Below are 72,089 nucleotides of genomic sequence, written 5' to 3' on the forward strand. Positions count from 1 at the left end.
GCAAGGCTAGGAGTCGCCGTGAATTTGCCAAATCCGTTAGCGAAGGGAACCTCCTGGGTTTCCCAGCAGCCAAGTCCCGACAGAAGGCAACCGTCCAACCGAGAGAGGGAAACACAGTCACCGCCAAGGCTAAAGTTCCCAGGGCCAGAGCCTGCGGGCAAAAGGGGCTCCTCCAGCCCATATCCAAGCTGGGGAGCGGGTTACCGGTGGGAACCCATTGGAACCGTTTACAGTACATAGGTGCAGGGAAAGGCACTCACCATCAACCTGCCGGGAGAAACAACACCGCAGCCGTCTGTGGGACCCGTCCATCCAGCCGTGTGTTTTACCGAGAACTGTGTCCTCATCATTGGCTGAGTGAGTACCACCGTGCCGTGCGGCACAGCGCTGCCCCCATGACCCTGCACCTCACCAGGCCCTGTAACCCTACGGTCATCCACCCCTACCCCATCACCGGGGCCCGGGACAACCAACCCCCTACCCACGTATGGGAGAACTAACAACAAAGCTGCTCCCTGTCACCGCTCCCGGGATCCCCATCTAGAGCAGCGGTGGTGTCACCAATTTCACCACAACCGTGGGTGGCTTCACGGACAATAACCAAATCCCCACAATCAAATCCCCTTTTCACTCACGGGCGAGGAACGCCGCTCGAGTCCCCGGGATCCAGCCCACCGCTCGAGCCACCACCGAGCAGCGGCAGCCGCAGCAGCAGCGGCCGGACCCGAGCAGTGGGAGAGCGCAGCGTCCCCTTCTCCGCCCGCGACAACTTGGCGTCACGAACAGGATCTTACCGCTCTGCCGTCTGGTAGAGGTGCGCCTTGTTACCGCCGGAGGTGTCCGGCCGAAATATTGGAGAAGCCGCCATCTTGGGCGCGAAAAATTCCCGCTCGAGCGTCTCCTCGAGTAGTGGAGGCGCGAAGGCCGAAGCCCCGCCCCTGTAGAGGAGGAGCCGGAAAAAGACTAAGGGGGACGGATGGCGTCTAGCCGCATGTGATCCGCGGCTGTGGAAGCAGGGACGCCAGGACTCTGCCAGTATTTGGTTCCTGGAGCACCGCTGCACGAGATGTCCCGTCCGTCCGGCACCGCTGAAACCTCAGTGCCCGCGGCCAACGCCCCGACCGACCCGTTACCCCTGTCACCGGTAGCGGAGCTCGCAGCGTCTGCGAGGGAGGGCCCAGACCTGGGGTCCCCAGGCCTTACCTTTGTCACCGCCCTGCCACCGGTCCCGGCTTCCATCCCGGCCGCACCGCTGATGACGACGGCCCCAGCAGTCCGCCTGGCCGCAACGGCAGCGAAGTACCCATCCCGTTAACGAATCTGGGCGGCCTGGTTCTGGACTGAGGTCAAGGGGTGCTGCCCATTTCTTAGGGGCAGCATCAGGGCCAGGTTGTTTGGGTGGGTGACTGAAGGACCCGTTCCGTTGCCGTTATTAAAAGTGTTATGCCTCCTGTAAGGGAAGTTGTAAAAAAAAAAAAATGCATGTGTGAAAATGTTTTAAAATGTTTTATCTTTTTCAGTTTGTGAAAATAAAACCGGTGATGGACGGGCAGCCCGCGGACGGCCTGCATTTTACTAAGGGGGAATGTGGCGCCCTGGACAAGCCAGGGGCCACAGAGAACAACACCAACACACCCCACACTCCCGGTCAGGCACACCAAAGTCAGACAAAAACCCTTGTTGCCTCCCTCCAGGGGCTGATGTCCACACCAGAGGGTGGGCCAGGCGGTTGGCCCCGCCCACCGAGGAGTTCACAGTCCTGGAGGCGGGAAAAGCAGACAGTTCAGTGAGGGAAGTAAAAGTGAGAGGAAGGAAAAGTAGTAGTGGAGCAGACTGAAGTTGGTCCGGGTGTGTGGCCCGGACGGATCAGCAAGGTTGGCAGACGGTGGTGACCGTCTGCAGGAGTGGCCTATCGGAGTCTACCGTAAGGACCGTGGACGGGCGGTGGCCCGGCGGTACCGGACCGGTACACAAAGAGAAGTCAGCATCATCTGGCAGGGGCTTACGGACCCCGGCAAGGCTAGGAGTCGCCGTGAATTTGCCAAATCCGTTAGCGAAGGGAACCTCCTGGGTTTCCCAGCAGCCAAGTCCCGACAGAAGGCAACCGTCCAACCGAGAGAGGGAAACACAGTCACCGCCAAGGCTAAAGTTCCCAGGGCCAGAGCCTGCGGGCAAAAGGGGCTCCTCCAGCCCATATCCAAGCTGGGGAGCGGGTTACCGGTGGCAACCCATTGGAACCGTTTACAGTACATAGGTGCAGGGAAAGGCAGTCACCATCAACCTGCCGGGAGAAACAACACCGCAGCTGTCTGCGGGACCCGTCCATCCAGCCGTGTGTTTTGCCGAGAACTGTGTCCTCATCATTGGCTGAGCGCTGCCCCCGCGACCCTGCACCTCACCAGGCCCTGTAACCCGCCTGTCATCCACCCCTACCCCATCACCGGGCCCCGGGACAACCAACCCCCTACCCACGTAGGGGAGAACTAACAACAAAGCTGCTCCCTGTCACCACTCCCGGGATCCCTGTCTAGAGCAGCGGTGGTGTCACCAATATCACCACAACCGTGGGTGGCGTCACGGACAATAACCAAATCCCCACAATCAAATCCCCTTTTCACTCACGGGCGAGGAACGCCGCTCGAGTCCCCGGGATCGGGCCCACTGCTCGAGCCACCACCGAGCAGCGGCAGCAGCAGCAGCGGCCGGACCCGAGCAGTGGGAGAGCGCAGCGTCCCCTCCTCCGCCCGCGACATGTTACAATAAAGTTTATATTTTATTATGAATTTTGGAGTGGTTCTTCTAGGTTTATAAGCAGTGGATCTTGATGATTTGCCCAAATACATCCTGTGAGGCAGAACCCCCCTCAGTCAAAATTAACCCTTGCCTGACATGGCCACTTTTTTTTTGTGTTTTAATTTTTTTCTCCAATTATTTCAAGAACTATAACTTTTTTCATTTTTTCCATACACATAGCGATATTAGGGCTTGTTTTTTTCGGGATAAGTTGTACCTTTATATGACATAGTGGACTGGAAAATAAGAAAAAAATCCAAGTGCGGTGAAACTGAAAAAAAAAGCACAATTCCGGCATTATTTTTTGGGAATAGTTTCACGGTGTACGGCATGTGGTAAAAATGACCTGACAACATGATTCTCCTCATCAGTACGATTATGGTGATTATGTTTGTCCAGTTTTATCTGTATTTTAGTGGTGAGGAAGAAGAAAAAAACAAAAAAAAAAAATTCTGATACTCAAATGGTTTTCATTTTTCAGTTGATGGGGCTGTGTGAGGGCTTAATTTTTGTGTGTGTGTGTGGGGGGGCTACAAACCTTTTACTGGGACCACTTTGGCATAGATATGATTTGTTGATCTATTCTGACAGCATTTTACGTGTTATTGCGGAAAACAAAAAAACAAAAAAAAATTAATTTTTTTCATTGTTAATTTTTTTTCTCAACACTTACCAAAAGGGGTTAATTATTATTTTTAGATTTTGATAGCTCGGACTTTTATGGACACAGCGATACCACACAAATGTATTTTATTTTATTATTATCTACATTTAATGGGGGAAAAGGTGGGTGATTTTTACTTCTACATTTTTTTTATTATTTTTTCATATTTTTAAATCTTTTTTTTATTTTTTAAACTTTTTACTGTATTTATTAGTCAATTTAAGGGACTTGAACCTGTGAGTATCTGATTACTTGTGCTATGTTCAGTAATACCACAGGGTGGCTGCATCCAAACTATTTAGTGGACTGGATTAATATCTTCACAAAGAGCATATATGCTGGCTCGTTGTTAATGCAAGCCATCAGAGTTTGACAGTGGCACTTAAGATCATTACCTGCTATGACGATCTCCTGCACTCCTGACGTCAGCGCTATCACTGTCTTCCATTTCCCGCCACGTTCTCACATCAAGTCTTGTGGGCATTCCGAGACTGTCACTAGCAGTGACGTCACGGGCTCCCGCGATTCTTCGCTGAGAACGCGGCGGGCAATGGAAGTCAGTGAAAGCGCTAACGTCAGGAGTGCAGGAGATTGTCACAGCAGGTAATGATTGCATCTAACTTCCTGATGGCAGCACTCGTCATCCCCTGCAGTGACCTGGGCTGACCTATTGATGTTAGCTCAGGTCACTGCACTACTCTCCCAGCCAATGGGGAACATTCTATTCTTCATTGACTGGGACATTGACTATGGTATGGATCGTTGTGGGACCCCCTTATTGGATTACGCCGAATCCGGATTTGATTGTTCTTTTCAATAAATTGGTGAAAAAAGGAATGTGTTGGGGAGTGTTTTTTTCAAATAAAACTTTTTTTGTTTTCAATTTATTTTTTTGTATTACTGACTGGGTTGATGTTGGGTATCTGATAGACGCTTGACATCACTAACCCCAGGGCCTGATGCCAGATGACATTCCACATCTGGCATCAACCCCATATATTACCCCATTTGCTACCGCACCAGGGCAATGGGATGAGTTGGGGAAAAGTGCCAGGATTGGCACATCTAATGGATGCGCCACTTCTGGGGCGGCTGTAGCCTGCTATTTTTAGGCTGGGGAGTGTCCAATAACAGTGGACCTCCCTAGTCTGAGAATACCAGACCACAGCTGTCTGCTTTACCTTGGCTGGTGATCCATTTTGGGGGGACCCCGTGTTTTTTTGTTTTAAACTATTTAATTTAAAATAACAGCGTGGGGTGCCCTCTGTTTTGGATTACCAGCCAAGGTGAAGCTGCCAGCTGTGGTTTGCAGGCTACAGCCATCTGCTTTACCCTAGCTGGCTACAAAAGATATGGGAGACCCCACGTCGTTTTTTTTAAATTATTTATTTTTTGGTTAAATACAAGGCTAAGCACCCTTTAGTGCCACATGAAAGGCACTAAAGGGTGCCAGCTTAGAATATGCAGGGAAGTAGGACATTATATATGTCTTTCTCATCTATTATCTATCTATCTATCTATCTATCTATCTATCTATCTATCCCTCCATTCATTCATTCATTCATCCCTCTATCTCTCTCTATATCTATCCATCTCTAAATCTACTCATCTATTTATCTTTCTTGCTGCTTCCGTTTTTTTGCAGTCCGCAAAAAAAACGGAAGGCACACGGATGACACACGGACCGTATACGGAACGGAACGGAAGTCACACTGATGCCACACGGATGCATCCGTGAAAAAAAACTGACCGTTTTTTGCGGACCGCAAAAACGGGACGGTCATGTGAATGTAGCCTACATGTGTTCCCTATGGGGGTAGGGGTGGTCGGTACAGAACGATGGTGGGGGAGGGCGGTGCAGAGTGCCATGTGTGTGTGTGGGGCGAGGGTTGCAGAGCCTGATGTGTGTGTGGGGGTGCAGAGCCCTATGTGGGGCTGTTATTTGCAATGCTGTAGTGATAACAGGTCAGGTGCTGGGGCAGAATACTGACAGGGAATGTGTGTGCAGGGGGCGGGCAGGGGGCGGGGTTGGACAGTGAGGCTGGACGGTGTCAGCTGTAACTGTGAGGTTCGGCACAGGAAGAGGTCAGTTTGCTGGAGTTGAATGTAAACAAAGAGCTGCAGAGAATAAAGTCATAGTTCAAGAGGAACAAAAGTTAGAAAACAAAAAATAACAATGTAGGGATTTTTATATGACAATACAGCACAGACTAGCTTACCAAAATTTTTTGAGTTTATGTCGAACAACTCCTTTAATAGGACTGCACTTGTGTCTCCCAGAGCCGTCCACAGTGTATCTGCGGCACCGCCTAACGACAGAGATTGTAGGAGAGACGTAACACGGAGAAAGACAATGTGAAACTATAACAAGAGGAAGCAAAAAAGTGTTTGCCATTGTCATTACTTCTGAAACGTCTGGGAGATTTCCTCGCTCATTGAACACTAAGGACCCCTTTAAATGAACACTTACTCATGATTATTGGCTTGTGTATATGTGACGCCCCTGGACTATCGGGTCGTCACAGGGTATTGTACAATCTGCTCTCCCGTGCAATATCCGCCTCCTCCTTGATTGTGGGTCCCCAACTACATGTTGTTGCCTACATCAGCTGATTAAAGTCCTAAGGTACAATCTGCACCACATCCACCAGATACACCAGTGGACGGCCTGAGTGGAATATGGTCGCCCACTTGGGGGTTTGGTAAGGGGAGGTCAGAAGTGTCAGTCAGTGGAGAGTTGAGTGTGGGAAGTGAAGGAGAGAGGAGGTCAGGAGCCAGGCTCCTTGGAGACACCTAGGTAGCAGACGGTGGTCTGGACCTGGTAGGAGCTGGACCCCCGGTCGCAGGGGATCATGACAAGGGGCACGGAACTGTCGAGGAGGACAGCCGGCGGCCTTGTACCATCACCGGGCTGGGACCAGGGCATGACGGGGTACGTGGACCCTAGGTCAGGGTGTAGCTTTAGGCAACCTGACAATTTACCCGACGAGAACGGAGCCTTCAAGATCCGTTCTCCACCCACCCCAAGCGTGAACCCTGAGAGGACTAGCCATACTGGGGAGTGGGACCCGACTAGTTCCATTCTACTGGGACCAACAGAGAAGTGAAGTTAGTGTCAGGAGGAAGGTCACGGATCACCAGGCAGCACCATTGGGGACGGGACCCGAACTAGCTCCCCTCATCGGCTGCAGTATCCAGAACTTTGGTTTATCCAGTTGTCGGTCAGTTTACTGGAGTGAGTGAGTACGAAAGTGACCCCCTTCGCACCCAACGGCACTCCCCAGACACCATCACTGAGTCCCGGGGCATTCCCCCTACCCGTGGAGGGTTCTAACACCTGGATGCCCCACACCATCGCCCCCGGGTACTCCCAACTGCAACGGTGGTACTCCACATTACCACATACCATGGGTGGCGTCACGAACTTTAACACAATCCCCTGTAAATACCCCCTTCATTTGAGTGGCTGCACGACCCCCGGGTCCGGTCACCCCTCGAGCCACCGCGGATCCAGATCCGAGCAGCCTGTCTGCTGGCACGGGGGCGGCACATATACATGTGTTGTAAATCCAATGAAGGAGTGAATTAAGGACCCAGATCGACTTGGAAATAGTTGATTGGTGCTCATTAACTTGTGGACATTGTTCCATCTATACTCTACTACTGCTGAGGATATGAAGAATTTGCAGAATATACAGTTAGGTCCAGAAATATTTGGACAGTGACACAAGTTTTGTTATTTTAGCTGTTTACAAAAACATGTTCAGAAATACAATTATATATATAATATGGGCTGAAAGTGCACACTCCCAGCTGCAATATGAGAGTTTTCACATCCAAATCGGAGAAAGGGTTTAGGCATCATAGCTCTGTAATGCATAGCCTCCTCTTTTTCAAGGGACCAAAAGTAATTGGACAAGGGACTCTAAGGGCTGCAATTAACTCTGAAGGCGTCTCCCTCGTTAACCTGTAATCAATGAAGTAGTTAAAAGGTCTGGGGTTGATTACAGGTGTGTGGTTTTGCATTTGGAAGCTGTTGCTGTGACCAGACAACATGCGGTCTAAGGAACTCTCAATTGAGGTGAAGCAGAACATCCTGAGGCTGAAAAAAAAGAAAAAATCCATCAGAGAGATAGCAGACATGCTTGGAGTAGCAAAATCAACAGTCGGGTACATTCTGAGAAAAAAGGAATTGACTGGTGAGCTTGGGAACTCAAAAAGGCCTGGGCGTCCACGGATGACAACAGTGGTGGATGATCGCCGCATACTTTCTTTGGTGAAGAAGAACCCGTTCACAACATCAACTGAAGTCCAGAACACTCTCAGTGAAGTAGGTGTATCTGTCTCTAAGTCAACAGTAAAGAGAAGACTCCATGAAAGTAAATACAAAGGGTTCACATCTAGATGCAAACCATTCATCAATTCCAAAAATAGACAGGCCAGAGTTAAATTTGCTGAAAAACACCTCATGAAGCCAGCTCAGTTCTGGAAAAGTATTCTATGGACAGATGAGACAAAGATCAACCTGTACCAGAATGATGGGAAGAAAAAAGTTTGGAGAAGAAAGGGAACGGCACATGATCCAAGGCACACCACATCCTCTGTAAAACATGGTGGAGGCAACGTGATGGCATGGGCATGCATGGCTTTCAATGGCACTGGGTCACTTGTGTTTATTGATGACATAACAGCAGACAAGAGTAGCCGGATGAATTCTGAAGTGTACCGGGATATACTTTCAGCCCAGATTCAGCCAAATGCCGCAAAGTTGATCGGACGGCGCTTCATAGTACAGATGGACAATGACCCCAAGCATACAGCCAAAGCTACCCAGGAGTTCATGAGTGCAAAAAAGTGGAAGATTCTGCAATGGCCAAGTCAATCACCAGATCTTAACCCAATTGAGCATGCATTTCACTTGCTCAAATCCAGACTTAAGACGGAAAGACCCACAAACAAGCAAGACCTGAAGGCTGCGGCTGTAAAGGCCTGGCAAAGCATTAAGAAGGAGGAAACCCAGCGTTTGGTGATGTCCATGGGTTCCAGACTTAAGTCAGTTATTGCCTCCAAAGGATTCGCAACAAAATATTGAAAATAAAAATATTTTGTTTGGGTTTGGTTTATTTGTCCAATTACTTTTGACCTCCTAAAATGTGGAGTGTTTGTAAAGAAATGTGTACAATTCCTACAATTTCTATCAGATATTTTTGTTCAAACCTTCAAATTAAACGTTACAATCTGCACTTGAATTCTGTTGTAGAGGTTTCATTTCAAATCCAATGTGGTGGCATGCAGAGCCCAACTCGCGAAAATTGTGTCACTGTCCAAATATTTCTGGACCTAACTGTAGACATTAGATGCCGGAGATGTCTCCTTCATTCATGTACGAGGCTCCTCTGGTCCTGCTACTGATATAGAATTTATATTCCCTATAAAAAGAATAGGAAAGCAAGGAGTTAAGCAAATTACTCCTTTTCTTAAGGCCTCTCTCACACATCCCTGAAAAATCACGCACGTTTTTCACTGACATGTCAGAGGTGTGTTTTGCCCTCTGTGAGCCGTGTTTATGGCACACGTGTGTTCTCCGTGTGTTATCCTTGATAACGCACGGAGAACGGGAACTTTCTACTCACCTGTCCCTGGCGTCGCTGTCCTTGGTGCTGCTCTTCGGTCTCTGGTCCTGCCGATTCCCCACTGCTGCAGCTTCCGGCGGCAGTGAAGTGAATATTCAATGAGCATAATGAGCAGCGGTCGGCAGCAAGTGACAGCAGCGGCAGAGACAGATGGGCTGGAGAAGGTGAGTAATGTTTTGGTTTTTTTTCATACAGACACATGTTTTTTCTCCGGTGCGTGTCACACGGAACACATCCATGTGGTCCGTGTGCATCACGTGTGACACGTCTGCGTTCCGTGTGACACCCGTGATGCCGGAGAGAAAACGGACATGTCGGCGTGTGGAGCACATGGACACACATAAGTACGGAACGGACACACGTAAGTATGGAACGGACACACGTTCCGTTGCCAAAATACTTATGTGTGTCCAAATCCATAGGAATACCTAGGTCTATGTGTGTGCGTGTCTCCGGTACGTGAGAAAACTGCCAAACACGGAGGCACGTACGTGTGAAAGAGGCCTCAGGATGGAAGACATTGCCCATTCAAGGATGAATCTAGGGTGCTAATGATGTCCAGATTCGCTCACCAGACTACCTGGGAGCAGTTTGATGTCAAATATTGTGGCCAAGTTATCACCACCAGATTTGCAAACTCATCTAGGTATCTTGTTGCAGTTAGATAAGATTGTAATTGAATGCAATCTAGGTGGGCTAGAAATCATCCTTCTTAATTTGCATAATTTTTTACAGAGAATTGCAGGATAAAACATATTTGAGGAATCGTTCAGTTGATAGTAGAGAAATTATGAAATGCTCTGAATTTATGATATACGAGGGGCTGCTGATAAGTCTTTTGCTTTACCCAAAAAGAAACGAGATAGGATGATGAAACTTTAAATTTATTCCACATACGCTTCACTGATGAAACACAAAAGAAGGATTTCGATTGTGCCTCAAACCAGGCATCCGTAGCAGCCATAGCATCAGAAATGGTGTGAAATTTGGTACCCTTGAGGTGTTTCTTCAGGTTTGGAAACAGATGATTGTTGGAGGGAGCTATATCTGGTGAATAAGGTGGGTGGCCAACCAGCTGGAAGCCCAGCTCTGCCAGTTTTGCCGTGGTCGCTTGTGCAGTGTGACCGAGGCGTCGTCTTGCAGGGACAAGATTCCTTTGGACAGCTTGCCGTGCCTTTTGGCCTTCAGAGCTGCCTTCAATTGGTCCAATAGTTCAATGTAATACCTTGCATTGATGGTGGAACCCTTTTGAAAGTAGTCCACTAACAGCAAGCCCTCCTTATCCCAGAACACACGCCATTACCTTAGTGGCATTTTTTGTACCCTGAACCTCCTTGGACGAGGAGAACCACTGTGCTTCCCCTCTTTTGACTGCTCCTTGTTTTCAGGGTCATACAAATAAATCCAGGTCTCATCCATAGTGACCAGTCGATCCAGGAAGTTATTATCAGTCCGGAAATGCTGACAAATGGACCGGGAAGTTTTCACTCGCATGCTTCTCTGATCTACTGTCAAACATTTGGGAACCCACTTTGCAGAAGCTTCCTCATGTCCAAATGTTCATGCATGATGACACAAACACGTTCACAGGAAATCCCCATAATGTCTGCTATTGCTTTAGCGGAAATTCATCGATTCTCCAGTATGAGGTTGTGCACAGCATCGTCAATCTCCGGAACAACAACCACTCTCGGTTCTCCAGGACGTTCCTCATCATTGGTGCTGAAGTGGCTCGTTTTAAATTTGGCAACCCAGTTCTTAATTGTGGAATATGAAGGGCATTGATGCCCCAATGTCTATGACACATCACCATGGATATCCTTCATGGATTTTTCTTGAGAAACAAGAATTTTATCAATCCTCTGCTCTCAGTTGCTGTGAATATCGCTTTAAACTTCACCATATTGTTTTCCCACGTGCGTAGAATACTGTTGCCATAAGCAACAAACACAAAATTTTGAAAACATATAAACACATAAGGCTTTCATGTGATGTAACATTCGTTACCGTAGAAACAAAAAAAGATCACAAAGCCAAAGACTTATCAGCAGCCCCTCGTATTCTAAGTTTTGGGTAGTTGCCAAGAGGGGAATGGCATCCCAGATATCCTCACCCTCCTGCGGGCCTCCTTTGTTTGTGATTGTGTTTGGCAGTTTGTGCGAGTCGAGAGATTCTACAGGTAGATCCATATCCTGTTTCCTTTTTAGAGGAGACCCAAGTGGGACAGTGCCTACCCCTACAACTGCACAGCTGCCTGGTTCTACAGAGACGTTGTCGAGTTCATGGAGGAACATTAGCTGGAGGGACTCGAGCTTGATTTATGGAAGTCAAAGACTGTCCACAAACTCATCATACAAAGGACTAGGAGTCCATTCAAACGACTCCACGCAAACATGCTTAAGGCTCTGTGCGCAATAGAAAAAGGATTTTTCTTAAGAAATTTCTTAAGAAATTTCTTGACAGTGAAGGATTAGCACACCTGCGTTAAAAAAACGCACCAATAACGCACCGAAAAACACATGCGTTTTTACCGTGTTTAGTTGCGTTTTGGTGCGTTTTTGGTGCATTTTTTTGCAGGTTGGTCCCTGCGTTTTTTAATGCTTTAACAGCAATAAATAATATAGATAATAGATAGATAATTGATAGATAGATAAATAGATAGATGGATAGACAGATAGATAGATAGATAGATAGATAATGGATAGATAGACAGATGGATAGGTGAATTAAGAAAAATTTACAAAATTAAAAAAAAAAAGACGTGGGGTCCCCCGTATCTTTTAAAGCAATTGTCTGCAGCTTTCAGACCACAGCTGGCAGCTTTACCTTGGCTGGTAATCCAAAACAGAGGGCACCCCACGCTGTTATTTTACATTAAATAAATAATTTAAAACAAAAAACGTGGGGTACCCCCCAAATTGGATCACCAGCCAAGGTAAAGCGGACAGCTGTGGTCTGGTATTCTCAGACTAGGGAGGTCCACCATTATTGGACACTCCCCAGCCTAAAAATAGCAGGCCACAGCCGCCCCAGAAGTGGCGCATCCATTAGACGTGCCAATTCTGGCGCTTTTCCCCAACTCATCCCATTGCCCTGGTGCGGTGGCAAACGGGGTAATAAATGGGGTTGATACCAGATGTGTAATGTCACCTGGCATCAAGCCCTGGGGTTAGTGATGTCACGCGTCTATCAGATACCCGACATCACCAACCCAGTCAGTAAGAAATAAAAAAATAGACAACAAAAAAAGTTTTATTTGAAAAACACTCCCCAAAACATTCCCTCTTTCACCAGTTTATTGAAAAGAACAATCAAATCCGTGTCCGGCGTAATCCAATAAGGGTGTCTGACGACGATCCATACCATAGTCACTGTCCCAGTCAATGAAGAACAGAATTTCCCCATTGGCTGGGAGAGTAGTGCAGTGACGTGAGCTAACATCAATAGGTCAGCCCAGGTCACTGCAGGGGATGACGAGCGCTGCCATCAGGAGGTTAGATGAGATCATTACCTACTGTGACGAACTCCTGCTCTCCTGACGTCAGCGCTGTCACTGACTTCCATTGCCCGCCGCGCTCTCATCGACACGCGGGAGCCTGTGACGTTACCGCTAGTCGAGACGTGACGTGAGAACGCGTCGGGAAACGGAAGTCAGTGACAGCGCCGACATCAGGAGTGCAGGAGATCGTCACAGCAGGTGATGATCTCATTTAACCTCCTGACAGTAGCGCTCGTCATCCCCACGGCTGCCCGCACTGCCGTGTGAGAAGCTGCTGATACTGCAGTGTGGCAGCCATGGGACTGGCAGGCAGCGGGACACAGACTGCACGGGCACCCGATAGAGGTCATATGGAAGTGCTCTGTGTGTGTTTACCTTTTGCTTAGCTTCTTCTTCCTGTCATAATGACATCACTTCCCTGCAAAACGCAGGCAGTGATGAACATTATGTCCCGAAAAACATGAAATAACGCGGGAATAACGCAGGAAAACGCAATGAAACGCACAGAATTAGCTACCTGCGTTATTCCCTGCGTGATTTCATGATTACATTAGTCAATGGAGTGAATAACGCAGTTAGCTGCAGAAAAGAAGTGACATGCTCATTCTTTTTCTTAAGAAAATCTACTGAAAGAATTTTCTTAAGAAAAAAACGCAGTGTGCGCACAGCTAATTTTTTTTCCCATAGGTTTTGCGGGGGAATGTCTGCAGAAAGGTTACAAGAATTTCTCAAGAAATTTCTGTAGCAAAAACGCACAAAAAACGCGGGTAAAAAATGCAGTGTGTGAACATAGCCTAAAACCGTGTAGACTAATGTGTTGTCAAACAGGTTGACCAATATGCACAAGGACTTGTCGTGGACGACGATACAGGGTGTATTGACCCCTCCGGTGATTTATGCACACCCGAAATCTGTGTAAAACCTGGTACTGCCCAATATGTTCGTTCGTGGGGGAAACATCTGTGCATGTCTTTTGGGACTGTTGCTTTTCACAGCACCTGTTGGTTACCCATGAGGACTACTTGAGGAACTCTGTGCCCTCTGGGAGCCTATCGTACCATTCTGTACTTTATGAACTTGTGCCTGGGCGACACACTGTAAGAGCCATCTAGGAGGCTTGGCACCTTATGAACAGCTTTGAGGACCCCATTAGGATCACCAGAAACCAGTTCATTTTGCCAAGGGAGAGATCTAGTTTGTCATGCTAGGTACGGGGAAGTACCAAGCAAACGGCGAATAGAAAGGGAAACCCAGTGTATAGGGAAGGGAAAGAAGGTGACCCCTGACCAAACCTACTGCTGGGGTCCTTCACCACCCTAGATAGGTTCTGCACCTATGCGTCGAGCCAGATACCTGATCCTAGGCATCCCTAGTGCTGGGCCCTATTTAGGGAACAGATGGGATAAGCTTTTCATCAACCCCACTAAACACTATAGAAGACACAAGGAGGACACACAGGGGAAAAATGCATGAACTAGTTATCCACAGATGACACAGGTAGGAGTTTAGCAAAGTTTCTAGCAATGATATAGCAGAGGAGTGCAAACCACCTGCTTGCAACCAAGTCTTGAATGAACTGAATAATATCACCAGCACAAGTCCAAGGAAGGAAGGGGTATTTATGCACCAAAAGAATACTGATGATCAGCAGCTGGGTGGAAGGCGAGCTCCTGCTGCGTCCAAAAGGGGAGGAGATAAAAATCTAGCAGGAAAGGTACCTATATCAATGAATACTGACAGCAGGAACAATGGAAAGTCAGGGAGCATTCTGCGCAGCCAAATGCCGTGACCTTCTATGGCCAGAAACCACATGACTGTCTGTTACTCCTGTGACATAGTCCAAACGGGACTGCCGCAGGCTGATCTACCGTCTGCTCAGAAACTATTCCATCTTGGAAGTCCGGATGACAATGACTAAGCCCCTCTTCTTTCCCTCCTCCCCTCCATGTGTGTTGTCTTTCTATAAAGCTTCAGGCCTGTGATTTACACCCCTCCCTTTTCACTCCATCCCATTACCTCTTTCTATCACAGCTTGTTGTATTTTATTGTTGGACTTTGCTTTTTCTTTTCACTGTTCCCATGCTGTGTCTTCTCCTGATCATCTGAATGTGTTAGCTTTTATTTCTCTTCTTTCGTATTACTAGGAATAAGCGAGTGAACCGTTAAACTGAGTATAAAGTGGATTTTACAACAAAAAATGTTGATACATTCTTTCCTGTGTAATGACTTGTATAAAGGGTAAATTAAAAAAAAGAGAAAAATAAAATAAAATAAAAATGCTCTGTTCACATGCAATGTTTATATACGTTCGCATTGCTTTTAATAGTGAAAAAAACATTCCCTGGTGAATGTAAGTTTAATATTTAACCACCTTATCTTCTCATGTGGTGTGTGTGGCATGGTCAGACACATTCTGTTAATTTATGAAGGAGGGACACTGAAACTCACAAAGCCTATGCAGACAATGCAAGAACTAGCAAAAATGCACTCTGATACACCCTGTATCAGACATAAAGGAGGGCCTCATACACATTCTGTTAAACTTTGTTAGGTAGTGAGACTCCTACACTCATAAAGCCTATGTACTAAGTGCAAGGGCTGGCAATAATTAGTAGGAGGAACTGCAATACCCCCTGGAATACATATAAACGAGAGCCTCAGACAATTCTTTTTTTTTTTACAATTTTTAAAGAGATAAACTCTATACACTAAGTGAAAGGCCTATCCAAAAATTCCAAGGAGGGATTGCATTAGAGCCAGTAATAGAAGTAGAGGAGGGTCTCTACTTAAATTCTGGTACAATGTTAAAAATATTCTGACTCTGAAACTGGGAAAGCCTATGCAGTCAGTGGGAGGCCTAGCTAAAATTACAAGGAGGCATTGCAATACAGCCAGCAAGACTCGCACAGAAGGGCCTCCTAAAACATTTACATTTTTTTTTACAATTATTGGGTTGGACTTCTAGAGTGGTAAAGCCTATGCAAGGGCTGCCAAAATTAGAAGGAAGCACTCCGAAACTATCTGTAAGAGATGTAGAGGAGGGCCTCAAATGTTTTTTTTTCTTTAACATTTGGAAGGCATGGGACTCCTACAATGACCCTGCTGGTATGGTGGTAGAGGAGGAGGACACAAAAAAAAGAAGACAAGGACCATATACCCTTGTTTGAGTGGGAAGCAGTGCAATGGACTACACCACAATAAAAGAAACATTAGAATTGCCTTTAGGTTCTGCTGCTGTCATCCATTGGAGTTGAGAAGTGTGGGCTAATCGCTTTGCTCATTTTGATAAGAGTCAGCCTGTCAGCATTTTCAGTTGACAGGCGGATGCACCCGGCCTATCAGTTACCGTATTTTTCGGACTATAAGACGCACCGGACTATAAGATGCACCCTGGTTTTAGAGGAGGAAAATAGGAAAATAAAACTTTAAGCAAAAAAATGTGGTCATGACACACTGTTATGGGGCGAGGATCTGCTGCTGACACTGTTATGGGGGTAATGTCCCCAAATTCTCTACTAAGGTACCCCATCCTGGTAATGATCCTCCTGCCTTGTATATGATCCTGCTATAAACCCCCATCCTGCTTATATACCAGCATCCTGCTCATATTCCCCCATCCTATTCATATACCCCATCCTGTTCATATACCCCCATACTGTTCATATACCCCCATCTTGTTCATATACCCCCATCTTGTTCATATACCCCCATCTTGTTCATATACCCCCATCCTGTTCATATACCCCCATCCTGTTCATATAGCCCCCATCCATCCTGTTCATATAGCCCCCATCCTGTTCATATACCCCCATCCTGTTCATATACCCCCATCTTGTTCATATACCCCCATCTTGTTCATATACCCCCATCCTGTTCATATACCCCCATCCTGTTCATATAGCCCACATCCATCCTGTTCATATAGCCCCCATCATGTTCATATACCCCCATCCTGTTCATATACCCCCCATCCTGTTCATATACCCCCAATCCGGTTCATATACCCCCCATCCTGTTCATATACCCCCCATCCTGTTCATATACCCCCCATCCGTCCTGCTCATATACTCCCATCCTGTTCATATACCCCCATCCTGTTCATATACCCCCATCCTGTTCATATACCCCCATCCTGTTCATATACCCCCATCCTGTTCATATAGCCCCCAACCATCCTGCTCATATACTCCCATCCTGTTCATATACTCCCAACCTGTTCATATACCCCCATCCTGTTCATATAGCCCCCATCCATCCTGTTCATATAGCCCCCATCCTGTTCATATACCCCCATCCTGTTCATATACCCCCATCCTGTTCATATACCCCCATCTTGTTCATATACCCCCATCTTGTTCATATACCCCCATCCTGTTCATATACCCCCATCCTGTTTATATAGCCCCCATCCATCCTGTTCATATAGCCCCCATCCTGTTCATATACCCCCATCCTGTTTATATAGCCCCCATCCATCCTGTTCATATAGCCCCCATCCTGTTCATATACCCCCCATCCGGTTCATATACCCCCCATCCTGTTCATATACCCCCCATCCTGTTCATATACCCCCCATTCGTCCTGCTCATATACTCCCATCCTGTTCATATACCCCCATCCTGTTCATATACCCCCATCCTGTTCATATACCCCCCCATCCATCCTGCTCATATACTCCCATCCTGTTCATATACCCCCATCCTGTTCACATACCCCCATCCTGTTCATATACCCCCATCCTGTTCATATACCCCCCATCCATCCTGTTCATATACTTCCATCCTGTTCATATCCCCCCCATCCATCCTGTTCATATACCCCCATCCTGTTCATATACTTCCATCCTGTTCATATACCCCCCCATCCCTCCTGCTCATATACTCCCATCCTGCTATATGCCCCCATCGTGCTCATATACCATCCTGGTATATGGCCGGTATCCTATAGCACAGAGAAAAAAAAACAAACATTTATACTCACCTTTTCCTCACTCCCTCCAGCACCGATCATCTTCCTCTCTGCGCCGCTGACCTGCGTGTGTGGAGCCGTTCCCCTGCAGCACGCGATGTCTTCCTGTCTGTGCCGATCAGCTGATCAGCACAGATCAGCTGACCGGCACAGACAGGAAGACATCGCGTGCTGCGGGGGAACGGCTCCACACACGGGGACGGGTGAGTGTACTGATTCACTGCACCCCGCGCTGATAATGATGTGCGGGGGGCAGTGAATACAGCCGCACATGATCACTCCAGGCTGTAATTGCCAGGGGTCATCATGTGGACCGGCTCTTTACTATGCGCGCGTCCCCGCTCGTCCTCCCGCCCACCTGTCAGCGCCGGCTTCTGCGCTGAGAAATGGGCGGGAGGATGGGCGTGCATATGTAATGAGCGGGCACACGTGGTCACGGCAGGCTGCTATAGTAGCCTGCTCGTGCCCCCGATGACCCGCTCCACCGCAGCACCCTCATTCCCCGCAGCCACAATCAGACCATAAGACGCACCCCCAACTTTCCCCCAACATTTGTGGGAAAAAAAGTGCGTCTTATGGTCCGAAAAATACGGTATTACGTCTCCTGCTGCACTAAACATTTTCTCAGGCCAGCACCTACAAGCCGAAGAGGGACAGTTCACAAGTGTCCAGCTTGGATACCCAATAGTTGTATGTTACAGAGGAATCATGGAAAAAGGTGTTACAGTTGGCTAGGTATTCCTTCACCATTGGACCCGTGGAAGCGTGTTTAACGTGAAACGGCCGTCGTCCGTGAGGGATCCTGCACCCGGTTCCTTCACTGCCTTTTTAATATCCACTGCTTAATTCAATAAAAAAATAAACTTTTTTTTACCGGAGATTCGGTGTGCCGCTGGACTTTTTTTCTATATGGTTCCACATACCTACAGCTATCCTGTTTCATCAGCGAGCACCCAGGACCGGAGCCTTACTAAGGGAGTACTAATCCACTCCTCCCTAGGATTGTAAACAGGTCGTACAGCGGTGGTGCAGAACCACATCTATTGTTTGCACACATTCCTTCACCATATTCATAAACTTTTTCCTCCTTGCCAAAGTACCCCACACATCAGGGCCTGGGCGCTGGGTGGGTTTAATGAAACTGTCCCAGACCTTTGCTAGTGTTCCCCTGTCCCTGTTGTATAAATAACACATGGCACTTCTGGCTAGATAATGGTGCACTGATAGGTTCCAAAACCATAGCAGTAGTCAGTAAACCAGGCACTCCAATAGTTGAAAAAAAAACAAGAATTTTTTATTTGTTTGCTTGTGGACCATCTCCACCTGGTCCACATGTAAAGCTTCCTCTTTGTCAGTAAAGAGTGTTTCAGTAGACACAGAAGCGGGATGGTTATGCTGATAATGGCATTATCACCGCTCACCATCTTGGTTGAGTCCTCAAAGTTTTGGAGAACTGCACAAAATGGCCGCTCGTCGGGTCTCATGTGCGGAGTCTGACTGGAATACCAACTCCTGGGACTTGCCAAGGTGGAAGCTAGGAGGATCAGGGTGAGGATTATCCGTGTGGAATACAGGGTGGTGCTGGGATCGGAAACAGACTGGAAGCATTATCTGCTATCCAACACACAATTTACTCGCACTATTCTGGCTTCAACAGTGGTGTCCCACGTCCCCTGCAAAGTGGAATAGGAAGCTAGGTCTACATGATGCATGGTTTACCCTGGCCCACCACCAAGGCCTCTGTGTGCACCATGATCAGCGGGACGTCCACTTCTCGTCCCTTACCGCACGCCTTGCGAATTCTACATTAGGTTATCAGCTAAGAGTGGTATTTGTAGAGAATATAATCTATTTAAATTGGCCCTGAAAGGACCTTTGGTTGCACATGGTAGCACCACGAACCACGGACTGCCTGACTAGATGCCTCTAATACATTATCCCTACTCTAGCAGCTAACCCTACACTAATTGCAGCTAAGAGCGGTATTATTATAGGATAGAAGCTATTTGAATTAGCCATGAAAAAGACTGTTGGGTTAATGTTGCAACAGCTGGTACTATAACGCTATAACACACTGTCCCTTCTCCAGCAGAAATGCTCTCTACACTATTACCCAATCACACGATGCAACCGACCAATCAAAGTAATGCCAGTAGCCAATATGGCTATGGTATTACCGTTATTGTCAGGCAATCCGCGCATGTTTAGTGTCTGAAAAACAGCGGCGAAACATGCGGGGAGGGGACTTAAGCATGGTGCATGAGTACGAGGATACTCAATCAAGTACCAAGCGTCTCGAGCACCAGGATGTTTGATCTCAATAACCATTCACCATAAATAGAATAGTGTTTCACCAACAGGCTGTCTGCAACAGAACGGCCAGACCTCGCACGGAGTGTGACATGGACTACCCAGGAACAGAAGGCACGCGCAAGGCACATGACAGCACCATCTGGACTACTTCCCCATCCTTAGTTCGCACAGCCAGCTCAGAGCTTTATGTCCTATTTAATGCATCAGCTTATTAAATAAAATGCTTATTAAATACAGTATCATCCCCTACTGTATACAGGGTCTTTTATCATATACCGTTTCTCTTTAAGCTGTGTCTTCCCTTACTACACAATGTCCTCTCCTAAAATATTTAATTTATTAATTATATACAGTGTCCTTCGATATTATATACAGTGTCCTCCCTTGTTATACATAGTTGTGTTCTTTTTTATTATTAGCATGACATATTTTGATTGGAGATCATACATTATGAGTGTGTCTGGGCTAAATAAGTAATATAGTGAGGGAGTGAAAATATTTAATTTATTCATTATATACAGTGTCCTTCGATATTATATACAGTGTCCTCCCTTGTTATACATAGTTGTGTTCTTTTTTATTATTAGCATGACATATTTTGATTGGAGATCATACATTATGAGTGTGTCTGGGCTAAATAAGTAATATAGTGAGGGAGTGAAAATATTTAATTTATTAATTATATACAGTGTCCTTCGATATTATATACAGTGTCCTCCCTTGTTATACATAGTATCATTCTTTTTATTATTAGCATGACATATTTTGATTGGAGATCATACATTGTGAGTGTGTCTGGGCTAAATAAGTCATATAGTGAGGGAGTGAAAATATTTAATTTATTAATTATATACAGTGTCCTTCGATATTATATACAGTGTCCTACCTTGTTATACATAGTATCGTTCTTTTTATTATTAGCATGACATATTTTGATTGGAGATCATACATTGTGAGTGTGTCTGGGCTAAATAAGTAATATAGTGAGGGAGTGAAAATATTTAATTTATTAATTATATACAGTGTCCTTCGATATTATATACAGTGTCCTCCCTTGTTATACATAGTAGAGTTCTTTTTTTTTATTAGCATGACATATTTTGATAGGAGATCATACATTATGAGTGTGTCTGGGCTAAATAAGTAATATAGTGAGGGAGTGAAAATATTTAATTTATTAATTATATACAGTGTCCTTCGATATTATATACAGTGTCCTCCCTTGTTATACATAGTATCGTTCTTTTTATTATTAGCATGACATATTTTGATTGGAGATCATACATTGTGAGTGTGTCTGGGCTAAATAAGTAATATAGTGAGGGAGTGAAAATATTTAATTTATTAATTATATACAGTGTCCTTCGATATTATATACAGTGTCCTTCGATATTATATACAGTGTCCTACCTTGTTATACATAGTATCGTTCTTTTTATTATTAGCATGACATATTTTGATTGGAGATCATACATTGTGAGTGTGTCTGGGCTAAATAAGTAATATAATGAGGGAATGAAAGAAGAGGAGGAGGGAGGACTCCAGAAAGAAAGTGTGATCACTCCAGTGTTTTTCTCTGTGGAGGGCATGTAGTGACTCCCTTCACCAGACAGCCACAGATTGCAGCCCTGAGGGGTAAGGGGGGGACATGTGGCCGAGCACAGTCGTCAACTAAAAAATTAACAAATACAGAGACATTGTCATATTGTTTTGTTACAAAACAATTCACAAGACGTTCAGGCTCCGCAACGATGACAGACAGCTCACAGATTACATCACATGTTCAGGAATAACCGACAACTCATAGATTATATTGTGAGTGCAGATAATACAGTATGGGTAGAGATGATATACTGAAGATCATGAGTCTGGGGTAGATGAATAGTTGAAGAGGAAAGGGAAAAATGGTCATGACAGAAGTGTGGAACGGAAAGAGGAAGAAGAGGGAGGAGTATAAGGGAGGACTCCAGAAAGGAAGCGTGACTGTGATCACTCCAGTATTTTTCTCTTTGGACCCACAGACTGCAGCACTGAGGGGTAAGAAGGGAACATGTAGCCGGGCACAGAGCTCAACTAGAAAGTAGATTGTATACTTATATTACATTGCACTAGTGCAAGCTCAGCAATGACAGACAGCTCACAGATTATATCACACATTCACTAGTATCCGACAACTCAGATTATATCCCACGTTCACTAGTATCCGACAACTCAGATTATATCACACATTCACTAGTATCCGACAACTCAGTACGTTTGATATAATCTGTGTCACAGATTATATCAAACGTTCACTAGTATCTGACAACTCATTATATCACACATTCACTAATATCCGACAACTCAGATTTTATCACACATTCACTAGTATCCGACAACTCACAGTACGTTTGATATAATCTGTGTCACAGATTATATCAAACGTTCACTAGTATCTGACAACTCATTATATCACACATTCACTAATATCCGACAACTCAGATTTTATCACACATTCACTAGTATCCGACAACTTAGATTATATCATAAATTCACTAGTATCCGACAACTCAGATATCACACGTTCACTAGTATCAAACAACTCAAATTATATACCAAGTTCACTAGTATCCGACAACTCAGATTCTATCATACGTTCACTAGTATACGACAATTTAGATTATAGCATATGTTCACTACTACCTGATAACTCCCAGTGTATATACAGTATATCACACCTTCACTAGTATCTCACAACTCACAGATTATATCACACGTTCACCAGTATCAAACAACTGAGATTATACGTATCACAAATTCACTAATATCTGACAACTCAGATTATATCACATGTTCACTAATATCTGACAACTCAGATTATATCACATGTTCACAAGTATCCAAAAACCCAGATATTATATGTTCACAAGTATCTGCCAACTCACAAATGTTATCAGACAGTCACCAATATCCAAACAACCCACAGAAAACACACTTTACTAGTATCTGACAACTCACAGATTATGGATGAATACAATACTGTCGATATAAAGGCGCAATAGGGTCTTATCTGACTTTCACTGTATAGTAATCAACTGGATTTGCTCATCTGTGAGAGTTGTGTATGACATTACAATATAAGCATATATAATAATAATAATCTTTATTTTTATAGCACCAACATATTCCGCAGCGCTTTACAATTCAGAGGTTCATATACAAGCAAATAACAGTTATAGACAAAACAATAATTAGAACAAAAATAAAGACGGACCCTGCTCGTGAGAGCTTACAATCTACAATGGGGGAGGGGGCGGTGGGGGGGACAAGGTACAAGTGCTTATTTACAATGACAATCCAGCCATCTCAAAGAAATGGGGATAGATAAAGGCTGCCTGAACCAGTCAGCCAATCTTTGTGATGCTTTTGGGTGCGGTGCAGACTGACGGAGATTTATGTTCTGAGAAGTCATGGAGGTACGCTATGTGAATTGAATTTGATTAGGGAGTGTGATAGGCCACCCTAAAAATATGTGTTTTAGGGAAGTTGAGTAAGTAAGTTGAGTAAGTTGTGGTTCATCCTAGTTTCTTGGGGTAGAGCATTCCAGAGGATTGGTGCAGCTGGGGAAAAAACTTGGAGTCGGGAGTGGGAGGTTCGGATTAGTGTGGATGTTAGTCGAAAGTCGTTTGTGGAGTGTAGGGAACGGGTGGGGTGATAGACAGAGATGAGGGTGGAGATGTAGGGGGTCCGCACTGTGGAGAGCTTTGTGGGTGAGAACATATATGGTATATATGGGCAGCGAGTGCAATGACTAGCACAGAGCGGAAGCGTACTAGTAACGATTAGCCAGATATGTGACCCTATGGACTGGAGAGGGGAAAGTCTAGTGGGGAGGAGGCCAATTAATAGAGAATTACAGTAGTCAAGGCGGTAGTGGATCAGGGCCATGGTGAGGGGTTTTGTAGTTTCCATGGTGAGGAAGGGGCGGATTCTAGAGATGTTCTTGAGGTGCAATCAACAGGAACGGGCGAGAGATTGTATATAGGAGGTGAAGGAAAGATTGGTTTCAAGTATAACACCCAGACAGCGAGCCTGATCCCTAGCTGTTTTAGTGGTGCTGTACACAGAGAGGGAGATGTCAGGTTTAGGAAGGTTATAGGCAGGGCAGAGTTATAGGTTTTTGGCATGAATTGTAGTGGATGGAGTTTTCAGGTGTGCGAGTTTTCCTCCAGAGGCGTTCGCCACTCCTATATGATATAGGGCTGCTGCTGATACACAATATATACAGAGGTACAAAAAAAGAAGGGAATTTTGTTTACTTACCGTAAATTCCTTTTCTTCTAGCTCCAATTGGGAGACCCAGACAATTGGGTGTATAGCTACTGCCTCCGGAGGCCACACAAAGTATTACACTTAAAAGTGTAACCCCTCCCCTCTGCCTATACACCCTCCCGTGCGTCACGGGCTCCTCAGTTTTGGTGCAAAAGCAGGAAGGAGGAAACTTATAAATTGGTCTAAGGTAAATTCAATCCGAAGGATGTTCGGAGAACTGAAACCATGACCAAGAACAATTCAATCTGCACAACATGTGTACACAAGAAATAATAGCCCGAAGGGAACAGGGGCGGGTGCTGGGTCTCCCAATTGGAGCTAGAAGAAAAGGAATTTTCGGTAAGTAAACAAAATTCCCTTCTTCTTTGGCGCTCCATTGGGAGACCCAGACAATTGGGACGTCCAAAAGCAGTCCCTGGGTGGGTAAAAGAATACCTCGGTAAAAGAGCCGTAAAACGGCTCCTTCCTACAGGTGGACAACCGCCGCCTGAAGGACTCGCCTACCTAAGCTGGCATCTGCCGAGCGTAGGTATGCACTAGATAGTGCTCCGTGAAGGCGTGCAGACTCAACCAGGTAGTCGCCTGACACACCTGCTGAGCCGTAGCCTGGTGCAGTAACGCCCAGGACGCACCCACGGCTCTGGCAGAATGGGCCTTCAGCCTTGAAGGAACCGGAAGCCCAGCAGAACGGTAGGCTTCAAGAATTGGTTCCTTGATCCACCGAGCCAAGTTGACTTGGGAGCTTGCGACCCTTTACGCTGGCCAGCGACAAGGACAAAGAGCGCATCCAAGCGGTGCAGGGGCGCCGTACGAGAAATGTAGAGTCTGAGTGCTCTCACCAGACCTAACAAGTGCAAATCCTTTTCACATTGGTGAACCGGATGAGAACAAAAAGAAGGTAAGAAGATATCCTGATTGAGATGAACAGAGGATACCACCTTCGGGAGAAATTCCGGAACCGGACGCAGAACCACCTTGTCCTGGTGAAACACCAGGAAGGGGGGCTTTGCATGACAGCGCTGCTATGTCAGACACTCTGCGGAGTGACGTGACTGCCACTAGTAAGACCACCTTCTGCGAAAGCCGTGGAAAAGAATATCAATCATTGGCTCGAAGGGTGGTTTCTGAAGAGCCGGTATCACCCTGTTCCGATCCCGGGGTTCTAGCCGACGCTTGTAAGGAGGGACTATGTGGCAAACCCCCTGCAGGAACGTGTGTACCTGAGGGAGTTTGGCTAGACGCTTTTGAAAACAACACAGAAAGCGCCGAAACTTGTCCCTTGAGAGAACCGAGAGACAACCCCTTTTCCATTCCGGATTGAAGGAAGGACAGAAAGTGGGCAAGGCGAATGGCCAGCGAGTAAAACTCTGATCAGAGCACCAGGATAAGAAGATCTTCCACGTCCTGTGGTAGATCTTGGCGGACGTTGGTTTCCTGGCTTGTCTCATAGTGGCAATGACCTCTTGAGATAATCCTGAAGACGCTAGGATCCAGGACTCAATGGCTACGCAGTCAGGTTGAGAGCCGCAGCATTCAGATGGAAAAACAGCCCTTGAGACAGCACGGCTGGCCGGTCTGGTAGTGTCCACGGTTGGCCTACCGTGAGATGCCACAGATCCGTGTACCACGACCTCCTCGGCCAGTCTGGAACGACGAGGATGGCGCGGCGGCAGTCGGATCTGATCCTGCGTAACGCTCTGGGCAGCAGTGCCAGAGGAGAAATACGTGAGGCAGTGGAAACTGCGACCAGTCGTGAACTAATGCGTCTGCCGCCAGAGCTCTGTGATCTTGAGAACGTGCCATGAATGCCGGGACCTTGTTGTTGTGCCGGGACGCCAAAAGGTCGACGTCTGGCTTCCCCCAGCGGCAACAAATCTCTTGAAACACGTCCGGTCGAAGAGACCATTCCCCTGCGTCCATGCCCTGGCGACTGAGAAAGTCTGCTTCCCAGTTTTCTACGCCCGGGATGTGAACTGCGGAGATGGTGGAGGCTGTGGCTTCCACCCACAGCAGAATCCGCCGGACTTGCTGGAAGGCTTGCCGACTGCTTGTGCCGCCTTGGTGGTTGATGTATGCCACCACCGTGGCGTTGTCCGACTGAATTCGGATCTGCCTGCCTTCCAGCCATGGCTGGAACGCTTTTAGGGCTAGAACACTGCCCTTACCTCCAGAACATTGATCTGGAGGGAGGACTCTGTCTGAGTCCATGTACCCTGAGCCCTGTGGCGGAGGAAGACTCCCTGACAGACTCGCGTCCGCCGTGACCACAGCCCAGGATGTGGGCAGGAAGGATTTTTCCTTCGACAAGAGTGGAAAGAAGCCACCACTGAAGGGAGGCCATGGCTGCCCGATAAGGAGCAACGTTCTTGTCGAGGGACGTCGATTTGCTGTCCCATTTGCGGAGAAAGTCCCAATAAAGTGTGCGCAGATGAATCTGCGCAAACGGAGCTGCCTCCATTGCTGCCACCAACTTCTCTAGGAAGTGCATGAGGCGCCTCAAAGGGTGTGACTGGGCTCGAAGGAGAGATTGCACCCCTGTCAGTAGTGAACGCTGTTTGTCCAGCGGAAGCTTCACTATCGCTGAGAGAGTATGAAACTCCATGCCGAGATATGTCAGTGATTGGGCCGGTGTCAATTTTGACTTTAGGAAAAATTGATGAACCACCCGAATCTCTGGAGAGTCTCTAGGGCAATGTTCAGGCTGTGTTGGCATGCCACCCGAGAGGGGGCCTTGACCAGCCGATTGCCTGAGAGAGTAGGACCGCTACCACCGTTGTCATGACCTTGGTGAAGGCCCGTAGGGCTGTCACCAGGCCGGCAGTTAGTGCCACGAACAGAAGTGTTCGTTCCCTATGGCGAAGCGCAGGAAGCGCTGATATTCTGGTACAATCGGCACGTGGAGATAAACATCCCTGATGTCGATTGATGCTAGGAAGCCTCCTTGGGCCATCAAAGGCGATGGCAAGCGGAGAGATTCCATCCGGAACCGTCAGGTTCTCTGTCCGTTGGGCAGTGTGAAGTCCAGAACAGGGCGGAGTGATCCGTCCTATCTGGTACCACGAACAAGCTGGAGTAAAAAGCCGCGACTACGTTCTTGAATGGGAACGAGGATCGCAACTCCTCCTGCCTTCGGAGTGTTCACCGCCTGGAAACGTGCATCGGCTCGTTCGGGGGACGAAGATGCTCTAAAGCAACGAGTCGGAGGACGAGAACTGAGCTCTATCCTGTGACCGTAAGACAGAATGTCTCCTACATCGTTCTTGGACATGTAGGGACCACTGTGACGGGGTGTACATCAGAGCAAAGAGAGACAACAGGCCGAGGATGATCCAACAGGTTTACTAACAGGAATACAGGAACAGCACACGACAAGTCCAAATAAAACAGATTCGGGGGCACCTCCCGATAATCCAAAGTGCCAGATCACAACGTAATAGTCCTTTTCAGAGTCCCAGAAATCCCACACAATCCACTGGACGGCGAGGTCTGTCCGCAGATTCAGATCTCGCTCCCTTCCTCTTCAAAAACTCAACTCCCAACTGCATTTAGAAACAGGAGTGTATTGTCTGAGCTCGTGGGCCCGCCCCTCAAGGGTAGGGGTCTATGCAATGGTTGGGCCCACTAGAAGATTCTAGAAGGTTGGCTCCGAGATGTCTACAGGTTTGTGTAGTTGGCGTTATTCACTGCTTACGAAACAATGAGAAGTTCCCCTGGCTGTGTGGACAAGAGATAATTGCATTATGGGCCCAGAGACACAGGAGATGGGGGGAAGGTATGGTTACTTACATCCCAAGACATTTCAAAGTGTTCAGTAAGTACAACCAAAGGAAAGTGACATCACATCCTGACATAGTATTACAGCAAATACAGTGAGAAGGTAAAATACATCATGACAATTCCTTTCCCTCCCAACTTGTGTACGTACTAGGGACCTCTACAGGTCGCTGGTTAAGTACACGCAGGCATGGCTGACAGGACTCAGGGCTCCTCTTGCCTGGACAGTCCATCTGCATTTTGGTGTTGGCTGCCCCTTCTATATTGTATGGTAAAGTTATAGGGCTGCAGAGCCAGGCTCCATCGCAGTAAGCGTCCATTGTCCCCAGAGACTCTGTTCAGCCAGGTGAGGGGATTGTGATCAGTAACCACAGTGAATTCCCGTCCATACAGATACGGCCGTAGTTTCTTAAGGGCCCACACTACAGCCAGACATTCCTTCTCAACAGTTGCATAGGCCACTTCTCGGTCCAGCAGTTTCCGGCTGAGATAGGCGATGGGGTGCTCGTCCCCAGCTGCATTCACCTGGCTGAGGACAGCTCCCAGTCCATAAGCAGAGGCGTCTGTTTGCACAATGAATCTCCTCTTGTAGTCTGGAGCAGCCAGGACAGGATCGCAGATCAAAGCATCCTTCAGCCGGTTAAAAGCCTCATCACAGGCTGGAGTCCAGATCACCAGCCGGGGCATTGTTTTCTTGGTCAGGTCGGTAAGAGGCTTGGCCACAGTACTGAAATGAGAAACAAATTTTCGGTAATAACTGGCAGTGCCCAGAAAAGCCATAACTTGTTTCTTAGTTTGGGGTACAGGCCAGTCTCTAATAGCCTGGATTTTGGCAGGCTCAGGTCGGAGCTTCCCTCCTCCCACTCTATGTCCTAGGTACTGGACTTCCCCCATCCCCAATTGGCATTTATCGGGTCGAATAGTTAGGCCGGCTGCAAGAATCAGGTCCAAAATAATGGCTACTTGATTCAGATGTTCCTCCCATGTGTGGCTGAAGACGGCGATATCATCCAAGTAGGCACAAGCAAAGTCATCACATCCCCGGAGGATCTGATCCACCATTCTCTGGAAGGTGGCCGGGGCATTTTTCATTCCAAAAGGCATGCTTAGAAATTCATACAGACCAAAGGGGGTTATAAAAGCGGACCGTTCTCTCCCTTCATCCGTTAGAGGGATCTGCCAGTATCCCTTACTGAGATCCAAGGTAGTGACATATCGGGACCCAGCCAGTCGGTCTAGAAGTTCGTCAATACGAGGCATTGGGTAAGGATCGCTGACGGTATGGTCGTTTAGTCGCCGATAGTCCACACAAAATCGAGTACTCCCATCCTTCTTGGGTACTAACACCACAGGGGAGGCCCAAGGGCTATGGGAGGCCTGGATTACCCCAAGCTGTAACATCTCCTCCAGTTCGTGCTGCATGGTGTTTCGAACTGATTCAGGTACCCGGTAAGGAGCCAGTTGTATGGGACGGATGCCCTGAGTGTCCACATGATGTTGGGTGACGGTGGTTCGACCTGGTTGGGATGAGAAAGCAGCCCGTCTCTGTTGAAGCACTTCCAGCATCTGGATTTTCTGTAAGGAGTCCAGGTAATCTCCCAGGGGAACCTGTTCCACAGTGGATGGGGCTCTCGCTGCTTCCACGAGATCAGGTAGAGAGTCCTCATCCTCTTGACCATCTTCTGAAGCCAACCGACAGCTTGCTATCATTGGAATGTTCCGGTCATGGTACTCCTTAATCATATTCACATGGACAGTCTTTTGCCTTAGCCCCTGATCATCTAAAGCAAGAAGGTAATTGGTATCATTCAGTTTTCTGAGAACCCGGAAGGGACCCTCCCATGTGGTCTGCAGTTTATTCTGCCGATGGGGAACAATCATTAAGACTTGTTGTCCTTCTACAAACTCCCGATAGCGTGCTTTACGGTCATACCATGTCTTCTGTCTGGTTTGAGCCATACGCAAATGACTCTGTGCAAAACTAGCAAGTTGGGCCAAGGTTTCTCGCAGCTTTAGGACATAAGGGACAACAGGGGTTCCTGTATCTTCAACTTGCCCCTCCCAGTATTCCTTGAGCAGGGTTAAGGGTCCTCGGACCTTTCTTCCATAGAGTAGTTCAAAGGGGGAGAACCCAGTGGACTCCTGGGGAACTTCCCGATAGGCAAACAAGAGATGGGGTAGGTACTTCTCCCAGTCTGAATCTCGGTCCGTGAAGGCCCTCAGCATATTCTTCAGAGTGCCGTTGAATCGTTCACAAAGTCCATTTGTTTGGGGATGATACGGGGTCGTTCGGATCGCTCGTACTCCACAGGTGCGCCACAGACACTGGACCAACTCTGACATAAACTGGGAGCCTTGGTCCGACAAGATCTCACTGGGGAATCCTACTCTGGTAAAAATAATAACCAAGGCCTCGGCCACCTTGGCTGCAGAGATACTTGACAAGGCCACGGCTTCTGGATATCGGGTGGCGTAGTCCACAACAGTGAGAATGTACTGCTTTCCAGATTTACTTGGTTTAGCCAGAGGTCCAATGATATCAACAGCTACTCTTTGAAAGGGTTCTTCTATTATAGGGAGCGGTTGCAGGGGTGCCTTTGGGTGATCTCCGGGTCGCCCTCTACGCTGACATATGTCACAAGTTCGGCAGAAATGCGCCACTGCTTGGGAAATCCCCGGCCAATAAAAAGTTTGAGTCAATCGTCTCTCGGTGCGGGTTTTGCCTTGATGGCCAGCCGTAGGAATGTCATGAGCCAGGTGTAATAGGGGAATTCTGTACTTCTGAGGAACAATCAGCTGTTTGCTATAAGTCCAGGGCTTATCTAGGGAGTCGGCATTGGCAACCCGATACAGAAGTCCATTTTCTCTGATAATTCTTTCTCCGTTTTCCCCTAGCTGCCCTATTTCAGCCCGAGTTCTAAAACTAGCAAGGGTGGGGTCAGTCTCTACTTCTTGTCTAAACTGAACTTTATCCCAAGTAACATTCATATTATCCCCACAAGAAGAATCACTCACCGGCTGTAATGGCAGTTCTGGTGGCCTCAGTTCCATGGATGGGTTGTACACGTCCACATGGGCTGCTCTCTTGGCTTGACTTCTGGTTACCGCACCGACAAAGTGGCAATGAAGATTCCCCACATCATTTCCTAGAAGAACGTCTGCAGGGAGGCCGCTCATCACACCGACCACACATTGTTTTGCCCCAAAGCCATAATCCAGGGTCACACTCGCTCTTGGAATATATCTCTGGGTACCTCCTGCCAGTTCAATGGCAATTCCTGGTCCCTTTTGAATTGCTTGTGGTTGAATTACTCGGGGATCGGCTATGGTGAGGAAAGCCCCAGTGTCACGGAAGCCAACAACTTTTTGGCCATCCAGCACGACCTCCTGTAGATGTTTGTCCTGAAGATCAGAAGAACAGGTGGCTGGAGCTCGCACCCCATAGACTCCGGGTAGGGGAGCCAGGATATCTGAGTCACTTGGCAAGTCATCAGGCACAGAATCCAGCTCTTCTCCTGGTGAAGGTGTCTGTAGGTAATGAACAGGCAAAGGCGGTCTGTAGCTGTTCTGTCTACGAACACCTGGACATTGGAATTGCATGTGCCCAGGCTGCCCACATCCATAACATCTGCGCTCTGGGATTCTTCCTCCGCGTCGTATTCCCAAAGGTGGAGCATGAGTAATGCGAGGCACAGTCACACGAAGGTCCCCATGAGTTGACGGTCTAGGGTGATGGTGAACATTGGGGCCAGAAGGACCAGGGGCCACCAGCGTTGGGGGGTTGGTGTTTTTTTTCTCACTGGGTAGTAGTTTTTTCCACTGAGGCTTGATGGTGAGAGCCTCATCAGCTAGAGCTGCAGCTTCCTCCACAGTGGCTGGTCTCCTTTCACGCACCCATTCCCGGATCTCAGCAGGGCACTTGAAGTAAAACTGCTCTTTTAGGAGGACCTGGAGGACGGTCTCCAAGGTTAAGGCCATCTCTGCCTCCAACCAACGATGCCACAGATGTTTGAGTTTGTGGGCATACATCTTGAAGGACACTTCCTCATCACATGCTAGAGTACGGAACTGAGTCCTGTAAGTGTCTGGCGTTACAGCATAATGTTCTAGAATAGTCTGTTTAATATCCGCATACTCACAGTTCCACCGAGGGTCCATAGCTCTATAGGCTGCAGCAGCTCCACCCTCTAAGAGCCCAACCAGATGCCGGACGCGCTCCCTTTCTGGGACTTCCATTAATCGACACTGATGCTCAAAGTCCTGGAAGAAGCCCTCAATGTCACCAGCAGCCTCATTAAACTGCTTGAAGTCTTTGCGGGACACTCTGGGAAGTTCCCTCATGATGGGTGCTGGGGTTACAGTCTGTCTGGAACCTCTCGCGGCTTCCACAGCGAGCTGCTTATCCAGCAATGCCATCTCCTCCATCCTGTGCTCCTTCTCTTCAGCTCCACGCATGGCCTCCCTCTTATCTTCTATGGTGGCCTCATCTCCAAGCAGTGCCATCTTTTCCTTGTACCACACAACCCATTGACTTTTTTGGGTATTCACCTCCGGCTCCCGTCTTTGCTCCCCTTGCTGTGGAAATTGTTCCTCGGTGCCATCTTGCAGGCAAGCGTGTTCCAATGCCTCAATTAGTTGCTCCTTAGAGAGTCCTTTGTAGCCGACACCTAATTCACGGGCCTTTGTTTGTAGACTCGCCACAGTCCAGTTCCTGTATCCTGAGGTTCTGGTTTCAGACGTCGATTGGCTGTTGTCCTCCATTTCTTCTGCTCTGATCCCGCCGCTGCCACCAGTTTGTGACGGGGTGTACATCAGAGCAAAGAGAGACAACAGGCCGAGGATGATCCAACAGGTTTACTAACAGGAATACAGGAACAGCACACGACAAGTCCAAATAAAACAGATTCGGGGGCACCTCCCGATAATCCAAAGTGCCAGATCACAACGTAATAGTCCTTTTCAGAGTCCCAGAAATCCCACACAATCCACTGGACGGCGAGGTCTGTCCGCAGATTCAGATCTCGCTCCCTTCCTCTTCAAAAACTCAACTCTCAACTGCATTTAGAAACAGGAGTGTATTGTCTGAGCTCGTGGGCCCGCCCCTCAAGGGTAGGGGTCTATGCAATGGTTGGGCCCACTAGAAGATTCTAGAAGGTTGGCTCCGAGATGTCTACAGGTTTGTGTAGTTGGCGTTATCCACTGCTTACGAAACAATGAGAAGTTCCCCTGGCTGTGTGGACAAGAGATAATTGCATTATGGGCCCAGAGACACAGGAGATGGGGGGGAAGGTATGGTTACTTACATCCCAAGACATTTCAAAGTGTTCAGTAAGTACAACCAAAGGAAAGTGACATCACATCCTGACATAGTATTACAGCAAATACAGTGAGAAGGTAAAATACATCATGACAACCACTCCCCTGACCTGGACCGCCATGCAGAAAAGGTTCTCTGTGCACGGCGGAGGATGAAAATACCACCGCCTGAGATGCCAAAGACGCTAATTGCGAAGTCCAGGATGACCGCCCGGTCAAGAGACTGGAGGGCACTTTATGACACTGAGCCCAAACCTGAACAACGTCAGAGGGGAAGGGACAACGTGTGTTATAAGGCGTTCTGTGCTTCTGGACAGTATCTGTGAAGCCTTGAGAGCCACGTCCGGACAGAGTCCTGGGTTGCGACCTCCGCCCCATCCTCTAGAGGATCCTCAAGCGGAGACCCTTGAAGAAGTCGGGGAAGATTCCAAGCAAGGCTGCTTAGCCGGACTGGAACTGCGGTTCGTGCTGGAGTTCACCACGTAATAACTAGAGGCCACCCCAGGAACACGCTTCGTCGCAGACCGATAGAGGCCTGGGGCGATCCCGCAGTGCCCGGGGCCTGTGTAAGGGGCCGGGCTGGACTGCAAACTCCTAGTCTCTTAGCCGACCATTTGTCCATAGCCTGAGACATGGATAGTGAAAATGACCCAGAGAGTTTCTCAGCAAGCTGTAACTCTGTCCCTGCCGCCTGGACAGGGAACGCCGGCGAAGCTCAACAGTGCCCCCGACACCGGCTGAGCGAGAGTCACATGGCCCGAGCAATGTTCACAGTGATCACTGAGGATACATATGTACCGCCGAACTGTGAAACTGCATACAAACATTATATATCCATATATACAGTGCATCACATATACAGTTCATCACTCTAGGGGGCCCAGCATCGAGAAGAAGCCCCCTGGTGTACCGACCCTGAAGCAGTATGTGCTGCTGAAAACATGGCTGTCGGCGTACAGTGGATGGGGGAGCCGTGGGCGTAACCCCAAAAGTGCGGGAATCTGGTGACCTGAGTGAAACGTGAGGGAGGCGGAGAACAGTCAAGTGTGCTCCAGCCGTCACTGCTAGCCTCCGACTGACCGTCCCGCCCTTCCCCCTGACTGGCAGGGCCAGGGGCGGGAGTTTAAGGCGCTAGGCCGCAAAAGCCGGGAGCTAAAGTTACAGACCGCGGCCGGCCAGCAGGCGCGGTCGGCGCGGTAGTCGCCAAGTCTGAGGCGAAGGTGCTCTCTGCACCGTCCCCAAGGGGACACTGAGTACCTTGCGGGGATCAGTGCCGTAGCGTGAATAGTGAGGGGGGCGGAGGACAGCGAAGTGTGCTCCGGCCCTCACTGTCGGCGTCAGCCCGACTGTCCCGCCCTTCCCCCTGACTGGCAGGTCCGGGGGCGGTAATGATTGAACAGTGCCCGGGAGGACTGTAAGGCTTCTCCTGGAGTAGCCAAAATTCAACAGTGCGACCATACATGTATAGCATAGAAGCATAGATATGTGTGATCACCAGAATCCCTGCCTGGGCCTCCCTGGTGTCTCTCCTCTCCAGCGTCAGAAGAGCTGACAGTAATGGCTGCCGGCGCTCTGTGGGGAGGAGGGGGCCGTGGGCGTGCCCTAGAAAGTGCGGGAATCTAGTGCCCCACTGTGCTGAGTGAGGGGGAAGGAGGATACAGAGTATGCTCCAGCCCTCAGCGCTGACGTCCTGTGCAGCGTCCCGCCCTTCCCCTGACTGGCAGGCCTGTGGGCGGGAATATGCGATACTAGGCCGCAAAAGCCGGGGACTAAATTTATAAGCGCGGCCCGCAAATAAGCGCGGCCGGCGCGGTAGTCCCCGGCGCACTAACACACCCAGCAGTGCTGCAGTGTGTATGGCACAAGCGCTCCATGCGCGGTCCCCACGGGGACACAGAGTACCTCACAGCGCGGTCGGCGCGGTGGTCCCCCGGCGCACTAACACACCCAGCAGTGCTGCAGTGTATATGGCACCAGCGCTCCATGCGCGGTCCCCACGGGGACACAGAGTACCTCACAGTAGCAGGGCCTTGTCCCTGACGATACCCGGCTCCTGTCCAGCAGATTCCCCAGGGGCTGCGGAGGGAGCACGGTCCCCTGTGCCTGGAGACCGATTAGGATCCCACTTCACCCAGAGCCCTAAAGGGATGGGGAAGGAAAACAGCATGTGGGCTCCAGCCTCTGTACCCGCAATGGGTACCTCAACCTTAACAACACCGCCGACCAGAGTGGGGTGAGAAGGGAGCATGCTGGGGGCCCTAATATGGGCCCTCTTTTCTTCCATCCGACATAGTCAGCAGCTGCTGCTGACTAAGATGTGGAGCTATGCGTGCATGTGTGCCTCCTTCGCACAAAGCATAAAAACTGAGGAGCCCGTGACGCACGGGAGGGTGTATAGGCAGAGGGGAGGGGTTACACTTTTAAGTGTAATACTTTGTGTGGCCTCCGGAGGCAGTAGCTATACACCCAATTGTCTGGGTCTCCCAATGGAGCGCCAAAGAAAACAACATTTGAAGGAAATACGTGCTCCCTGTGTGCTGCCGTGATGAGATGGTCTGAACTTCTGCATTGTGGTTTTTCCTGAATAAGGGTACTTTCACACTTGCGTTATTTTCCTTCCGTTACAATCCGCCCTTTTGGGAAACAGCGGAATCCGTTAACGGATTCCGCTGTTTCCCATAGACTTGTATGGTTGACGGATTGTACCAAAAGGAGCTGCGTTGCTTCCGCTGGGCGACGCTCCGTTGCTTCCGCCCAGCGGGAGGAACGCAGCATGTAACGTTATTTTGAGCAGCGGAATCCTCTGGATTTCACTGCGCATGCTCTTTTTTTTTTTTAAATCAAACTTTATTTTGGCTCGCGGTGACCGAACGTTCAGCTGAGCGCCCGGCCGTCGGCAAGCGACAGCGCTCAGCTGAACGACCGGCCACCAGCATGCCCGGCCGCCGGCAAGTCACAGCGCTCAGCTGAGCGCCCGCCCGCCGGCATGCCTGGGCGCCGGCAAGTGACAGCGATCAGCTGATCACCTGGCGGCCGGCTGCAGGGAGCGATCAGCTGATCACCCGGCGGGCGGGAGCGATCAGCTGATCACCCGGCGGGCGGGAGCGATCAGCTGATCACCCGGCGGCCGGCTACTGGGAGCAATCAGCTGATCACCCAGCGGCCGGCTGCAGGGAACGATCAGCTGATCGTTCACTATAGTCTGCCGCTGGTAAAACCGGGAAAAAAAAAAAAATCAAAACGAATTGCGTTGTTTTGCAGCATCCGTTGCATCCGTTGTGTCACTATATGCAACATATCTGTTGCATCCGTTACACAACGCAATGCAACGGATACCGTTCAACGCAAGTGTGAAATTACCCTAAGCCAAAAGGCTTCAAAACACGTAGAAAGTAATAAACCGCTTCCATCTACTGATGTGTCCTGGATCCTTCCTATAGAAGTCTCTTCATGGTAGCGCAGAGTGAGCACATATTTCCTTCAACTAAATCATAGATTATATCACAAGTTTATAACTATCCGACAATTCCCAGAATATATCAAACGTTCTCTAGAATTCGACAGTTCACAAATTAGATCACACCTGCACTTGAATCCAACAACCCACAGATTATATCATATATTCACTAGTATCTAACAACCCAGATTATATCACACGTTCACTAGTATTACACAATTTACAGATTATAGCACGCATTTACTAGTATCCGACAATTCACAGATTATATCACATGTTCACTAATATCTGACAACCCAGATTATATCACATGTTCACTTGTATCTGATAACTTCCACATTATATCACACGTTCACTAGTATCTGACAACTGCCCCCACCCCCTTGGGTCAGATTTATGGGCTCTTGTTGCATTCTAAATCCTATAAAGACAGATATACTTGTTGCCGACACCCATTTTGCAGTAATGTCCCCATCCTGGACCCTTTCCAGGTATAAGTACCCCCATCCTGGTATATTTGTCCCTCATCATGGGCCCCTTCCTGGTATATATGCCCCCCATCGTGAGCACATTCCAGGTATATATGCTCCCATTCTGGGACTCTTGCTAGTATAAATCTACCCTATCTTATGCCCCTTCCTGGTATATAAGTCCTCCATCAGGGTGTACATGTCTCCAATTCTCGAATGCAAAAAAATAAAATCTCACCTACCCAGCTCCAGCGACATCTTCTTCTATAGCCAGAGCAGAGGCCAGCAGCTGACATTGGCATGAATGCTGTGGGCGACACATGATGGCACTGCCATGAGCCACCTGTGATTAGCACGCCGACCTGGTGTACTGCGTCGCAGGTACCTGGTGGGTCCTTAAACCCACATCTAGCTAAATTATGTGCTGTAGTTGGTATGCCACACTCCCGCATGGGACCTTTGCAACCGTGATTGTTATGCCCCTAGTTCGCTAGTATCCAACTCACAAACACAAAACTAGTATTCGACAGCTTACATTATAATCATACGTTCACAAGTATCCAACTATTCACAGATTATATCACACATTAACTAGTATCTGACAACTCATACATTGTATATGTTCACTATTTAGACTCAGCGATGAGTGTCACTCTCCTCCCGGTTTTCATGCTGCTCACAGTCCTGGATTTCACTCTTGCCGGTCCACCATGTCTCCTCCCTGGAAGTCCTTTTGTTACAGTCTGGAACGCCCCGAGCAGCCGGTGTTGGGACAAATATGGAGTGGCTCTGGATCTGAAACCTTTTGACATTGTTGTTAATGAGAACCAGTCATTTGTGGGCAGTGAGATGGTCATCTTCTATATATCTCAACTAGGCCTCTATCCTTACTATGACAATGATGGCAATACCATCAATGGTGGCACGCCCCAAAATGCCAGCCTCACAGAGCATCTTAAGAAGGCTTTTGAGGATCTGAATTCCACAATAGTGTCTCCAGAGTTCAAGGGTGTGGTGGTTGTGGACTGGGAGAGCTGGAGGCCTTTATGGGATCGCAACTGGGATAAGAAGTCAATCTACCAGCAGCGTTCTGAAGACCTGGTGAGGCAGCAGCACCCACAATGGTCGGATGAGAAGGTGAAGAAAGAGGCAAAGAAGCAATTTGAGGACGCTGCTGTAATGTTCATGGAAGACACCCTGAATTTGGGGTGTAAATTTAGAATGGGTGGATTGTGGGGATTTTATGGTTTTCCTTCCTGCTATAATTATGGCTACAAAAACTCAAGTCACAATTACACCGGAGAATGTCCACAGGTCGAGGTGGAGAGGAACAACCAGCTGCAGTGGATGTGGAGGTCCAGTCGTGCCCTGTACCCCGACATCTATCTGGAAGAGTTGCTGAGGAAATCACAGTATGTCGGCCGATATGTAAGGTACAGATTAGAAGAAGCTTTCAGAGTGTCCACTGTGGGGTCAGAGGGGGAGATCCCTGTCCTGCCTTATGCCAGAATTGTTTACGCCTACAGCATGGACTTCATGGAACAGGTAAGGAGCAATCAATCTCTCTTCCAGAGGCAGACAGAGATAAGTGGCAGGACTTTGTCTTTACAACTGCTAAATGAGTGGGCTGTGCCTGATGCAAGTCACAGCTGTGGTTAATTTAAAAAAGTGATGTAAAGATCCCTCCATTTTTTTTATAACTAACCAAGGTAAAGCAAACAGCTGGGGCTGGTATTAGCAGGCTGGGACGGTGCATGGTTATTTGGCCCTTCCCAGCCTAAAAATATCACACCACAGCCGCCCCAGAATTGTCGCATCACAGATTATGGCCTCCTCCACCCCTTAAATGTACACAAACAGTTTTTGTTCAGGCTTTCATGCAGCTGAATTTATACATGAATCCTGCACTTTCGCTCACTTGCGTTTTTTTATGTGTTTTTGCTTCATGCATTTTTGTCTCAATAAAGTTGGTTGAAAGACAGGAAGCAGAAAAAACATAAAGATGACCAAAGCAATGTCCCGCCCCTCTACAAATTGTACATTTACACCATTTAGTGCCTTTCTTGTGGTCCTAAAGGGTGTTTTTAGCCTTGTTTAACCTAAGAACCACAAGAAAAAACAACATGGGTCCCCCCCTATTTTTGATAACTAGCCAAGGTAAAGCAGACAGGTGCGGGCTGGTAAGGCCCATGGTTATTTGACCTTTCCCAGCCTTAAAAAAAACAGCCTGCAACCACCTCAGAAGTGGTGCATCACATTAGATGTGCCAATTCTGACTCTTTGTCTTGTCTCTTCCTGATTACCCTGGTGCGGTAGCAAGCGGGGTAATATTTTTCGGGGTTGATATCAGCTGTGTACTGTTGGCTGGCATCAAGCCTAGGGGTTAGTAACAGAAAGCCGTCTATCAGACACCCTAATTACTAATCCAGTAAGTTAAAAGAAAAAAAAACACATTTTATTTTAAAAAGCACCCCCAGCTTTGGGTCTGGTTCACCAATTTATTAAGAAAAAAAAGGAATCAACATCAGATGTAGTCCACCAAATCCAACGTAGTCCACAAATGGAAACCTGAAAGACATAAAAAGGAATATAGACAAGAGACAGTTGATCGCTCACCAATTAGTAAAAAAAAAATAAAAAATCCCACCAACTCTGACGTAGTCCATGGCATTCCCTCGATGTCCACCGATTCTGTAGCATAACGTATGGAGAATGAGGCTTCATAGGTCACTTCTGGTCAGGCTGTGCTATGTTATATCCGGTGACTGTGATGATGTTAGTATCGTTACTGCTCATCAGATATTTTGAGTCTTGTGCTGCCCTCTGTGTGACCCGGCGAGAGCGGTGACGTTACAGATGTGATCACCGCTCGTCTCATGGACATTGTCAGAACACTATGGACCACGTTGGAGCTGTGTTTTGTTTTTTTAAATTATAAATTTCCAAATGAGCGACTGTGTCATGTTTTTATTTCTTTACTTCTCTCTTTGTATGTCTTTCATGTTTCCATTTGTAGGCTACATCAGATTCAATGCACTACATCGGAGTTGCATGGCTTTTTTTTTTTTTTTTGTAACAAATTGATAAACCGGGTCTAGAGTCAGGGAATGGTTGTGTTTTTTTAGCTTTTTTTACTTACTGGGTTATTAATGGGGGGGCGGGATGTCTGATAGACACCTCTCCTTTACTAACCTCTGGGCTTTATGCCAGCTGACACTACTCAGCTGACATCAAGCCCAAAATATTACCCTGATTTCCACCGCACCAGGGCAATTGTGAAGAGCTGAGGTGAAGCACCAGAATTGGCGCATCTTATGTGATGTATGATGATGCTGATGCATATTTATTGGCTAACAGCAACAAAACATGCGGGGCTGGTACTTGTGCATAACCCTCGAGCACTCGCGATACTTGATCTAAGTATTGACCACCCTCGCTCATGACTAAGGGCTACTTTGCACGTTGCGACATCACTACTGCGATGTCGTCAGGGTCAAATCGAAAGTGACGCACATCCGGCGCCAGTAACGACGTCGCAACGTGTAAAGCCTAGATGCACCGATAAACGATCGCAAAAGCGTCGTAAATCGGTGATCTGTGTAGTGTCGGTCATTTTCATAATTTCGCTGCAGCGACAGGTACGATGTTGTTCCTTGTTCCTGCGGCAGCACACATCGCTGTGTATGAAGCCGAAGGAGCGAGGAACATCTCCTTACCTGCGTCCCGCCTGCAATGAGGAAGGAAGAAGGTGGGCGGGAAGTTTACGTCCCGCTCATCTCCGTCCCTCCGCTTCTATTGGCCGCCTGCCGTGTGACGTCACTGTGATGCCGCACGACCCGCCCCCTTAGGAAGGAGGCGGGTCGCCGGCCAGAGCGACGTCGCAGGGCAGGTAAGTGCGTGTGAAGCTGCCGTAGCGATAATGTTCGCTACGGCAGCTATCACAAGAGATCGCATCTGCGACGGGGGCGGGGACTATCGCGCTCTGCATCGCTACCATCGGCTAGCGATGTCGCAGCGTGCAAAGTACCCTTAACTGTAACGTCCATATAATCGATCCACATTCTCATTAACCCTGTGGTCTCAGTGCTGACCTTTTTTCTCACAGGAAGATTTGATCCAGACGATCGGACAGAGTGCTGCTCTAGGGGCCGCCGGAGTCATCTTATGGGGAAACTCAGACTACAGCTCCAGTAAGGTAATTGTCCCAGTATCGAAATGTCAATTCGGGAGAAAGGCTGACTTCTTGCTGTGCCCTTTCTCCCCATGAATTCTAGTTATGCCCAGGGCCCTGTCCATGCCAGCTGCATTTCTTCTCTGCTCTGTCTTTGCACTATAGTAGCACATACGCTTTCAGTCCTGATGATTGACAGCTCTTGTGTCCATCTTTTGTCACAGGAAGCCTGCCTTGCTGTGAAAACCTATATAGACGATACATTGGGGATGTACGTGGTCAATGTGAGCAGAGGCGCCTTGCTGTGTAGCGAGGCAATATGTACCGGGAACGGCCGCTGTGTGCGAAGCAACCCCTCTTCTGATGCTCAGCTCCACCTGCACCCGAGCAGCTTCAGCATCAGGAAAAATCGACAGAGTGGAGGCTTTGAGGTATCTGGACAGGCCACGAAGATGGACCTTATATATATGCAGACCCACTTCCAGTGCCGCTGCTATCCTGGCTGGAGGGGGCCAGACTGCTCACAGACAGTGCCCTGACCAGGGGGTCCCAACATACCAGGAGCCGATTATGAAAGCTGAGATCCAGGTCTTATGCTATAGAATGTAAGTCAAGATCTAATTGTTTGATGGAGATGACGAACCACGATCACCAGATCACCGGTAGTATACAGACGGTTGAGAGAAACAAGCCAAACTGCCACCATGCTGGACTCTAATCCTGTCCCTGCAGGGGAAGCGGAGCACGGACTCCGTCCAGGAGGAAATATGGTCACAATAAACATTAATAAAGCAGAAGTAAATCAGGCAGAGCTTTCAGATGAACTTAGAGCAACACACCGATTACTGTGAGCTTCATCATCTGTATCCTCCAGAGCAGCAGTCACTATTAAGCTGTTTCGTGTCTTATACTCTAGTCACATACAGAGCTGCAGTCACTATTCTATTGCATCATGTCTTATCCTCCAGAGCTGCAGTCACTATTCTTTTATTACATCATGTCTTATCCTCCAGAGCTGCAGTCACTATTCTGTTATTACATCATGTCTTATCCTCCAGAGCTGCAGTCACTATTCTGTTATTACATCATGTCTTATCCTCCAGAGCTGCAGTCACTATTCTGTTATTACATCATGTCTTATCCTCCAGAACTGCAGTCACTATTCTGCTGTTACATCATTTCTTATCCTCCAGAGCTGCAGTCACTATTCTATTGCATCATGTCTTATCCTCCAGAGCTACAATAACTATTCTGTTATTACATCATGTAGTTTAAATCAGCAGGAGAAAAGCAGGATTAGAATACCGCGCCAAACCACAAGAGTCCAGGTGAAGATAGTAAAACTCTTTTCTTTATTTTCACAGGTCTACGCGTCTCTGCACATTTGCCCTGAGGAAGAGGACGGATATGTCCTTGAAACGCGTAGACCTGTGAAAATAAAGAAAAGAGTTTTACTATCTTCACCTGGACTCTTGTGGTTTGGCGCGGTATTCTAATCCTGCTTTTCTCCTGCTGATTTAAACTACTCCTTGCTGCGGGACCGCTGCCGTCCACGTTATCTACATGCTTTCAAAGGGGTTGTGACTGACACAACCTCACCAGGTGAGTGTTCCTTTTGACATTCACCACCCTTTGTCATACCGGGTAAGACCCTATTGCGCCTTATCTCTCCACAGCTTTGCCGTGCTGTTATTACATCATGTCTTATCCTCCAGAGCTGCAGTCACTATTCTGTTATTACATCATGTGTAGAGATGAGTGGACCCGTTGAAGTTCGGTTCGGGACCTGGACTTGACCTGAACCCCATTAGAAGTCACTGACTGGGCAGTTTGGCTCTCCACCCACACACAGGCAGTCATAAACAGAGCACTTGGGAGAGGGTAGGGGTGTGTTGTTGGTTTTTTTTTTCTGTACACACACTACATTGGATAACCCTGATTTTACCCCAGTGAAAGCCATTCAAACACTGCAAGCGGATTGCACTGGGTCCAGCCAGCACCGAGCGTACCTGAGCACAGCGATGCTCGATCGAGTGGTCAGCATACGTAAAGCACCCGAACTCCAACACTGATTTATTTTTTTTTTGTAAAGTCGGTGCGATCACCGAATTGTACTGTTCCAGTTCGCTCATCTCTAATCATGTCTTATTCTCAAGAGCTGCACTCACTCTTCTGCTGTTACATCATATCTTATCAACTAGTGGACACAGACAGAAAAGGGACCCTGTGCAAGAACATTATCTAGGCCCTTTGCAGTCCAATAGCTCATAAAAATATACAATTTAAACTGCTTTGGAGGTAGAAATAGGCACCCCAATCTCTTGGGCCCCTGTGCAGCCACACAGGCTGCACTAATGATATATCTGTCAGTCACCTCCAGAGCTGCGGTCACTATTCAGCTACTACATCATGTCTTATCCTCCAGAGCTGCGGTCACTATTCTGCTATTACATCATGTCTTATCCACCAGAGCTGCAGTCACTATTCTGCTATCACATCATGTCTTATTCTCCAGAGCTGCGGTCACTATTCTGCTATTACATCATGCCTTATCCACCAGAGCTGCAGTCACTATTCTGCTATCACATCATGTCTTATTCTCCAGAGCTGCGGTCACTATTATGCTACTACATCATGTCTTATCCTCCAGAGCTGCGGTCACTATTCTGCTATTACATCATGTCTTATCCACCAGAGCTGCAGTCACTATTCTGCTATCACATCATGTCTTATTCTCCAGAGCTGCGGTCACTATTCTGCTACTACATCATGTCTTATCCTCCAGAGCTGCAGTCACTATTCTGCTATAACATCATGTCTTATTCTCCAGAGCTGCGGTCACTATTCTGCTATCACATGATGTCTTATTCTCCAGAGCTGCGGTCACTATTCTGCTACTACATCATGTCTTATCCTCCAGAGCTGCAGTCACTATTCTGCTACCACATCAAGTCTTATCCTCCAGAGCTGCGGTCACCATTCTGCTACTACATCAAGTCTTATCCTCCAGAGCTGCGGTCACTATTCTGCTACTACATCATGTCTTATCCTCCAGAGCTGCGGTCACTATTCTGCTATTACATCATGTCTTATCCACCAGAGCTGCGGTCACTATTCTGCTATCACATCATGTCTTATTCTCCAGAGCTGCGGTCACTATTCTGCTATTACATCATGTCTTATCCTCCAGAGCTGCGGTCACTATTCTGCTACTACATCATGTCTTATCCTCCAGAGCTGCGGTCACTATTCTGCTATTACATCATGTCTTATCCACCAGAGCTGCGGTCACTATTCTGCTATCACATCATGTCTTATTCTCCAGAGCTGCGGTCACTATTCTGCTATTACATCATGTCTTATCCACCAGAGCTGCAGTCACTATTCTGCTATCACATCATGTCTTATTCTCCAGAGCTGCGGTCACTATTATGCTACTACATCATGTCTTATCTTCCAGAGCTGCGGTCACTATTCTGCTATTACATCATGTCTTATCCACCAGAGCTGCAGTCACTATTCTGCTATCACATCATGTCTTATTCTCCAGAGCTGCGGTCACTATTCTGCTACTACATCATGTCTTATCCTCCAGAGCTGCAGTCACTATTCTGCTATCACATCATGTCTTATTCTCCAGAGCTGCGGTCACTATTCTGCTACTACATCATGTCTTATCCTCCAGAGCTGCGGTCACTATTCTGCTACTACATCATGTCTTATCCTCCAGAGCTGCGGTCACTATTCTGCTACTACATCATGTCTTATCCTCCAGAGCTGCGGTCACTATTCTGCTACTACATCATGTCTTATCCTCCAGAGCTGCGGTCACTATTCTGCTACTACATCATGTCTTATCCACCAGAGCTGAAGTCACTATTCTGCTACTACATCATGTCTTATCCACCAGAGCTGAAGTCACTATTCTGCTATCACATCCTGTCTTTTCCTCTGGTCACCCCCCCCCCATCCTTACGTTGTGGCGTCCATTAGCACACGGAGGTCTGCGCTGTGTGAACAGACGTGACAGTTGCGATATGTCACCACGCATTTCGCGACTTTCAGTAACTCCAGCACAAGATAGAGCGGCAGGGAGATGTCGAGGCCGCCGGCCATAGTGCGGCTCTTAATCATCACCCGCTGAGACCAATGAGGTAAATGTCAGTTCCTGACAGAAACCAGAAGAAGCGGCCGGAGAAGCGCGCCATAACGTCCGCAGACCGTTATCAGGGCAGCGCGAGAGCAGAGGACGGCGCAAAACCGGGCGGAAAGGGGACACCACAGCCGCGGCCTCACAGACACAGCGCTGCTCCCTCTTGTGGCCGCACAAGTAATTGCACTAAGCGACGAAATAAAGAAAAACCCACATCTCCCATCATCCCCTGCGCTCATCCCAGCTGACCCTGTGACGTAACGACTTGTGATTGGCCAGAAAATCTGGAAGCGCATGAAGGACAGCGAAGAAGCCGGGTGAGTCCAAATAGGGTAAAATGTGCTGGGGACGAATGTGAGAACAGAGAGCGACCCCCCATATGTAACACCACATTGACAGACCCCCCCCCCCTATCATGTAACCACATCCATAGACCGCCCATATATAACTCCACATCCATAGGAACCCCCCTATATGTAAAACCACCACATCAACAGACCCCCCCAATATGTAACCACGACCATAGACCCCTCCCATATGTAACACCACATACAGAGCCTCTCCATATGTAACCCCACATCCACAGACCCCCCCATATCTAACACCACATCCACAGACCTCCGCCCCATATCTAACACCACATCCACAGACGACCCCCCCCATATCTAACACCACATCCACAGACCCTCCCCCATATCTAACACCACATCCAAAGGAACCCCCCATATGTAAACACAACCATAGACCCCTCCCATATATAACACCACATCCAGAGCCTCTCCATATCTAACACCATATCCACAGACCCCCCCATATCTAACACCATATCCACAGACCCCCCCATATCTAACACCACATCCACAGAACCCCCTCATATCTAACACCACATCCAGACCCTACCCCATATGTAACGCCACGTCCACAGACCACCCTCCCATGTGTAACTCCACGTCCACAGACCACCCTCCCATGTGTAACTCCACGTCCACAGACCCCCCTCCCATGTGTAACTCCACGTCCACAGACCACCCTCCCATGTGTAACTCCACGTCCACAGACCACCCTCCCATGTGTAACTCCACGTCCACAGACCACCCTCCCATGTGTAACTCCACGTCCACAGACCCCCCTCCCATGTGTAACTCCACGTCCACAGACCCCCCTCCCATGTGTAACTCCACGTCCACAGACCCCCTCCCATGTGTAACTCCACGTCCACAGACCCCCTCCCATGTGTAACTCCACAGACACCCTCCCATGTGTAACTCCTCATCCACAGACCCCTCCCCTCCTCCCATGTGTAACTCCACATCCACAGACCCCCCTCCTCCCATGTGTAACTCCACATCCACAGACCCCCCCCCTCCCATGTGTAACTCCACATCCACAGACCCCCCCCCTCCCATGTGTAACTCCACATCCACAGACCCCCCCTCCCATGTGTAACTCCACATCCACAGACCCCCCCCTCCCATGTGTAACTCCACATCCACAGACCCCCCCCCCCTCCCATGTGTAACTCCACATCCACAGACCCCCCCCCCCTCCCATGTGTAACTCCACATCCACAGACCCCCCCCCCTCCCATGTGTAACTCCACATTCACAGATCACCTCTCCCATGTGTAACTCCACATTCACAGACACCCTCCCATATGTATCTCCACATTCACAGACCCCACCCCCCATATGTAACTCCACAGACCCCCTCCCATGTGTAACTCCTCATCCACAGACCCCTCCCCTCCTCCCATGTGTAACTCCACATCCACAGACCCCCCTCCTCCCATGTGTAACTCCACATCCACAGACCCCCCCCTCCCATGTGTAACTCCACATCCACAGACCCCCCCCTCCCATGTGTAACTCCACATCCACAGACCCCCCCCCTCCCATGTGTAACTCCACATCCACAGACCCCCCCTCCCATGTGTAACTCCACATCCACAGACCCCCCCTCCCATGTGTAACTCCACATCCACAGACCCCCCCCCTCCCATGTGTAACTCCACATCCACAGACCCCCCCCCTCCCATGTGTAACTCCACATCCACAGACCCCCCCCCCCCTCCCATGTGTAACTCCACATCCACAGACCCCCCCCCCCTGCCATGTGTAACGCCACATCCACAGACCCCGCCCCCTCCCATGTGTAACTCCACATCCACAGACCCCCTCCCATGTGTAACTCCACATCCACAGACCCCCTCCCATGTGTAACTCCACATCCACAGACCCCCTCCCATGTGTAACTCCACATCCACAGACCCCCTCCCATGTGTAACTCCACATCCACAGACCCCCTCCCATGTGTAACTCCACATCCACAGACCCCCTCCCATGTGTAACTCCACATCCACAGACCCCCTCCCATGTGTAACTCCACATCCACAGACCCCCTCCCATGTGTAACTCCACATCCACAGACCCCCTCCCATGTGTAACTCCACATCCACAGACCCCCTCCCATGTGTAACTCCACATCCACAGACCCCCTCCCATGTGTAACTCCACATCCACAGACCCCCTCCCATGTGTAACTCCACATCCACAGACCCCCTCCCATGTGTAACTCCACATCCACAGACCCCCTCCCATGTGTAACTCCACATCCACAGACCCCCTCCCATGTGTAACTCCACATCCACAGACCCCCTCCCATGTGTAACTCCACATCCACAGACCCCCTCCCATGTGTAACTCCACATCCACAGACCCCCTCCCATGTGTAACTCCACATCCACAGACCCCCTCCCATGTGTAACTCCACATCCACAGACCCCCTCCCATGTGTAACTCCACATCCACAGACCCCCTCCCATGTGTAACTCCACATCCACAGACCCCCTCCCATGTGTAACTCCACATCCACAGACCCCCTCCCATGTGTAACTCCACATCCACAGACCCCCTCCCATGTGTAACTCCACATCCACAGACCCCCTCCCATGTGTAACTCCACATCCACAGACCCCCTCCCATGTGTAACTCCACATCCACAGACCCCCTCCCATGTGTAACTCCACATCCACAGACCCCCTCCCATGTGTAACTCCACATCCACAGACCCCCTCCCATGTGTAACTCCACATCCACAGACCCCCTCCCATGTGTAACTCCACATCCACAGACCCCCTCCCATGTGTAACTCCACATCCACAGACCCCCTCCCATGTGTAACTCCACATCCACAGACCCCCTCCCATGTGTAACTCCACATCCACAGACCCCCTCCCATGTGTAACTCCACATCCACAGACCCCCTCCCATGTGTAACTCCACATCCACAGACCCCCCCCCCCTCCCATGTGTAACTCCACATCCACAGACCCCCCCCCCTCCCATATGTAACTCCACATTCACAGACCCCCCCCCCCTCCCATATGTAACTCCACATTCACAGACCCCCCCCCCCCTCCCATGTGTAACTCCACATTCACAGACCCCCCCCCCTCCCATGTGTAACTCCACATTCACAGACCCCCCCCTCCCATGTGTAACTCCACATTCACAGACCCCCCCCCCCCTCCCATATGTAACTCCACATTCACAGACCCCCCCCCTCCCATATGTAACTCCACATTCACAGTCACCCCTCCCATATGTAACTCCACATTCACAGCCCCCCCCATATGTAACTCCACAGACCCCCTCCCATAAGTAACTCCACATCGCCCCCCATATGTAACTACACATCCACAGACCCACTCCCATATGTAACTCCACAGACCCCCCCTCCATATCCACAGACACCCCCCCCCCAACGCAATGTCCACAGACCCCAGCCTCACCCCGTAGTTACAGTGCTGAGTGTCCCATTTCTTCCCTGGGGTCAGTATTGGGGCCTCTCTTGTCCTGTGCAGTGAGACCTGTGATTATTCTGTTTCTGGTTCATCTCTTGGCTCCTCTTTCCTCTCCCTGACAGGGCAGCCGCTGCCGACCATGTTGTGCTTGTGCCCCTTCACCGTCGTCCAGACCTCACTGCATCCTGTGCAGAGCTCCTGAACCAAACATGGAAGCGGAGTCTGGGGGCTCGTATGCACTCCCTAGAGCAGTCCTCCGAGGAATTCCCTGTCTGTCTGGTGCTTATTGGGGCCACGGAGGGCCCTGTCCTGGGTCATGCCAGACTTTCTAGGGTGGTGGGTCTCCCAGACAGCCTGTTTGTGGAATCAGTAATTGTCCGTGCTGAACTACGCGGTAAAGGCTATGGACGGAAGCTAATGGAGGCCACTGAGAGGTACGCAAAAGTGAAGGGTTTCCAAAACATGTATCTGACCACCCACGACAAGCAAGACTTCTACCACCACCTTGGGTATCGCTTGTCAGAACCTGTGCACAATATGGGCAGTCTAAACAACCTGCTGCCTGCCGCCATGATCCAGAGGATGGCGGCCTGTAGGATGGACCCTATCTCAAATCATTCTCTCGCCTCCTCATCTGCAGCTCCATGTCCTTTACTTGTGACTCCAGCACCTGCTCCAGATCTCTGCTCCACGTCTCCAACATCACTTGCGTCTGACCTCAGTTCCATGTCTTCACTATCTGCTGCTGGACCCTGCTGTACACCTGCTCCTGATCTCTGCTCCATATCGCCACCTCCACTTGCTCCTGATCTATTCTCCATAGCTCCACCACTGCCATCTTCTCCTGACTTCTGCTCCATGTCTCTACCACCTCCTCCTGATCTCTGCTCCACATCTCCACTACTACCTCCGGACCTCTGCTGCACCTCTCCTCTGCTACCACCTCCTCCGGACCTCTGCTCCATGTCTCCACCACCTCCTCCGGACCTCTGCTCTACGTCTCCACCTCCTCCGGACCTCTGCTCAATGTCACCACGTCTACAATCTGCTCCTGGACACCACTCCACACCACCTCCTCCCGATCTCTGCTCCACGTCCCCACCTCCTGCTTCTAGACCCTGGTTCCAAGCTACTCCTGACCTCTGCTCCGCACCTCCCACATCACCACCACCTCCTGCTCATTACCTCTCCTTCATATCTCCAACATCACAACTCCTTCCTGACCTCTGCTCCACACCTCCATTGCATCCTCCTGGACCCTGCCCCATGCTGCTGCCGCCACCTCCTCCTCCTGGACCCTGCTCCATGCAGCCGCCGCCTCCTCCTGGACCCTGCTCCATGCCGCCGCCTCCTCCTCCTGGACCCTGCTCCATGCCGCCTCCTCCTCCTGGACCCTGCTCAATGCCGCCGCCTCCTCCTCGTCCTGGACCCTGCTCCATGCCGCCACCTCCTCCTGGACCCTGCTCCATGCCGCCGCCTCCTCCTCCTCCTGGACCCTGCTCCATGCCGCCACCTCCTCCTCCTGGACCCTGCTCCATGCAGCCACCGCCTCCTCTTGGACTCTGTTCCGTGCCTCTACTGCCACCTCGTCCAACACGTGCTCCTGTACCTTGCTCCATGCCGCCACCACCACCACCTCCTCCTCTACCTAGACCCTCATCACGTCCATCTCTTCCACCAACACATCAGGGAACAACTGTTTTTTCCTTGAACACCCCATACAGGGACTTCCGTGGGGATCCAATATTTTGGATGAAAAAATGTATCTGATGTGGTTCAGGAGGAGATGAGAGGACTCTGCAGGACGTGAATATTCTGCAGACTCTCACAAGTGTGTGCCTTACCCTACGTTTCCTGAAGATACTGGGGTGAATCCTGCCCTATATACAGATGGTGGAACCTTATACTGGAAAGTCAGAAGAAGCTCAGTATTTATCATAGTGGTGCATCTCTAATCACCGGACCACGTCCCATCATTGAGTTCAGCACGAACCTCGCTATAAACTTTAAAGGTCTAAAACAAGATTTCCCAATATGCACCAAAAGTTTCCCCATTTTCTGTCAAAGTAGACACGTGCTCTTAATAAAAACAAATCTGCTGCTTTGTGTCTCATCGAAAGTTAAGATATTGTCTTGATTTGTCCTAACTGCATTATCAAAGCTGGGGGAGGGAAGGATTGATTGAAGGGTAAGGCCATGTGCACATGTGTACATTTTGCATGTGTCGCGGGCGGAGGAGGGGACGCTGCGCTCTCCCACTGCTCGGGTCCGGCTGCTGCTGCTGCTCGGTGGTGGCTTGAGCGGTGGGCCGGATCCCGGGGACTCAAGCGGCGCTCCTCGCCCGTGAGTGAAAAGGGGGGTTTGATTGTGGGGATTTGATATTGTCCGTGACGCCACCCACGGTTGTGGTGAGGTTGGTGACACCACCGCTGCTCTGGACGGGGATCCCGGGAGCGATGGCAGGGAGCAGCCTGGATGTTAGTTCTCCCCTCCGTGGGTAGGGGGTTGGTTGTCCCGGGGCCCGGTGATGGGGTAGGGATGGATGGCAGGCGGGTTACGGGGCCTGGTGAGGTGCAGGGTCGCGGGGGCAGCGCTGTGCCGCACGGCACGGTGGTACTCACTCAGCCAATGATAAACACAGAGTCTCCGGTAAAACAAACGGCTGGATGGACGGGTCCCATAGACGGCTGCGGTGTTTCTCCTCCCGGCAGGTTGATGGTGACTGCCTTTCCCTGCACCTGTGTAGTGTAGACGGCTCCAATGGGTTCCCACCGGTAACCCGCTTCTCCAGCTTGAAGGTTGCTGAAGGAGCCCCTTTTGCCCGCAGGCTCTGGCCCTGGGAACTTTAGCCTTGGCGGTGACTGTGTTTCCCTCTAACGGTTGGACTGTTGCCTTCTGTTGGGACTTGGCTGCTGGGAAACCCAGGAGGTTCCCTTCGCTAACGGATTTGACAAATTGCACGGCGACTCCTAGCCTTGTCGGGGTCCGTAAGCCCCTGCCGGATGGTGCTGGCTTCTCTTTGCGTACCGGTCCGGTACCGCCGGGCCACCGCCCGTCCACGGTCCTTACGGCTCACTCCAATCGGCCTCTCCTGCAGACGGTCACCACCGTCTGCCAACCTTGCTGTTCCGTCCGGGCCACACACCTGGACCACTTTCTGTCCGCTCCTCTACCACTTCACTCCTTCCACTTCAAACTCTAAAACTCAACTCCTTCCTTTTCCCGCCTCCAGGACTGTGCACTCCTCGGTGGGCGGGACCAACCGCCTGGCCCACCCCCTGGTGTGAGCATCAGCCCCTGGAGGGAGGCAACAAGGGTTTTTGTCTGACTTTGGTGTGCCTGACCGGGAGTGTGGGGTGTGTTGGTGTAGTGCTTGTGACGTCCTGGCTTGCCCAGGGCGCCACATTCCCCCTTAGTAAAATGCAGACCGTCCGCGGGCTGCCCGTCCATCACTGGTTTTATTTTCACAACTGAAAAAGATAAACGGTAAAACATATAAAAACACTTTTTTTCAATCTTCCCACATCGGGAGGCACATTCTTAAACGTTGCTAACGGTAACGGCTTCCGCTCTCTCCCACCCAAGCAACCTGGCCCTGATGCTGCCTCTAAGCAAACGGGCAGCACCCCTTGACCCCAGTCCAGCACAAGTTACCCGAGCGGGTTCTGTCCTTTTCAGGGGCCCCACGTTCATGGGGAACCCCTGAAACCCCCGGAGGATCGCCACCGGTTGCGGTAGTGGCGGGCCTGGGCCATCACTTCCCTCCAGGCCCATACTCCAAATCAGCCTCTCCGGAGGCGGTAACTGTTTAGCCAACATTTTTATTTACATGCCACTTAGTTTGTGGTTGCCCTGCCAGTTCTCGGGCTTGTCCGTAACAGTTTCTACGCATTGATTGCAAACAGTCCCCACGGGGACAACAGTTGCCGGCAACGACCGGTTTAAATCAGGGTTGAAAATCAGGTAACTTCTTCGGTAATCATTCACTTATCATTTTCAAAACTTTCACAACGGTACTTTGGTGGTCCCAACGGGGACTTGCCGTAGGGTCCCAACGGGGACTGTCAGCTGCAGCTGGGTCCCAGGGGCCATCCACAACACCTGGCTCCGGTAGAGCTTCCTCCTGCAGCTTTCTCACAGTCCACCATCGAACAGCACGAGCCTCCAACGCCACCCTCACACAGGGGTGACACTGTCCCACAGGACTTCATTTTCAGCTGTCGATGATGCGGGTACGACTGCTCCTCCAACCGGACTCCTTAGCCTTGAGGGCCGTCTGGAACGTCAGCAGAGTCCCAATGGGTACCGACAGCAAGGTAACCGGGAACCACTACCATGCTCTAACTTTTCTTTCTTAATCAGCAATCCCGCGGCGCAGCTGCCTTTGCTGCCGCTCCCGTGCGGAGCACTTTCTGCTTGCTCCGGTTCAGGCGGTGTGGGGGACGGGCCCAGCCGGAGTCCCCCTGTGCCGGCTACGACCGGTACCTTCGGTAATGAGGGACCCCACTGTGATATGGCCTGCTCTGCCTCCTGGCAGCTGCATCCCCGCTGTGCCTTCGGTGCATCTTTGCTGACGGGCTCAGCCTTCGGCTTCTTCCATGGAAGCGGATCAGGGCGGTCACGAGCTTCTGCTGCAGGTCGGTCCGCCGGGGCGGATTGGCAGGGTACCGCTACCGGTGGTGGTGGTTGCGGGCCTAGTGGCGGGGCAGCAGCAGCCAACACGGGTAGCGGGGGAGGTACCAGGGCGAGCGGGTATGGACCGGGTCCCTCGGCTGCGATGACTGACCCACTAGGGCTACAGGGGCGTGGGTCACTTACGCTCCCTTCCAAGACTCCCTTCACCTCGCGTCTCCGTATGGCCGCCACCACTTCCGCCATGTCGGCCTCCCACTCCTCCAGGAGGAGCTGCATGCGGACCTGCAGACGGCTGCTTAGCTGGACGGTCCGGACTTCCACCCACGCTGCGGTGCCAGGCGCGGGGACCACAGTGTTGTCGGTTGGACTCAGCATCCTTAGCAGCGGCCTCTTCCAGGAACCAGTAAATGGTCGCAGGGTCCTGGCGTCCCTGCTTCCATAGCCACGGGCTACATGCGGCCAGACGCCATCAGTCCCCCTTAGTTTCCTTCCGGTACCTCCTCTACGGGGGCGGGGTTTCAGCCTTCGCGCTTCTACTGCTCGAGGAGACGCTCGAGCGGGAATCTTTCGCGCCCAAGATGGCGGCTTCACAAATTTTTCGGCCGGACACCTCCGGCGGTCACAAGGCGCACCTCTACCTGACGGCAGAGCGGTAAGATCCTGTTTGTGACGCCAAGTTGTCTCGGGCGGAGGAGGGGACGCTGCGCTCTCCCACTGCTCGGGTCCGGCTGCTGCTGCTCGGTGGTGGCTCAAGCGGTGGGCCGGATCCCAGGGACTCGAGCGGCGCTCCTCGCCCGCGAGTGAAAAGGGGGGTTTGATTGTGGGGATTTGATATTGTTCGTGACGCCACCCACGGTTGTGGTGAGGTTGGTGATACCACCGCTGCTCTGCACGGGGATCCCGGGAGCGATGGCAGGGAGCAGCCTGGATGTTAGTTCTCCCCTCCGTGGGTAGGGGGTTGGTTGTCCCGGGGCCCGGTGATGGGGTAGGGATGGATGGCAGGCGGGTTACGGGGCCTGATGAGGTGCGGGGGCAGCGCTGTGCCGCACGGCACGGTGGTACTCACTCAGCCAATGATAAACACAGAGTCTCCGGTAAAACAAACGGCTGGATGGACGGGTCCCACGGACAGCTGCGGTGTTTCTCCTCCCGGCAGGTGACTGCCTTTCCCTGCACCTGTGTAGTGTAGACGGTTCCAATGGGTTCCCACCGGTAACCCGCTCCTCCAGCTTGGACGTTGCTGAAGGAGCCCCTTTTGCCCGCAGGCTCTGGCCCTGGGAACTTTAGCCTTGGCAGTGACTGTGTTTCCCTCTAACGGTTGGACTGTTGCCTTCTGTCGGGACTTGGCTGCTGGGAAACCCAGGAGGTTCCCTTCGCTAACGGATTTGACAAATTGCACGGCGACTCCTAGCCTTGTCGGGGTCTGTAAGCCCCTGCCGGATGGTGCTGGCTTCTCTTTGTGTACCGGTCTGGTACCGCCGGGCCACCGCCCGTCCACGGTCCTTACGGCTCACTCCAATCGGCCTCTCCTGCAGACGGTCACCACCGTCTGCCAACCTTGCTGTTCCGTCCGGGCCACACACCTGGACCACTTTCTGTCCGCTCCTCTACCACTTCACTCCTTCCACTTCAAACTCTAATCTCAACTCCCTCCTTTTCCCGCCTCAAGGACTGTGCACTCCTCGGTGGGCGGGACCATTCGCCTGGCCCACCCCCTGGTGTGAGCATCAGCCCCTGGAGGGAGGCAACAAGCATTTTTGTCTGACTTTGGTGTGCCTGACCGGGAGTGTGGGGTGTGTTGGTGTAGTGCTTGTGACGTCCTGGCTTGCCCAGGGCGCCACACATGCGTTTAGGCAGCGTAAACGCATGTGTTCTGCGTCCCCAGCAAAGTCTATGTAACTTGTGCAAATTCCATGCGCACGTTGCGTTTTAGAACGCAGCGATTTTTATGCTGAAATTTATGGCCGAATCGCTGCGTTCTTAAAAGCAACATGTCACTTCTTTTTGTGCTTTGGATGCTTTTCCCGCTCTATTGCAGAGCAAGCATCCAGAACGCACGAATTCTGCATCCATTCTGCATTCAAAATAAATCTGAAACGCACATGCAGTGACAAAACGCTTCGGAATATTTGTCACGGCAGAACGCAACGTGCGCACATACCCTAAGGGTCTGGACAACATTTTACAATGTATAAACCCTTTAGCTTTCCTTGCCTGACCTCATAGTTTATCTTACGCTCTGGTCATACCCAGAGCAGCAATCACAATTCTGAAAGTTTATGGTGAGCTCTTGGGGTTTGCAGGACTGGACAATGGTGTGCCACCTCCTGCAGTGTTTGGACAGAGCTTTGCTGCCCTCCATTGTGGAAGAAGAACGGCCCTGATTCATTTTTTTGTATTTATTTTCTACTTTTTGGTGTTTTTCATCAGTTTTTTTTATTTGTGCCACTCTTTTTTTGAGCTTGAGCCTTTTGTTAACTATATTTTGTATGTATTCACCTTTTTTATTATATACTGTATATATACAGTGTATATAGATATATATTTAATTTGTCACTGTGAGTAAGGTTTGGAGTTTCCATATATTTTGCCTGCATCATCAATTGCTACTTCTTAAAAAGTGGCAAGATTTTTGTGAAAATAAACTCCAATCCTCCCGTAGAGTGACTTTTTGCAGGCCTGAAATTTTTGCAACCCTTTTTTGGAACGTGCGGCTTTTTGTAATGCTAAAAAGTCTCAAGAAAAGTTTGAGACAAAGAACATTTTTTTACTGTGCGCAAAATTCCTGAACCGCATGCGCCAATTTGAAGAATTTTGTGATAAAGATATCAACGAAGACAAAAAATAGAGAAGTAACTTCATAAAAATTGGTAATTATGAATCGGGTGTATAGCTGTTACACCAGGCAGTGGAGATGACAGAACCCACCACCAGCTCAAGATCCTGTAGTGTAATCTTTATACAAAATATATATATATTTTTTTTTTTTTATATAGCAAAACTCAATTCTTATATGAAACAATAATACAAATGTGTTGCAGTCTTAGAAATAAGTCCTCACGTCTCATTACGGTGGGCGATAAAGCGTTCTACTCCTCTTGGTGTTTAGCGGTGTGAGCAGGTGATTTCCGGTTGCGCTCATCCCGCCTGCAGAATCAGAGGTGGTAATAGGAATGTGCGTAGAGCCTGGGGAGGACACAATGGCGCTGCGTCCCAAGACGACAGATCCTGAGCTCTCACGGCAGCAGTCCTTTTGGATCTGGTTGTGTGGTTTGTAGATTCAGGAGTGATGGTCACTTTTCAGACCCCTCTTCCATTGCTCTGCAGTGTCCCTGCCCAGTGAGGAACCCCAGATTTACTGTCACTTTTGGCCGTTGCTCTCATGATGAACAGTTGGCTGCAGACAATTGGTGTCAAACCTTTCAGTGAGTGCACGCAGCAGAAAGTCCTGTTTTCCTGTAAATGATATATGGAATGGAGATTTCTCCATATTATTAAAAATTTCTTCTGTTACACTGCCTTTACATCATATCTTATGCTTCAGTAATCTCCAGAGCTGCAATCACTATTCTGCTGTTACATCATGTATTTATTCTTCAGAGCTGCGGTCACTATTCTGCTGTCACATCATGTCTTCTACTCCAGTCACCTCCAGAGCTGCAGTCACAGTTCTGCTGCTATATCATGTCTTATCATTTGGTCACCTCCAGAGCTGTGGTCACTATTCTGCTTCTACATCATGTCTTATCCTTTGGTCACCTCCAGAGCTGCGATTACTAGTCAGCTGCTATATCATGTCTTATCCTCCAGAGCTGTGGTCACTATTTTGCCGTTACTTCATGTCATCCTCCAATCACACCCAGAGCTGCGGTCGGTATTCTGTTGTTACATCATGTCCTATCCTCCAATCACACCCAGAGCTGCGGTCGGTATTCTGTTGTTACATCATGTCTTATCCTCCAGAGCTGTGGTCACTGTTCTGCTACTACATCATGTCTTATCCCCTAGTCCCCTCCAGAGTTGCTTCACAATCTCTAGTAATATCATATCGTCTTCTCTGTTCACATCCAGAGCTGCAGCCATATTTCTGCAGACACACTCCAGTTTAGCTCTGCAGTATTGCATTGCCATAGACATAGCATCATCTGTACCCCTTCCTCCATCTCCCATTATACTACCCTGCTGTGCTCGCATTGTGCAGATACAAGACCGGGTGGAGCAATGATGTTCTTTGGCTTAGAGCTAGCAGGAAACCAGCAGAATTGTGAATGCAGCTCTGGCAGTAAGAGTATAATCACACCGCCTGGACTCACCATGCTGATGCAGAATGTAGAAGATAAGGCTCATGTTCAGAAGGACAATGACTATGAGGATGGCGAGGAGAGCATTTGTACAGGGGGCTCCATATCTCCTGGGGGCTGGGTGGTCGCTGCTCGGTGAGGACGGAGATTTTTCTCTGTGTCCATCTACTATAAAGACGGCACATGAAATGGGATAAGAGAAGTGATATAAATCAATCTGTCACAATACAAATTAAATATATCTTAGGCCTGAGGAGGCTGGTGTACTGATTGTGAAAATTCAGGTCAGAATAGCTCCTGTAGGATGTTCCCATGTCCAGATATTATCCATTAGAACGGATCCAGCAGCAATCTGGTGACAAAAAAGTTGTGAAAACAATTTTTTTTGTCCATTTAGTAAAAATTGATTTTTTTCATTTTTTTAACATGGAAAACAGATGAGTTAGGGGTACTTTGCACGCTGCGACATCGCAGGCTGATGCTGCGATGCCGAGCGCGATAGTCCCCGCCCCGGTTGCAGCAGCGATTTCCTTGTGATAGCTGCCGTAGCGAACATTATCGCTACGCCAGCTTCACATGGACTCACCTGTCCTGCGACCGTCGCTCTGGCCGGCGACCCGCCTCCTTGTTAAGGGGGCGGGTTGTGCGGCGTCATACCGACGTCGCACGCCAGGCGGCCAATCGGAGCGGAGGGGCGGAGATGAGTGGGATGTAAACATCCCGCCCATCTCCTTCCTTCCGCATATCCTACGGAAGCCGCAGTGACGCCGGTAGGAGATGTTCCTCGCTCCTGCGGCTTCACACACAGCGATGTGTGCTGCCGCAGGAGCGAGGAGCGACATCGGACTGTCGCGTCAGCGTAATCATGGATTACGCCGACGCTGCACCGATGATACGATTACGACGCTTTTGCGCTCGTTAATCGTATCATCGAGCCTTTACACACTACGATGTCGCATGCGATGCCGGATGTGCGTCATTTTCAATTTGACCCCACCGACATCGCATCTGCGATGTCGTAGTGTGCAAAGCCCGCCTTAGCGAATAGTCAATTTAGCCTAATGCTGACATTACAATATACAGGACTGATTAGGCAGGGAAACTTTTCTATAGGATTATACCATTATGGCATGGATTTTCAGTGAGTACAGCAGCCTCATCAGGTCTAATCCATGTATTTAATGTTGTATGTAGGTGTGTTAAATCTGGCGACAAATCATTGATGAGAAGCGATAAATTTAATAACTTGAACCAATAAAATTGGCGGGGCTTCCAACACATGGACATCTTTATTAGGTCAAAATGGGTATTCAGCCTTTGAAAGTGAACAGGAATGTTCCCATTCACTGACAGCAAGCGGAGTTAGAAAAAGAGGGAGATATAATACAAATGGGCGGACTTAGCTACTCAGTCTATAAAAAACAAAAATAAAGCCTGTTCCAGATGGCAACCAGCATGCAACTTTCATTGCTTTACTGCTGTTGTAAAATGAAAGCTGCGCTGTGATTGGTTGCTAGGGGTAACTAAGTAATTTCTCATTCTATAGTGGTAAAACATTGTTTCAGAGTGATATTTGGGTGTAAATAATAGCCCAGCTTGCTGGGAGTTGTAGTTCTTCAGTATTCTAACAGCTGTTTGAGGTGGCACTCACCTTCCTCTTGTGGGGTCTCCATGTCTGGGGGGACGCTGTGTAGGTCACTGATGGAGTCCACGGTGAGCAGGCACACGTTACCCCGAGCATCACTGGCAGCTGGTACCAGGGTACAGACGGGCACGTTAGTCATGAGGCTAATGGTAGAAAGATGGAGGCCGGGATGAGGTGCGGAATCACAGGAGGCAGACGGTCTGGAGTGTGCCGCTTTGTTATATGGAGGATATAAATAGCCATGGAGGAACGTCCCCCCACCAGGATAAATACCATCCATCCCACAGAGGCAGCAGCGCAACGAGGGAGTAAGCGTGTGCTTACATGTTCTACTTCTGGGAAAGCTGGGTGACATCTACCCAGACCACCAGCCACAGAGCCCAGGACAAGTCCCACCTCAGAGGAGCCTGGGAAAGCTGAGTAACCGACTGACCATTGGCAGTAGAACACAGGACAAGTCCCACCATATCAGAGCCATCCGACCCGGAGGAGCCTGGGAAAGCTGAGTAACCGACTGACCACTGGCAGTAGAAGACAGGACAAGTCCCACCATATCAGAGCCATCCAACCCGGAGGAGCCTGGGAAAGCTGAGTAACCGACTGACCACTGGCAGTAGAAGACAGGACAAGTCCTACCATACCAGAGTCTTCCGATCCGGAGGAGCCTTGGAAAGCTGGGTGACGTCCACTCTGAACACTGGTAGCAGAGCCCAGGATGTTCCCAACAATAACAAAGACATCCGCCATGCAAGAGCCTGGGCAAGCTGAATGACATGTACCCTGGCCTCCGGCAGCAGAACCCAGGCAACCCCCACCATAACCAAAACATCCACCACAGATGAGCTTGGGAAAGCTAAGTGATATCTACCCTTACCACTGGCAGCAAAACCAAGACATCCGCCACACAAGAACCTGGGAAAACTGAATGACATCTACCCTGACCACCCGCAGCAGAACCCAGGCAAACCCCACCATAACCGAGACATATGCCTCAGAGGAACCACGGAAAGCTGGGTGACATCCATCCTGACCACCCGCAGCAGAACCCAGGCAAACCCCACCATAACCGAGACATATGCCTCAGAAGAACCAGGGAAAGCTGGGTGACATCCTTCCTGACCACCAGCAGCAGAATCCAGGCAAACCCCACCATAACCGAGACATATGCCTCCGAGGAACCAGGGAAAGCTGAGTGACAGCCATCCTGACCACCAGCAGCAGAATCCAGGCAAACCCCACCATAACCAAGACATATGCCTCCGAGGAACCAGGGAAAGCTGAGTGACAGCCATCCTGACCACCAGCAGCAGAATCCAGGCAAGCCCCACCATAACCAGGACATATGCCTCAGATGAACCAGGGAAAGCTGGGCGACATCCATCCTGACCACCCACAGCAGAACCCAGGCAAACCCCACCATAACCAGGACATATGCCTCAGAGGAACCAGGGAAAGCTGGGCGACATCCATCCTGACCACCAGCAGCAGAATCCAGGCAAACCCCACCATAACCGAGACATATGCCTCAGCTGAACCAGGGAAAGCTGGGCGACATCCATCCTGACCACCCGCAGCAGAACCCAGGCAAACCCCACCATAACCGAGACATATGCCTCAGAAGAACCAGGGAAAGCTGGGTGACATCCATCCTGACCACTCGCAGCAGAACCCAGGCAAACCCCACCATAACCGAGACATATGCCTCAGAAGAACCAGGGAAAGCTGGGTGACATCCATCCTGACCACCAGCAGCAGCATCCAGGCAAACCCCACCATAACCAAGACATATGCCTCAGAGGAACCAGGGAAAGCTGGGCAACATCCATCCTGACCACCAGCAGCAGAATCCAGGCAAGCCCCACCATAACCAGGACGTATGCCTCAGCTGAACCAGGGAAAGCTGGGTGACATCCATCCTGACCACCCGCAGCAGAACCCAGGCAAACCCCACCATAACCGAGACATATGCCTCAGAAGAACCAGGGAAAGCTGAGTGACAGCCATCCTGACCACCAGCAGCAGAATCCAGGACAAGCACAAGCATAACAGAGACATCCAGCACATTGGCGCCTAGGCAAGCTGGGTAACATCTACCCTGACCACCAGCAGCAGAACCCAGGACAAGCCCCACTATAACAGAAATCTGCCACACAGAAGCCTGAGAAAGCTGGGTGATGTCTACTCTGACTAATGGCAGTACAGCTCGAGATGTGCCCAACAATAACAAAGACAACCGCCATGCAGGAGACTGGGAAAGCTGAAAGACATCCACTATGAACACAGACAACAGAGCTTGGGACGAGCTCAAAATAACCTAGGCATAGGCCACGCAGGAGCCTAGGAAAGCTGGGTGACGTCCATTATGAACACAGACAGCGGAGTCGGGGATGTGCTCAAAATAACCTAGAAATGCGCCACATAAGGGCCTGGGAAAGTTGGGTGACATCCACTATGAATACTGGCAGCAGAGCCTGGGACGTGCCCAAAATAACAAACACATCCGCCATGCAGGTGTCTGGGAAAGCTGAGTGACAAATTGTGTGCAAGCAGAAATAGCGACAACGGTATACGAGTGGCCTGCGGAGGTGTATACTAGGCCGGGCTCGTCCCGTGTATAAGCCACATTATAAACGTGTGCGGACGACGGAGGCGGGTTACATCTATGTCCAGCGGGAGCCTCACTTATAGCGATTACTGAGGACGAGGAGTGGTGCAGCCGGTGGGCAAGGTTTCCCCACTCCCAGTTAGGGCTTGTTCACATGAATATTTACTGTATGATTGCATTTGTGAAAAATCCATACAGCACTCGGAGCAAAGGGAGAGTGCAGATGGGCCCTTTTTTTTTCGACTACACCTTACTCAATGGACCTAATAAAGAAGACTATTTATGAAGATTGATTCTCTGGATTTGTTATTTTTTTTCTGTAGCCTTTTGTGGCTCCATCAGTAAAAGAAGGAGGCTTTCATTCAAAGACAGTGCCACCCCCTAAGCACTGGTTGCGTCTGGTATTGCACCTCAGCCCCATGGAAGTGAATGGCGCAGAGCTGCAATATCACATAAAACCCATGGTCAGGGGTAGCAATGTTTTCTTAATTGTGGACACCCCCACTAAGGAGTGGGTTCACACGTGGCGGATACGCTATGGATCTTTGGCCCTCATTGATAAAATGGAAAATCCGCATGTGAAATCCGTGATGAATCAGCAGCGAGACACCTGCTGAGACCTGTAGTTCATATGTATCTTCATATCATAGTTTCCCCAGAAGACGACAGCCTTTAGATTTTTTAATCTTTATTATCTGACATCTGTGGTCAAAAATATTATTAAAACTGACCGTATAAAATCTGCAGATAAATAAATCTGAAAATGTAGCCATTATACAATGAGACAGGGGAGGGCGCTGTGCATAGCCGCATCCCCAGGCACTGCCGTGAAGACAGAGGAGTCACAGTGATTTCCCCTTAAAATACCCAGGAACTAAGAATCCCTGTGTCGTCAGATTCGTCATTTCTGTTCATGGGTGACAACAAATCTCGCCATCTTCAGCTTACCTCCAGTCCCGAAATTAAGACCTTGTCTAGTTTGTTATTACTCTTAAAAAGATGCAATGTGTCCATTCAGGACCCTGCGGGGGCTGGTGATACGGCAGCCATATTGGTTGTCAACCAAGTGCTCAATATAAAAAACCAAGATTTTGTTTTAAGGGGAAATCTCTATGTAGGAAATCCAGACTGCGCTGGTGGAGGATGGAGCAGCATTACTCTAATACCATGAAATCATCCCAGTAATGACCGCTGCAGACCGAGGAAGCCATGATGGGGCAGAGCGGCCATCGATCTATGATCAGACCGCATCGGAGGCTGGAAAGTGACAAGAACAAAGTCCCTTACTTCTCTTTACAAAAATAAATATTAGTTTTCAAAAAAAAAAGTTACTGTCTGCAGCCTGCAATATTAAATATGATATTGTGGTCTAATATCAGTAAAAAAAAAGAGACTTAAGGGTGTTTGGTAAGTCATAACAAAAATGCCAGCGCTCACAACCACCACTGCTGAGAACAGACGAGGCCATGGACACCAGCAAGCACCAAATGTATGGATATATTCTCCTTAGCTACATCCTGTATTATCCTCCACTGCTGCACTCACTATTCTGCTGCTGCATTCACTGTTTACATACATTGTATTACAAATCCTGAGTTACATCCTGTATTATACTCCAGAGCTGCACTCACTATTCTGCTGTTGCAGTCACTGTGTACATACATTTTTAATCCTGTTCTGATCCTGAGTGTTACATCCTATATTATACTCCAGAGCTGCACTCACTATTCAGTTGGTGCAGTCAATGTGTCCATAAAGTACTGATCCTCTGTTACATCCTGTATTATACTCCAGAGCTGCACTCACTATGCGGTTGGTGCAGTCACTATGTAGCTACATTACTAATCCTGAGTTACAACCTATATTATACCCCAGAGCTGCACTAAGTATTTTGCTGGTGCAATCATTGCGTACATACAATACTGATTCTGACTTAAGGTATGTTCACAGAACAGGTTTTTGCTGTGCGGCACAATCCGGCGCTTTTCTGAAAATCCGGATGCGGCAACAGCTGTCGCCGCATCCGGTTTTTCCCCCCATAGACTTGCATTAGCGCCAGATTGTGCAACATGGCCTTGCGTTGCGTCTGTTTTTTGCCGTATGCAGCATATTTAGCCGATGCGGCGGCCGGATAAAACGTGAAAAAAAACGCATCGTGCCGGATCCGGCACCATTTACAATGCAAGCCTATGGATGCCGGGAAAACTCACATCCAGCCGCTGTTTTTTGAACTGCGCATGCTCAGTATCAAACCGGATCCGGCAAAAAACGGACGGGCCGCATGGAAAAACTTATGGAACGCATCCGTTTTTTTTCGCCGCATCCGTTGCATAGGTTTTTGAGCCAGATTCGGCCAGACAGGAAAAAAAACTGATGTGTGAACTTAGCCTTACATGCTGTATTATACCTCAGAGCTGCACTCACTATTCAGCAGGCGCAGTCATTGTGTACATACATTACTGATGCAGAGTTACATCCTGTATTATACCCCAGCGCTGCACTCACTAGTGATGAGCGAGGACTACCATGCTCGAGTGCGCAGTACGAGCAATTGGATGTTTGGATGGGCACGACTTGAGAACACTAATATAATGGAAGTCAATGGGAGACTGAAGCATTTTTCCGAAAGATTTCCCTCATTGACTTCCATTATACTAGGGTGCTCGAGTTGCGGCCATCTGAGCATCCAACTTGCTCATACTGAGCACTCGAGCATGGTAGTGCTCGCTCATCATTTGCACTCACTATACTGCTGGTACTGTAGATGTGCCAAAATATAGAATTCACAGATATGCCCAAAGGCTAACCTCAGTGAAAAGTTCACATCTGTGTCAGGAAGTCTCTTTAGGCACAGTGACCACCAGCAGAATAGTGAGCGCAGCTCTGGAGTACAATACCTTCTAGATGTAACCTAATGATTTCCCAGCCACCCCCCACCACAATATACCTCTAGCATATAATCATAATAGAGCACAGTTGTGAAATTAAACCTTAATGTTTTGACTTTTGCAAAATTTGGATGAGCTTCCTCTTATTCCCATTCATCTGCAAATGTTCTAAAAGGAAGGGCTATGAGAAAAGTAACCATTCAAGCAGCTCCCACTACACTCATTTCATGGGGGGGGGAGGGGAAGGGTAGATGATTAACCCCTAGGTCCTTGGTGATAGCAGCATCCACTCTTCCTGGAAGCAGCTCAGATATCATGAGTCTGTATGGCCTTCACCTCTCTCCCAAAGATCTACAGATTTTGGCTAAAACCAACTCCTAAAACTTCTAAAAAGCTTATTAATCTTCCACTCATGCAGCGTCGGCAGGAGACAACCCATAGTGTTAAAAAGCAGCATGTTCCCTTTACCGCCTTCCATGTCTTTATATTTTAGCGTTCGTTCCGGTCGGCGTTCTGCAGTGGATGCAGCGAGTCGTATAAAGCACCTTGGTGAGGACCGCGCTCCGGCCAGACGGGGCTCCTGCCCTGTGCACTCATTACACCGATCAATCTAAAAATATGAGTCTTTATAAAAAGTCCCGGCCATCGCGAGCACAGCAGCGTCTATCCTCTTCTGCCTCACCCAGAAAAGGAGCAACGCTCTGGGCTGCAGATGATCACTCCGACCACAAGAGGATATTAAATATATAAAGCAGTCAGTGGGAAGCGGGCGACTCCTGGAGCATCAGCGGCTGTTTATAAAACGTCCGCCCGCTTGTCCCGGACCCGGTTCCGAGCTTTAGTTCTGGCTTTGAAGGCAGCAGAATTCACCATGTGCTGAGGAAAGAAATAAAAAGAAGAAATGAGGTTAAATATCCGGACACAAGCACAGCCGGGGTCTGTACTGCACTGGAAGCGGCTAAGAAGATCGGGTGGGGTGGACCAGCCATACTGTATATACAGCTGCTCATCAGCAGAAAGTGAGCCAGCAGGGGGCAGGAGTGAGATATGAGTTTCTACAAAACTAGCAGAATTGTGAATGCAGCTCTGGATGTGAATAGAGTATACAACATGACAGGATCAGTATAGGATAAGCATGAAAGGTAACCAGTAGTGATGAGCGAGCATGCTTGTAACTACTCGGTACTCGCACGAGTATCACTGTACTCGGTCTACTCGGCGGGGACCGAGTAATCTCGCGATACTCGTGCTGTACTCGTGGTCTTCATTTCTGCATGTTGGCGCTCTTTTGAGAGCCAGCCCTCATGCAGGGATTGGCTGGCAGACCACTGCAATGCCACAGCCCTGTTAGTTGTGGAATTGCAGTGATTGGCCGGCCTGCACAGCGTGACCGAGCCTTTATACCGGCAGGCGCGCTGTGCTCTGCTCACAGCTATCCAGACAGTCAGTGCAGGGAGAGGGTCGCTGCTTCAGGGAAAGGTTTGCGGCCCTTTATAGCTATTTCCGTAGCAGGGCTGCAAACAGTGTGACCAAAAGTCCTTCTCAGGACTATTCTAGTTGTATACAGGCAGGCAGGGTATAGCCAGGTCGGAGTACAGTAGCAGAGTCCTTCTCAGGACTATTGTTGCTGTATACAGGCAGGGTATAGCCAGGTTGGAATACAGGCTAGTGACCAAAAGAGTCCTTGTCAGGACTATTGTAGCAGTATACAGGCAGGCAGGCAGGCAGGGTATATAGCCATTCCTAGTGGTGACCGTATACCAGCCTTCATCATATCTGGGGCTGGTGTACACAGTCTAAAACAGTCCTGATAGTGTCAGACTTCTCAGCAATTGTCGCTCCTAAAAACCTGTTAGGTTCTTAGTGCGTCTGTGCTTGCATTTAAAAACCGCACGTGTGTGCCTGTCGGTGGCAGCGTACAGGTGCACTTGTGTGCGTTTTTACCAAACTATTATATAACGCACAAGTGTAGTGTATAATACACGTCAGTCAGCAGTGGCTGATAGTGTCAGAGTTCTCGTCATTAATTTTTGCTCCTAAAACCTGTGTTAGGTTCTTAGTGCGTCCGTGCTTGCATTTAAAAACCGCACGTGTGTGCCTGTCGGTGGCAGCGTACAGGTGCACGATTTGCACAAACTTTGATATAACGCCCAAGTCTAGTGAATACACGTCAGCACAGCATTGCAAAATGCGCAAGGGCGTTGGCAAGGAACAAGGAAGTGGACGTGATGGTGGTGCAGGCAGAGGCCGAGGTCGTGGGCAAGCTCTAATTTTGCCACAACAAAGGGCCACATTTAGTCGCTCGCACGTCCTGTCCCAAATTCTTGGGGACCGCAGCAGTACACCGCTCTTGAACCAAGACCAGTGTCAACAGGTTGTTAGTTGGATAGCGGATAATGCTTCCAGTCAGATTGGCACCACCACAAACACTCTGTCTTCCACACGGTCAAGTGTCAGTAGCCGTGATACTGCACCGCACATTTCAGAACCTGATCCTCCTTCCTACCACAAGGCTGAGTACACGTCCTCGGACATTAATGATCCCACACTTGGACACTCGGAAGAGCTGTTCACGTTTCCATTCGCACATTCTGGCCTCTCGCCAGCTCATGTTGAAGTGGGTCATGAGGAGATCGTATGTACAGATGGCCAAATATTTGAGCAGCCACGTTCTCACGAAGTTGGCAACGTGTCTCAACAAGGGGTGGACGATGATGAGACACAATTGTCAGGAAGTCAGGAGGAGGAGCAGGGTGCGGAAGAGGAAGACGACGTGGTGGATAATCCAGTAACTGACCCAACCTGGCAGGAGGATATGCAGAGCGAGGACAGCAGTGCACAGGGGGAGGGAGGCGTAGCATCCCAACAGGCAGTAAGAAGCAGGGTGGTGGCTCCAGGCAGAAGTCAGGCAACCGTTCCCCGGAACAACAACACGACACAAGGTGCCTGTACAAATGTTAGGTCTTCCCGAGTCTGGCAGTTTGTTAAGTTGGATCCAGATGATTCTAAAAAGGCCATTTGCAACACCTGCCGTGCCAGCATCAGCAGGGGTACCAAAACTAGCAGCCTGACCACCACCAGCATGATCAGGCACATGTCAGCCAAGCACCCGACTTTGTGGGAAGTACAACAGAGTCGAGGAGCAGTGCTTGCTAATGTCACTGCTACGTCTTCGCTGGTTGTGCATGCGAGCCAATCCCCTGTCCATGCTGCCTGCGAACAAGCCTCCTCCGGTCCTGCACCTGCAGTTGCCTACGCAGAAATAACACCATCATCAAGCACGTCCTTGTCCCAGCGCAGCGTTCAGTTATCCATTCAGCAAACCTTTGAACGCAGGCGCAAATACACTGCCAACACCCCACATGCCACAGTTCTAAATGCTAACATTTCGCGACTGCTTGCGCTGGAAATGTTGCCTTTTAGGCTGGTGGAGACAGAAGCATTCCGCGACCTGATGGCGGCAGCTGTCCCACGTTACTCGGTCCCCAGCCGCCACTATTTCTCCCGGTGTGCCGTCCCCGCGTTGCATAACCACGTGTCACAAAACATCACACGTGCCCTGAACAACGCTGTTTCACCCAAAGTCCACCTAACCACAGACACGTGGACAAGTGCTTGTGGGCAAGGCCGCTACATCTCGTTGACGGCACACTGGGTTAATATTGTGGAAGCTGGGACCCAGTCTGAGCGAGGGACGGAACACGTCCTTCCCACACCCAGGTTTGCAGGCCCTACCTCAGTCAGGGTTTCACCCACACTCTACAGCTCCGGAATGTCATGCTCTTCAGCCTCCTCCTCCTCCTGCGCATCCTCATCCACTGTACCCTCCACACCAGTCCCAAGCTGGAAGCACTGCAGCACTGCCTCGGCGAAGCGGCAACAGGCTGTGCTGAAGCTAATCTGCATAGGTGACAAACCCCACAATGCAGAAGAGCTGTGGACAGCTCTGAAACAGCAGGCAGATCACTGGCTCACACCTCTGAACCTAAAGCCAGGAAAGGTCGTGTGTGACAATGGCCGGAACCTGGTGGCGGCTTTGAGGCGAGGCCAGCTGACACATGTTCCATGCGTGGCCCATGTGCTCAACCTCGTGGTTCAGCGGTTTCTAAAGTCATACCCAGAGCTGTCTGATCTGCTGGTAAAAGTTCGCCGCCTGTCTGCACATTTTCGAAAGTCACCTACTGCTTCAGCCGGCCTTGCCGGCTTTCAGCGCAGTTTGCATCTTCCGGCTCACAGACTGGTGTGAGATGTCCCCACGCGTTGGAATTTAACTCTGCACATGTTGGTCAGGATATGTGAGCAGAAGAGGGCAGTTGTTGAGTACCTGCATCACCTAAACCGTCGGGAAATGGGTCAAACTCCACACATAACACCTGAGGAGTGGAGATGGATGTCCGACCTATGTACCATCCTCCAAAACTTTGAGGACTCCACCAAGATGGTGAGTGGTGATGACGCCATTATTAGCGTCACCATACCGCTACTCTGCCTTCTAAAACGGTCTCTGCTCAAAACCAAACATGATGCATTGCAGGCGGAGCGCGATGAGTTGCAGCAAGAAACAGTAGTGGGTGTGGGTGATAACACACAGCCCAGCCTCGTCTCATCACAACGTACAGTGGAGGACTATGACGAGGAGGAGGATGAAGACATGGAGCAAATCTCCGGCCAAATTGAGGATATCACATGCACACCAGTCATATCCTCGGTTCAGCGTGGCTGGCCAGAGGACAGGGTAGATGAGGAGGAGGAGGAGGAGGACAGCATGTTCAGTCAACGTGTTGGTCAGGTTACTGAAGTCCTGGCTGTTAAGAGTCTGGCGCACATGGCTGACTTTATGGTAAGCTGCCTGTCTCGTGACCCTCGCGTTAAGAACATCTTGGCCGACAATCATTACTGGTTGGTAACACTGTTAGACCCACGCTACAAGGAGAACTTTATGTCTCTTATTCCCGAGGCGGAGAGGTCAACCAAAATGCAGCAGTTCCGGAAGGCCATAGTCACGGAAGTAGGCAAAGCATTCCCCTCACAAAACGCTAGCAGCATAGGTCAGGAATCAGTGGACAACCAAGGCGTACAGCCGAGAGAGGCACAAGTCCAATCCGCCAGAGGTAGGGGAACAGTCTTTAAGATGTGGGACAGTTTTCTCAGCCCCTCACGTACCACAGCCCCTGAGGTGCGGAGTAGTGCCACAAGAAATCCTAAGTTTGCCCAGATGCTCAAGGAGTACCTTGCAGATCGAACAACTGTACTCCGACATTCCTCTGTGCCTTACAATTATTGGGTATCCAAGGTGGACACGTGGCATGAATTGGCTCTCTACGCCTTGGAAGTCCTGGCCTGCCCTGCCGCTAGCGTTTTGTCAGAGCGTGTTTTTAGTGCCGCAGGTGGAATCATTACAGATAAACGCACCCGCCTGTCAACTGAAAATGCTGACAGGCTGACTCTGATCAAGATGAACAAGGGTTGGATTGGGCCAGACTTCACCACACCACCAGCAAATGAGAGCGGAATTTAAAGTTTGTAACGGGAATTTGCCATGTACCTCCAGTCACCCATGGGTACACACTTCTGGACTTTGGATAATCGCTGGACTGCTCCTCCTTCTCCTCATGCGCCACCATGATGACCGTTACAAGAGTTAGGCCTTTGTTTCAGGTATACCCCCAGTGGTAAATTTTTTCGCCCATTCTTTGCAGAATGGACATTACAACGACAGGAGACCCGCTCCTTTGCAATGGGAACAATGTTTTGAGGCCCTCATGCACGTCTCTATGCAGGGACAACGTGGAGCCTCCCAATTTTTGGCTGCCCTGCCAAAGGACTATACTACAAAAGACCCACTTCCTGACAATGGACACTTCAGGTTTACAGGCCCTCATGCACATCTCTATCCAGGGACAACGTGGAGCCTCCCAATTTTTGGCTGCCCTGCCTAAGAGCTATACTACAATAGACCCACTTCCTTACAATGGGCACTTCAGGTTTACAGGCCATCATGCACGTCTGTATGCAGGGGCATTGGTGAACCTCACAATTTTGGACTGCCCTGGCAAAGGAAAATACTACAAAGACTCAGTTCCTCAAAATGGGCACATTAGACTCAGAGGCCTTTATGTACGTCTCTTCTCAGGGACATCGGAGTGCCACACAATGTTTTACGTAAAATCTTTCATGTATTGATCTCAAAAAGTAACATACATTAGCTCTATCTCACTATTGGGTATGTGCCCTTAACATTTCCGCCATGAAAAATCATTTTGGTGTCATTTTGGAAGGTTTTCTGGTGAGTCCGTAAAAATGGCGTAAAACGCGGACAAAATTGTTCACAGCTGTGACTTTTGAGTGATAAATGCTTCAAGGGGTCTTCCCCATGCTGTTGCCATGTCATTTGAGCACTCTTCGGAGACTTTTGTGCCATTTTTAGGGTTTCTACATGCTGCCGGTGGTCATTTCACAAAAATACTCGGGTCTCCCATAGGATAACATTGGGCTCGGTGCTCGGGCCGAGTACACTAGTATCTTGGGAGGCTCGGCCCGAGCTTCGAGCACCCGAGCTTTTTAGTACTCGCTCATCACTAGTAACCAGCAGATTTGAGCTGCGGCCAGCACCATTGAGCCTTTATATACAGCATTCTAGAATCTATATATATATAATTGCCTTATTCTGTCTGTGTCTTGCTCCAAAATT

The 72,089-nt window shown here is 49.4% G+C and overlaps 3 protein-coding genes and 1 long non-coding RNA gene across 5 annotated transcripts in view; 2 read left to right on the plus strand and 2 right to left on the minus strand.

Moving 5' to 3' along the window:
• Positions 1-21,855: 21,855 nt before the first annotated feature.
• LOC142249793 (hyaluronidase-1-like) lies at positions 21,856-42,444 on the plus strand. The gene is made up of 4 exons (XM_075321674.1): positions 21,856-21,907; positions 37,833-38,743; positions 41,304-41,393; positions 41,594-42,444. Exons 2-4 carry the CDS (start codon positions 37,841-37,843, stop codon positions 41,906-41,908), a joined length of 1,308 nt encoding a protein of 435 aa, XP_075177789.1. The 5' UTR covers positions 21,856-21,907; positions 37,833-37,840; the 3' UTR covers positions 41,909-42,444.
• Positions 42,445-45,608: 3,164 nt separating this feature from the next.
• On the plus strand, positions 45,609-51,431 carry NAA80 (N-alpha-acetyltransferase 80, NatH catalytic subunit). Its single transcript, XM_075321673.1, has 2 exons — positions 45,609-45,839; positions 49,447-51,431. The coding sequence occupies exons 1-2, from the start codon at positions 45,817-45,819 to the stop codon at positions 51,092-51,094; spliced, it is 1,671 nt and encodes a 556-aa protein (XP_075177788.1). The 5' UTR covers positions 45,609-45,816; the 3' UTR covers positions 51,095-51,431.
• Positions 51,432-56,749: 5,318 nt separating this feature from the next.
• Positions 56,750-60,364, minus strand: LOC142249198 (uncharacterized). The gene is made up of 3 exons (XR_012725009.1): positions 59,912-60,364; positions 58,273-58,428; positions 56,750-57,415 (listed from the first exon to the last, which is right to left on the minus strand). It is a non-coding gene; the product is annotated as an uncharacterized LOC142249198 (long non-coding RNA).
• Positions 60,365-63,066: 2,702 nt separating this feature from the next.
• The window catches only part of IFRD2 (interferon related developmental regulator 2), a 22,359-nt gene continuing 13,336 nt past the window's right edge, over positions 63,067-72,089 (minus strand). The window contains exon 13 of one of the 2 annotated variants that reach the window (XM_075321675.1): positions 63,067-66,274. In XM_075321675.1, the coding sequence (XP_075177790.1) occupies positions 66,194-66,274 (81 nt within the window). In that variant the 3' untranslated portion in view covers positions 63,067-66,193. The remainder of the gene's footprint in view (positions 66,275-72,089) is intronic. The other variant, XM_075321676.1, reaches the window with a different exon arrangement.

This window comes from Anomaloglossus baeobatrachus, chromosome 8, assembly GCF_048569485.1.
Source record: "Anomaloglossus baeobatrachus isolate aAnoBae1 chromosome 8, aAnoBae1.hap1, whole genome shotgun sequence".
Classification (NCBI taxonomy): Eukaryota; Metazoa; Chordata; class Amphibia; order Anura; family Aromobatidae; genus Anomaloglossus; species Anomaloglossus baeobatrachus.

Coding starts and splice junctions, on each gene's coding strand:
- NAA80 (XM_075321673.1), top strand. CDS start 45,817: ATGAAGGACAGCGAAGAAGCCGG. Junction 45,840..49,446: donor AAGGACAGCGAAGAAGCCGG/GTGAGTCCAAAT, acceptor TCTCCCTGACAG/GGCAGCCGCTGCCGACCATG.
- LOC142249793 (XM_075321674.1), top strand. CDS start 37,841: ATGAGTGTCACTCTCCTCCCGGTTTTCATGCTGCTCACAGTCCTGGAT. Junction 38,744..41,303: donor GCATGGACTTCATGGAACAG/GTAAGGAGCAAT, acceptor TTTTTCTCACAG/GAAGATTTGATCCAGACGAT. Junction 41,394..41,593: donor CAGACTACAGCTCCAGTAAG/GTAATTGTCCCA, acceptor CTTTTGTCACAG/GAAGCCTGCCTTGCTGTGAA.